The sequence below is a fragment of the Polyodon spathula genome, chromosome 16 (genome assembly GCF_017654505.1).
Source record: "Polyodon spathula isolate WHYD16114869_AA chromosome 16, ASM1765450v1, whole genome shotgun sequence".
Taxonomy (NCBI): Eukaryota; Metazoa; Chordata; class Actinopteri; order Acipenseriformes; family Polyodontidae; genus Polyodon; species Polyodon spathula.
In genome coordinates, this window is record NC_054549.1 from 29,698,087 (window position 1) to 29,759,034 (window position 60,948).

General features: G+C 37.1%; 1 protein-coding gene and 1 pseudogene across 3 annotated transcripts; both read left to right on the forward strand.

The window, feature by feature from the left end:
• Positions 1 to 21,045: 21,045 nt before the first annotated feature.
• On the forward strand, positions 21,046 to 23,781 carry LOC121329000 (annotated as a pseudogene).
• A 201-nt stretch (positions 23,782 to 23,982) lies between these two features.
• LOC121328422 (caM kinase-like vesicle-associated protein) lies at positions 23,983 to 60,163 on the forward strand. 3 transcript variants are annotated; one of them, XM_041273071.1, is made up of 12 exons: positions 23,983 to 24,253; positions 32,741 to 32,882; positions 52,346 to 52,454; positions 53,184 to 53,315; positions 53,697 to 53,771; positions 53,963 to 54,101; positions 54,391 to 54,511; positions 54,801 to 54,876; positions 55,050 to 55,186; positions 55,521 to 55,599; positions 55,913 to 56,000; positions 56,447 to 60,163. In XM_041273071.1, the coding sequence occupies exons 3-12, from the start codon at positions 52,360 to 52,362 to the stop codon at positions 56,849 to 56,851; spliced, it is 1,347 nt and encodes a 448-aa protein (XP_041129005.1). In that variant the 5' UTR covers positions 23,983 to 24,253; positions 32,741 to 32,882; positions 52,346 to 52,359; the 3' UTR covers positions 56,852 to 60,163. The 3 variants fall into 3 exon arrangements, with proteins under 3 accessions (XP_041129005.1, XP_041129004.1, XP_041129003.1); XM_041273070.1 differs by having other exon boundaries at positions 32,741 to 32,879; XM_041273069.1 differs by lacking the exon at positions 32,741 to 32,882.
• The last annotated feature ends 785 nt before the right edge of the window (positions 60,164 to 60,948 follow it).

Sequence of the window (60,948 nt, forward strand, 5' to 3'; positions counted from 1 at the left end):
GAAAATATTTGAATTGTATTAATGTTAGCTGACAGTCTTCAATTGTGCATTGGCACAAAAAAAAGAACATGTATATTTTAACTTCTGTTAAAGAGAGACTAGTAAAACATGTTAAATCTTTCTAAAACGTAAAAATTAAAAAATGTGTTTGTTTTGCTTGCTGAAGTCTACAGTCTGCTGCAGTGGGTGACCTACAATACCAAATGGCAAACTGTCCAATGCAACACAACAGATTGTTTTTTGTAGTAGTAGTATTTTTCACAGTGGTACCATCTCTATGGCAGCTCAGCATAATAATAGTAACTTGCCCTTTTTTTAAAGATTCTAAATCTTTCTGACAGCTGGGGTTCACAAGGGATAAATTGGAGACTGAAGGCATCCCTCCTTCAGAATCATCGGCAAATATAGTCATCAAATGAAGTCAAAACATCTCGACATTTTTAAATTTTAAAACACATTTGGCATATCCCAAAAATGTGTACCTTGGATGCTTTAACTACCAGATACAACCTATATGTCTGGGCTGACAGCAAGGCTTTCATATGATCTTTAGTCTTAGGAAACACACAGATACAGCAATGCAGGTTATGGTACTGCTTGCAGTTTTCCCTCTGAAGACAGTCCTCCTGATGGTGTGGTGCCTAGCCTGAGAAAATATTACTTGGTTAGTTGGCTGACATCTATAAAATAGCCTGAAGTTATTTTATTCTATGAGACTATATTTTATTCTTTTCCCTAATTACTGGCGGACTCTTGGCATCTGCTGCTTGCTTGCTTGTTTCTGATTGCAGTTGACTGAGAGGAAAGGTAGCCAGCCTCCAGTGATGATTGCTGCAGATCCTTAAAATTTTCTGGCACCTGTGCTGCTCTCAGAAATCATCTTTTGGTAGACCTGACGTGCCCAACAAAATTTATGAGAGAGTGCAAGCATATTTTTTTTCTCAATGGAGCATTAATCTAATGGCAAATTCTGACAAATGCATTCCATACAGAGTATCACCAAGAGCTCAGAATTACAGGGATATGTTTTTAGCTGATTGTCTCATCCGCAGTGTATCCAAATAAAAGCTCCCCCACAAAACACAGTGTGCTTATTTTAGTGATCTCAGTCTTGAATACCCCAGACAGTTCACAACATAATAACTGCATAATAACTAAAAATGTTAGTGAGAAACTGAAAACTGTTTCAAGTATGTCTTATTGCTAGTATGTTTACAGAGCCACTAAGCTTGTTTCTATGTCTTGCATTGAATCCATTCTCGTTTACACACCTATTGTCAAAACGAAGAATGAAACAAATCGATAGAGCTTCAAAACACATATGATTACAGAATATCGAACCTAAATGACAGTAGATTTGTTACACTGATAACACCTTTTGTTGAACTCAACCATTTAAAAACCTTTCAGTTCAAAAGGGTTAGCAATAATACTGTAGGCAGCTAAAAAGCTTGGCTTTCTTTATATAGATCAGTGCATTTCACTTCTTGGAAACTGATCTTTGTAAAATTGTATAAAGAATCAAATTTGCCAGTAAATGTGCTATGGAAATTTAATCCACTGTAATGAAAATGCAAAGGTTTTGTAATAAGGGACAGTGATGGCACATAGGTACTTCATAGGTATGAAAAACTGGCAGCCTGGTATAGAGGAATCATTTTCTCATCACATCAGTACAAATTCAATCCAGGATGCAATTTAACTCATCCAAAGGGCCATATGTGGCTGAATAGTAAACATGTAAAGACCAGTAAATGTTCCTTTAAAAAAAATAAATAAATAAATAAATAACAAGAAATGTTGTGAAAGAGAAGAGGCTGTTAGTCCACCAGGATTTCTCCATTGCTGGTATATCGTTAGCCACAGGGTATCACCTCATTGCTTTAATTTGGGTGAAAACCAAAAAATGCTTCCTACCAAGTTCTGAGCTTGTTTTTCCTTGACCCCTACAACACTTTAAAGCTACAGGGAGGGTCCAGTAGTCACGTTCAGTTTTAGAGTAAAAAATGACTCTTGCATACCAGTATGAGTTTCATTATTAGTTTGTTCACATATAAAAAAGGTAGTTTCAGCTTAAGGCACCTAGGCTTCCCTTATACCTGAAAGTCTTCGTCCATTCTAGAAACTAAACAAGTATACAGTATGTAATAACAGCCAACTGTAGCTGAGGGGAGGAATAAAATGTAATGATAATAATGAGACCTATCAGGGACACTTTAGCCACAGGACAGATTAGTCATGATTGCTTTTATGTTAAAAAATAATTTAAAAACTAGAGAAATTAGAAAAATACCACTGATATTTAATTGTGTTGAGAAGCAATTAAAAATAGACATTAATGCCCTACAAGCTGTCATTGATAATGTATGAATAACTAACATTTCTACAAAGTGTTTTACTTGGTTTAATTGTGTAAAGCAATATCCCTGCTCACTAAACCTGGAATCTTGTTTCAGCTGTGCATGTATAGCATCACAGATAGAAAGTAAAGAGACACTTCTGACAGTGACGTTAGAATTGATCTATTATACAGTTGGAGGTCCTGTATCAAAACAAGTTAGAGCCACAGTGACACAACACCTCAATACCAGGACTGTATTGTAGATATTCCTGGAGGTTCGGGAGGTTTTCGAATAAACCCTTTAAACCTAAAAGAGTTTTAAAGAGATGCAAATAAAATGTGTTGCTGCTGTAAAAAAATGGAATATCTGCACTGAGTACTTAAAGCAATGGAAAAGTGAGCATCCTTCTAATGCCAAAGCCCCAAAATGATTTGACAGGTGACACTTAATCAATAACTGGATGCTAGACAAGTGATCACACTTACAGGCACATTAATGGATAGGTACTGAGGGGCTGAGGTTAGCAAACAATGGTATTATCAGTATGGTAGCTTTCTTTGAGTGTCCCTATAAAAAGTAATGATTGTGTTATTTGTGTTTTTTTAACCCTGCCTGTCCTACACTACCATTTTGGAAGGCCTCTGTTTCACATGCTTTGACTGCTATCACTTAGCTGCAGTCTCCATATTAACCCACCAGCCAGCCTGCACTCATTTCCTTAATATCCAGTTGCAGTTTGGAATGTAAACAGTAGAAGCAACAGATCTAGTGGAAGTAGATGAAATATATGATTTCAGCTAAGTTTCAGATGGAAACAGACATGTAGCTGTGTTTTCTGTGGAGGAGTTATTGTAGCCATTACTGATTGACTGTCTCTCATGTTAACATGTGCTGTGCCATTCTAAATAAGTAAATACATTAAATGTTATTCTAAGCTTGTTTTCCTGTACGTTTTGTAAGGAAAATGTAAATGCTGTGCAACATAATCCATTGAAATTAGACTTCTGGTTAGGGTGATGAGTCTCACCATAAATGCACCAGAAGCCAAAACATTGTGGATTTATACTCTAGTGGATTAATCTGTCCATTGATTACTAAATTGGCTTGGCAAAATAAATAGGAAGTTTTAGTCATGCTTGTACATGTATTTGAGCACTAGCTTTCCCTGCTGTGCTGATAAAGATGCAGTAGTCAAGTCAGTGGATAAGAGGAGTGTGTGTTGCAAGACTGATCCTGCTGTACTTAACACCCTATAGAGAATGTATACACCTCTTGCGTCTCTTCTTTCATGCTCCAGTGGTTTGTTGTGTTTATGTCTTGGCTTAATAAAAGTGGCTTGTAGTGGCATGCACTTTGCTGGACAGTACAACTACAGCCTCTGTATACTGACAACCCGTTCACCTCCACTTGAATGAGCAAGACATCATAAAAAGAGAAGAGGGAGCCCTATTTAACCTGACAATGGTCTGCCAATGTGTTACATGGTTGTACATTGTATAATATTATACATGATATATATATATATATATATATATATATATATATACGTATATATTATATATATATATATATATATAATTATATTATAAATTTTTTTTAATTGGTTATTTTTCAAAAATTGAATAATATATTTAAATATATTTGTGTGTCCTTTTTAAAATAGTATCATACATATATATATATATATATATATATATATATATATATATATAGATAGATAGATAGATAGATAGATAGATAGATAGATAGATAGATAGATAGATGAATCAGTGATTGGAAATCCTGGCCTGTGATTGGTTAAAACCTCATCATATAAGGAAAAATAGATTGAACTATTGCCCTAACATCCTTATACCACTGGTCAATAGTCTCTGTCTGTCATGTGATTGGTTCACATCACTGTCAGTCCCACCCCTTTTCAAAGGAACGCCTTTCTCCCATGCATGCTTCACAAGAAAAAATGGCTGAACACTGATTCTGTGAGTTAACAGAAAATAAATGACAAAACATACTGCAAAAGAAAGATGCCCCAGAGACTAAAATGGTGATTAAAATGTCACAGCCCACTGATCAGCACTTTTTGAAACTTTAGTTTTGTTAATATCCATTGCTTGCTTTTTCCGGAGAAATATAATCTGGGTTTGAGCTGGGTTTTTTTGTCTTTTCTTTTTAGAATTGTATGATTAGAAACCTATACATGTTTGTTACCTTTCATTTTGTACCATTTCTGATATATCAAGAAAAAACACTGATCTATCTGCCTTGGGCTAGACACCATCATTATCTTACATAGTAATGCCATAGTGGCACAACAAAGAAAATGTAATGGTTCTCTACAGAACCATACAATGGTGTCGTAGAGTGGTTCTACAGTGGAACCATTTTCAGATTTTGATGTACCAATGGCACTGACCAATTAAAACTGGTAATCCATTGCTGTACCACAGTACCATATGTGTATTACTTAAGTGTTTGCATCTTAGGTTGTTTATTTTTTTTTCAAATTCATTGTTTTGTGATTAATGACAGTGCTGTGATCAGTTAACGGTTTGTCTGTCGTTTCTTCATAGCACTACAATGGCATTACAATGTTATCCAAATGGCATTTGACTGTATGGTATGGTATGGTATGTGTTAAGTGTATATGTGTTTTAGCCTGCCACTAATGAAAATATTCCCTGTAACACTAATCCAGGTACGCTAATGCAAAGCTTTTGAGCCATTCACATATTAAAATACGTCACAGTCTGTGGTGACAAGTGCTTTTAGTTTCAACTGCTAATAACCTCATCATTAACCAAGAGAGTTACTGATCCAGTAAGTTGGTTTTGTAAGCTCCAGTGAAAAAAAGATCAAAGCTAACCATAAGCCTCAGAATGTTCATCAAAGCTGCACGTGTCACACAGTCTTGTTCAGTTTTGCTTTAAAATATAATTCCTACTGTATTATTCCATAGTGTATGCTACTGCACATTCCACTCTCAGAAACCAGACCTTCTCAATCGGTCTGTTAACAAATTGTTTATTTGTCCCAAAAGGTAGTTTTAAACGTTATGACACAAACACCCGCCCTGAATTCCTTCCTGTGTTACAGGTAACAGGACCACACTTGAGCCTTACACCTTCATTCTACTCTGCCTTTAGGAAACTATGTGGTATCAGGTGGGACCTATTACTAGTAACACAGGAAGTGAGAGAAAAGAAAACAAGTTATTGTTTTCTGAGGATACACAGGGTTCTCCTGAATGAAACAAAGAGGTTGACAGCAGGACATAATGGGAGCTTGTGGGATTGTTGTTATGCTAATGAGAAGTAAGAAAGTATTTTTTAAAGTCTTGGGTATACACCTTGAAAAATATCAAAGATAATGGTTGTTACAGATCTATTTGCTAACATTTTAAAAGTAATTTTCTATCTTTCATTAGCTTTTGTAATTTATTGTTTATTGTATCCTGACATTTATATTTTTAAAAAAAATGTCAATATGTTTCAACAAATTTATAGGTTTTGTGTGTGTGTGCGTGTGTGTGTGTGTGTGTGTGTGTGTGTGTGTGTGTGTGTGTGTGTGTGTGTGTGTGTGTGTGTGTGCGCGCAACAGGTATAGGAGCCTCCAGGGTATTTTTAATGATCTAACTTGATTACATTTTGCTGCCCTTTATCTCTGTATTAATCTTAATTATGTTTTCCTCAATGGCAATTTACTATATTGACTCCTTATTAACATCACTAAAAACGATAAAAATGCAGTGGAAAGAAGTTCATGTTAAAGCAACGAGGCTCACATACTCATTGACTGCAGTGGCATTTATATCAGTAATAGAAAACTCCAGAGTGGAGGGGGAGAAGGAGATTAGTGAATGAAGTGTTGGAAATTGGCTTTTAAAAAGATTAGGGTTGAGCCAGAACACGAATTTAATTTGGTTTCAAAATAAATATTACAAATAATTTGTGTTCTTTTTGTTAACAGTACTTCATTGGGCATCTGTCTTAGTTTCACCAGTGTAGGACCCAAGAAATAGATGATTATCTATTCTGGGATACAAAAAACAAGAACACACATTTATTGTTTTCTTTCTGGTTAGTCTGGTTTATAAATAATAAGCACCTTTTAAATTAAAGTGTACTTTAATGATAAACATCACAGTGGAAAATAAGTTGACTGACGTTTAACGATGAAAGAAAGGGACTTTAAATGTATAGATTTTCCTTGAACGTTGTTCACTCTTGAACCAAATTCACCATCTCGTGAACTAGTACATCTGGGAAAAAAAGGGAATATTGGCAGAAGTAGTCACGTTTAGTGTTTCTATTGTTCTGAATATCAATCTCTCTTTCTCTCTTCCCCACTCCTTCCCCTATCCTCTCACTCTCCTCTCCTCTTCTTATTTATCAACCTCCTTTCTTTCCCCTCTCTACCTCATCCATGCCCCCTCCTCTGTCTCTCAATCTCATGTGTCTCTGTTCCTGTTGCTTATCTACAGCAGCTGAGAAGCGTTAAGTTCACAATGTATAGTATATGGGTTTACACATCTGTCTGTGCATGTCTCCCCTGCTGCAGAGAGATATTCCAATGCAGCCAAGTGGCTAACTCTACTATAAGCTTCAGTAGGCTTATATTGCTGACAGCACCAGTCTTACTAATGCTTGTTATTATTTGGCACTAAGAGCCCAATTAAATTAGCATTTTAGCAGTGTAAAAAACATCTGGGGACATTATGAGCTAATACCATTTATACTGTTGTAGACAAGGTGCTGGCCATTTATCCCATGGTCCCCAAGCAAGAGACTTACAAAAAGATCTGTATGAGCTAGCAGCTATGGAGCGAATTTTTAGATATCTTGTTCTGTCTTCTCTCCAGTAGTATTTGTAACTGAAGCATCATCACCACTTTATTAATTATCATATCTTGCATGGACCTATTATTGTTGAACAAACAACTTTTTGTTCTTGGCTGATTTTTCAAATGTCATTTAGACAGTTTTAAACTGCTTGGTACCTTATCATTTCCAGTGCTGTAATTTGGCCAGTATGGGAATGAGGATGAGGATGCTCCACAGAAAGCATCTAAATGTATTTTTGAAAAATAGTCAACAAAGGATACAAATATCAGAAAAATGGGGACCACTGATATTGTTTCTAATACGGTAAGACAAAGAGTTCTGAAATCTTTGCTTTTCACTTTGATATAAAAATGATGACACATCACTTATCTATGTTGAAAGGCTGGTAACATGTGCAAATTGGACACTAAACCTTATACAGAAAGGCTAAAGAGTCATCCAGTTTATGGCATAGGCATTAAGCTTCTTTAGTTATTTAACAATATATAGAGATTAATATATAATTCATAGCTTCCTACTGTGTGGTTGTTAACTCACTGAGAAACAAATTGGCAAGCAGGTTATGTGAGAGGAAAGAGGGAGTATATCACAGAAGCCACCTTTGGAGAATGTAAACAAATCCAATATAATTATTTAAGTGATATTTTTAGTTCAGTGCTAGTTTATCCTTTGGATATAGCCTTAGAAGGAACATAATGTACAGTTCTTGATAAAAAACAAAGGAATAATTGTTTGAAATTGGATTAATTAAAAGTAGCTGAAAGAAGCAGCAATGGGCAGAGGGTGTTGCAGAGCGTGACTTAATTTATTAATATAAGATCGCTGCCCTCTGTAATGTATTCCCTGCTTTGTTGTCCATGACAGTCCCATACATCAGCTCTGCATTTAAGTGTGAAATTACAGGATGCTGCCTCTGTAGTGCAGCACATGCTGGTGAGATGTTAAGAGCCCCTTTGGTGCTCTGTGTTTGGCTTCTGTCAGAGATTCATGGGCTAGAATAGTAAAGCGTTTTTTTTTACTTTTCCTGAAGCTCTGACAGTATAGTCTCTCAAGCCTTCTTAAAGAGCTGAAAAAGCATAAATACCCATTTCAAGCGCAAATTGGATGCAGTGTCTTTGCCTTTGAAAAACTAATAATTCCCTTCATAATGCAACTTCATTAAAAAAGGGAAAGGATAAGGCATTGACAAACAGAAAATGGTTATTTTGTACTGTGAAAGGTCAGCCGCTTTTCCCTTTCTCTGCACCTAATGCCAGTCCCTCAGTGGCTGCAGAAGGGGGAAGTTATTTGTGTGAAGGCACAAGGGACAGCAGTCTCTAATTACACAGTGAACCCTGGCATGTGACACACCATTCTTACCCTTTCATTATATCTTAAATAACAGAGCAAGACCGTTTAAGGAAAATAACCCTCTAGTTTAATGCTAGAAGGTGACAGTTTAATCTGCATGTAAGACTTCATTATCAACTTTGAAAAAAGCATGATATTCAGGTCACTGGAAAGGCAGGAGCATTGCTGGAAATAAAAATTAAAGGAATTTACTGTGGTGTCTTCCTACATCATCCATCTACTACCACATGCAGATTTGTTAAATAAGATGTATAAGTAATATACAGATAGTTAGAAAACCACTGTTTTGCCAATATTGTATATACAAATGTGCAGACATACTCCACATAGATGACTCAGCTTAATATGGAATGTGACCTCTTGGAAATATTAGTCTTTCAAAACTGCACATTTGAGACTTATTTACCAAACGGAAGTGCAAAACAGATAAGATCTCCCTTATCAAATGATTTTAAGCAATTGCAAAGCAATGGTTTCATACAAAGAGTAAATGGCAGCACATGTGTAGTCTAAGTAGAATTGCTCCATAGTGGTACCATTTCCATATTTTGACAATGTATCACAAGCATGAATCAGTAAAACACTTGCAATCCACTGCAGAGGCATTATGGCTCCCAAGTGATCATTTAACATATGGTCATTATATTTTCCTCCATATACTCCAGCATCTAATGACATGCACCATAATTAATTACATTGGAATTTGTGTAACTGCGTAACTACTTGTGTAAACACAATTGCCAGGTCATGGAATGATTGGAGAAATTAATATCTATCCATCTGTCTGCCTATCTTGGTGAAAGTCTCTTCTTGTGTGGGTGCAGCCAATTCCGTCTTTTATAGAGGTTACAGTAATGTGTGAAATATGTCATGCTAAGAACATTGTGGTTGTATGTACTCAGGGCACAGTTGCTGCCAGTTTTTCAATGGGTTGACCTACTCAGTCAGCCCACATTTGCATTTAGCGGCATGTTCAGGCTTTTAATTAGCGACAAACCTTAATTTGATTTGAATGCTTGTCAGTTTGCTTCAGTACTGTAAAGACCCTTGGCCTGACACAGAGCGAGACAGCTAAAACAGAGCTTGTTTAGTTTGCTGTTAATGGATATGCTGTGAATTTCTGGCTCCCTCTTTACTTGTAATTAAGGTGTAATTAGGTAGTGGTTGTTAGCAAGGGAAAGGTCACTTTTTTTCAGTGTGGTCATAGGTGCTTGTTAAAGGTGCCCGGTTGACTGTAGGGTCCATTTCCTTTCATGAACCAACCAGCAGCTCCTCCAATTGACTGAAGTGCTTTCAGTCAATTGGAGTGCTTTAACCCAGCAGACATAGCTGAGGTGAAATGACCCAGGAAGAAATAAAGCATTACTGCCCACTGCCTGTGGCTTTTTCATCCCTCTAGGCATTAGTTTTCCACTATAAGAATCAACTGCAGTATACTGTACTATAGGAAACTTTAGTGTTTTTGGATGGTGAAGGAAAAAAATAACCTTATGAAATGTAACTGATATGATTTGAACTGCAAATGTATTTTATTATATCTTAGATACAGTAAGCATGTGATGTATGACTTTGCTGAAACCTTCCCAAGCCATCCTACAGGTGATTGTGACAGGTGAATACATGCTAAATCTTTGAGTAGCTTCTCTTCAGTACAACTGATAGGGTATTTGTAATACAATAACAAATATGTGTTTTAAATGTGGAACGAGTTTTGATACTTGGAATCTCTTTAAAGATCAAACGAATAAATAATTCAGTGATTTTAATAAAACTAATCATGGCATTTGTCCTTGCACTTTTACGTGTTAAATGTTTTATTTAGCATTTTAAATGATGCACTGCTCAACATTACATTGAAACCAGCAGTGCTTTTTACATGGTTCCCGCCATGACAATAGTATCTCAAAACATATAAATCCAAGTCCAAACCTAAAGGAGGTCTGGTGGAAACCATGACAGCAAACAGGTGTTTTTAGCGTTAATTCAAGAGCAAGCTTCAAATATAATTTATTTGTTTCACCTTTCCTTTGTCTTTTTTATGTCCTTAATCATTGAGTGTGGTTCTGAGTTCCAATTTTGAGTCATTATCGTTTTTCTCTAAATCTACCTTTACATGACTCTCAACATGCTTTGAACTTGTCTGGACAATTCTATCTGCCTAGCAGATTTCAGACTTCCATTCCACTCAAATCATGGGATAATGTGACCATTCAAACCTACTGCCCTTACATGGTCTACGTATAAGGAGAGGGCTGAGTTGGTGTGATCAGCCAAGTTGAAAGGTCACACTGTCACTTGATTTGAATTGAATGAAGAAGTCTGTTCGATACCAGGCAGGTCAAATTTTCCAGATGCGATCGCCGACAGATATAGAAAAAATGCTGATAACTCAATATTGGATCAGTAGAACCCAGAACCGCTCAACATAATTGCAGAGATTTTGAAAGGGTAAAAAAAGGTGAAATAATAAATAAATGACATTTGAAGGCTCTTGCTCTTTAATAAAAATGAATATGGAGTCACCAGCACCTCCTGCTCCACCCAAGTGAAAAGGACTGAAGATACTCTGCTCCAGAAACCAGATACAGCATAAATCACATGAAAAATATGTACATTTAGTGTACCTCATTGGATATTAATTCAAGCAGGATCTGGGATAATGTCTATTAGACATCACCTAAACAGGGTTTCATAGGAGCTATGAATGAGTTTGCTTTAGTTGATTTCAGTGTAGATTGTGCTTACATTTCAGTACGGTATTGCAGTGCAGTTATTTGGGGCATTGTGTTGGAGGAGTAGTTGCACAGATGGTGGCTCTGTAAGGGAGGATCTTTCCTCTGGTTTAGAACACAAGCAACACCCCAGCACAGTGTAAGAGGTCACTGCAATCAGAGGTGTGTTCTTCAGGGTGACTCGGGTTTATAGTGTTTTAAAATGTCTCCCGTCTAAACTACAACAATTAACTTGTGGTTAAAATGTCCCCTTGCTATGGCAAATCCAGTGTTAAATGCTTTCCACCCCCCACACCCCTTTACACTGAGACCAATACAATACATGATGGTGCGTGGCAGTGGAACGATATCTCCTGAATAACATCTTCAAATCAATAAATTAATTAGTTCCATTTGGGAACTGACCAGAAAGGAGGAAAAAGTTACCCTCCCAGTAGTTCTTTACACAGTGATGGTGAAATGAATTCTGCAAATAACTAAAGAGAGCGATTACGCAGTAAGACTTTAATTTTACAGTACATAAAAAAAACATAATAGATCATGATTTTACGTTTACACATTTTTTTTTTTTACAAACCTACATTTTTAGCAATGTAAGTCAAGCCAGCATGCTAAGTTCCATAACTGTCATATTTTCAGGTAATTTTGAATAATCGGGATGTTTAAAACAGGTCTGATAAAACCATGCCTCATCTGACTGCCAAGTCTATCATTTTTTCAACCTACAATGTCATGAAATACTCTCACCTTTTAACTCACTGCACTGGAGGGACCGGTATTCCATAAGTAAAGTGGTTTGGGTAATTCTGCTGCAATTTTATCTGTATAAAGTCTAAATCCTTTTCAAGAGGTGAAGGAAGGTAAATGCACTTTAGTAATTATGTCTTTAAGAAATAACAAGCTAGACTTGCTTCTGTCCTTAACTGTGGTCTTTTCTTTTTTTATTTGTGTCTCAGGCTATTATAGATACATGCTTAGAAGTGGCCACATGCTGAGAAGTCTTTCTCTCTCTGTCTCTCTCTCTTAGTGTGTGAGAGAAAAAATTTTACTCTGGACCTTAAATTTAATCAACAGTCGCATTTTTTGAAATATCATAGGGGTGGGGTGGGGTGGGGTGGGGTGAGGTGGGGGGAGGTGGGGTGAGTGGGTGGTGAGGTTTACTTGACTAACGACGCGAAAACCGTGCACAAACCCAATGCCCAGTTTTAAGCATTTTTATGTAAACATTAAGCTAGCTTTCTAACATTATCAGATCTTTCATCACAAACAGTTCTATGCCAGATTGTCACAATCAAGAGAGCTGCAAACAACGCTTTACAGGCAAGGGTCTTTTTTACCGACAGCTGCACCTGCACTAACCTCAGCGTTTGAAATGGAAGTATCATCACACTCTCAAGCTGTTAATAAAATTCAGAACTACACGAGTCAGGTTCGGCCAATGTTGATGTCTGGCGTTTAGCTTTTTTTTGAAGAAAAACTCCAAACGTAGCTGTCTTTTTGCCATTTTAAAAGGGCTACACTCTGTTTTTAGCACATTTTCGCTGACTGAAAAAGTGAAAGTCTCACACGAGAACAAACGTAACAGTGAAGGGTCTTAGACACTATTTGGTTGTGTTATTAAGGTTTGAAAGTTTGAAATAAACGGCAGACTTACATATTCTTTTACCCACTCACGAAAAACATAAAAATACTGTATATATTTTTATTTTTAAATAATAAACCCTGACAAAAGTGGTGTAGCCAGGATTTTTTGGGGGGTGGAAATGGTAACTTTTTTAAGGTGAGTAATTGGCAACCTGATTTCTTATTCTTGCATTGACATTTTATTTTTCAAAAAATAAAGAACAACCTTTTTTTAACATAAGATCCAATAACCAAATACACTGTTGTGCAAAATAGTAGGAAAAAAAATTAAAAAGATTCAGTTTAGAACACTTCTGATTAAAAACAAAAAAAGGAAATACAAAGCAAATACTTGAACTTTTAACGTGCACATTAGATTTCAATTTCACATTATAATAATAAATAAAAATAACTATATTTAAAGCAAAGCAAACCATTTTATTTAATCTCAGAAATCCTGACTAATTTAATTACCGTTTGCCTGGCGCAGGACTGCTGGTGGTAGCTGCTAGCTTGTTGTCATCAGACTGTTCAACAACAGTTTTCTGCCGTTTAGACAAATTAGGACAACGAAAACAAATGACTAATTTAATAATTATGTTTTCCTTTCCCCTACCGCTGTCAGGTCATACGTCACCTCTCTCATTCAGTGTTATGTCACGTTGCACATCCATTTGGACTGTAAAGTGTAAAAGCTGTGTGCATTGCCCAATCAGAAGAGTTCAAGGTTGAACCTGTCACAAATGACAGTAAATAGCCCAACCACAAATAAAAATTTGAAACGCATGCTTTGGCAGACAGCGAGCATGTCAGTTGTGAGTGGCGGTTCATGTGTATACTAATTCAAAGCAGTACTGTCTGAAGAGTATTGAGACCACCAAAAAAAACATCTTTTCAGCACTTTTTTTTTTTTTCTGTAACACAGTGGCTAAGCCACTGCCTGGCTGAAATCTGGGGGGTGAGGCACGTGACCAGACTTTAATGACTGTGGTATCCCTTGTTTCCTGACAAATCTGAACAGAATTAGTCCAGAAATATTGTTTAATGTGTAACCTTAAAACAATAAACTGAAATAATGTATTTAAAAAAAAAAAAAAAACATGACCTTAAAAATATTTATAAGAGAAATGGAGGAACATTAAAAATCAGTCTCTCACTGGTAAATCCATCTCAGTTACATATGTGAGCAGAAGGATGATGGGAAATGTAGTTCTGAGAGGTCCATGCAGGTACATGGGAAGCCATCTTGAGGCAGCGAATTTAAAAGTTTTAAAAAAGTGGTCAAAATTAAAATAATAATAATAATAATAATAATAATTAAAACAAACATTATGTAAACAGTTGTAGCAACACATGTGAACTCTTTAAACACCACTAAGCCAATTATTGCTTCAATTAACAAAATTAATTAAAGTTCACTGGCTTTCAGAGAATGCAATCAGAGAATACAATTGTGCTCTAGTATTGAGCTACTTATAAATGACAATGTTCCCTGAAGGCCTTGAGCAGGCTTTTTTCTCTTTTTTTATGTATTCATATTTTATTGTTTCTTTAGCAGCTGACAAAATAGAATACTTCACAGTGCAGTCTCCATTAAAACACAAACTGCTTGATGAAGCCATCTGTTTATGTATTACACAGTGTCTTCAGTACCAACCTGCCAACTGAGCCCCAGGTGAGTCAGGTTTTTTATGTTTGTGCAGGAACCACAGTACAGTATGTCTCCAAGCAAGTTTTAAAACATCCCCTTAATGTTTTTCAGACTTTGTGAAGCCAATTTATCCTAGCACCCAATGCATGTACTTCCTGTATAGCATAGCTTTACATGCACAGTCTTGTCAGGTCCTAATGTCACAAGTGATGTTTTATCAATTATTATTATTTTGTGCACTGAAATTATTTATTATTGTGCTTTCTGTTTACAATGTACCTTTACCTGATTTGTTTTTCTTTTGTATTTTCTTCTGTTGTTGCACTCTGGAATCTGCACATTTAAATCACTGTTTATTTTTGCGTGCACACTATTTCACCATCTGCATGAGCACTTTTCCTACATTAGTAGGAAGTCCCGCCGTACACCCAGTCAAGCGAATGAGAGTATCCGTGGGGATATAAAACAGGAAGGACAGGAAGGAGGAAGGAGTGGTGTAGGGAAGCAGTCTGGTTGTGGCTGCTGAAGGAAAACTGGTTGCTGGAATTGTTATACGGACAGCAGAGAAGGCCTTGGCTACCCTGAAAGAAGGATTCTAGCTGTAGGGCAATCAACGGATTTCAATTCCTTTGTTTTGCTGTTTTGAGATTTTTGTTGTTTCGGGACAGTGCTACAAATTTTCGAAACTCATTGCAATTTAAGAGATGTTTATGGAGCTATTTTTTTTTTTTTTTTATTTCTCTGTCGTGCTTGCGTTTGGCTGGGCTACATTGCAGGGGCTGTCCAGGTTTGAGCAGACAGTGCAAGGAGTCCTGTGACCGGTGAAGAGAGAGAAGGGAAGTGATGTTCATTATTATTTGCTTATTCTCTTTGATATATTACAAACTGTATCTCTATAACTTATATTTACCCACCCTGAATCAGCTCTGTGTACTGTCAGGGTATGCATGAAGCCCACCAGGGTGACACTTACCGGTTTCACGTCGGAGATCGAGGTCCAGGTGTCCATTCCAGGGTGATAATTACCTGTCCATCATTGGGGGTTGAAGTCCAGTGGTCCAGTCCAGGGTGCAATGGTCGAGTTCCAGAACCAGAGAAAGGGGGAGATACACGAGAATCAGAGATGAGCTAAGGGGAATTAATCAGATGGAGTGCATGAGAAAGCTTTACTTACCATTGTACATGGTTTTGATGACCTCCTTTTTGTCCGCCCCCCCCCCCCCCCCCCCCCCTCTCAGGTTACCCGGGATCTCCATCTTCATCTTCTTCAGTGGGTCGGTGTATCGTTGCAGAGAGGTCCGTTGGTGGCTCGATACGTGGGATAGTGGACATTGGGACGAGTGGGTAGCTGAGCGGTTTGGAAACCAACTTTAATTGGATTTCCAATGCTTTTACTGGACTCTTCGTGTGGCAGCTAAACACAAACATTATTTTTATATGTTTTTTTTTAGAGACTTTTACCAACAGGAGTGGATTACCTCCGTTGATATTTTTAACTGTTCTATTTGGTGCAAGTTTGTATGTGTGTGGTTTTTTTTGTTTGTTTGTTTTTTAAGGGCATTTTTTACCCTGTTGAGAAACAAAAAAAAACATGTTTTAACCTACCTGGGTTTCCCTTAGTGTGTGTGTGTTGGGATCAAAGGAACCTTTTCCGAGAAGGTTATTACTACGTGATCATAAAGTTCCTTGCCCTTTTCAAACTCTAGGTGGTGTAATACTTACTATTCAAATTATTTATTTACTTGTGGTTACCCCTGGTCACCCCACCCATGACACTAATTACACCAAGAAGAATTTGACAAAATGTTTGGCTACTTGACTATAGTTTTACCTTAGGCTTTACCTCAACTACCATTTTTTTTTCTTTTGAAAGATATCACATAAACACTTTGCTGTACAATATCAGGTAATGTAATATATTTAATTTCTACAAGTGTATTTTTGTCGAGACTAATATGTTTTTACAGGTATTTCTAACTGAATATCATCCCACAAAACTTGGGGTCCAGGGGAGTGTCCCCTATTTTTTTCCCATTCTTAAGTAGACAAGTACTACAATAAATGTTTAGTAATTTCTCAACAAAGCCCAGCACAATCCTTAATTAACATGAAAGACCAGTGAACTGCCCCACTACACCATCTATCCAGCTACAACTATTTTTGGATGTTATTGATGAATCCACATATCACATAATTGAAGTGCTACAGAACTATGGGGAAAATACAATCAATTGGATCAGCCACTGATCTGCCTATATTTTTTTTCTTGAGTTCAAATTATGCAGCTGTCTTTGACATCCTAATTTGCATGCCTAAACATGCTTCAGGTCTTTGAATTTGTTGGAAATGTATACTTTCATTAATTATCAATGAGTTAGTGTGCCATCTATTAGTTTTCCCCCAGTAGTATATGTGTACATGGGCTGTCCTATATACAACTTATTAATATGTTAACCAAATGAGAGCTGTGATCTTCAATTAATTTTGCCAATAGTGATGACTCTATGGACTGTTCTGGAGATGACAGATTCACAGTGACAGATTTCAAAGAGGGATAATAGTTGGTGCTTGGAACAAATGTGATTATTAGACCATAGACAACAGCATATTTCCATCCCCAACTTCCCTGAAGGAATGTAGGAATGGTCATATGTCTCTCCAAAATTGTCCAAAGTATTGATTACATTAAATGGATTCTACATTAAGCAATAATATTGAATCCTCTTTAACTGAACATCCAGCATTAATAATTTTTCATGTCAAGGTTAAAGACTTTGTATGAGTCTTAAATATCACTATTAACTTGTTGTTTAGATTTACTTTGTATATCGTTTTTTAATTCCATCAAACCTTTTGACTTTTCAGAGGTTTGATGGACCCCTGTGGGGGTTGTGGCTAGCTATCCACATGCTTCAAATTCACATGTATTTACTCCAGTTCTTGTCATTTGAAATATTTGTTGTGGAAATGATTATGTATTACAACTGTATTTCCTTAACCGAAAAGGATCGTATAAGGACTATGCGTTGGTATCGTACACTGCGATTGCAAATGGAAAGTCATGGTGCTCTGTGTTATGAATCTTCAAAGAATGCCACAGTCCCCAAAAGACAACCAGCAAATGACTGATAATCTATAGGCAAAGCAAAGGCTTTAGAGGACTGTTCAAATCAATACACGCAATAACCCAAAGGCCTAATGCACCAAGTGAGCTGCTCATGAAGGTGTGGCCACAGCCTCTATTTACAATATGCTATACAACTTGAACACACATTACACATGAAAATTAGTCAGTGAAATATCAGTAACCAGAAATATGAACAAACAATCATTTATATACTACTACGATTGAGTGTGAATAGCCAATCAGCTTCCAGATCTAGCAGGCTTCTATTTTACATAGATGCCCGCTGGATCGCTGAAGTGCTTAACTGCGAATTCAATTTTAAATCAATCCACCCATGAATACCGGCTTGTTCCCCTAACGTTCTAATCTACAACTAATCTCATAATATAAAAAGCTACTTAAACATACTTTCTGATGCTGGTCTAGAGGCAAGCGAAATCATATCTGTGACAGGACACTGTAAGGAATGCTCAATTCACAGCTACTGGACAGCAAATCAACAGGAAAGACATGATTGGTCCACAATTATGTCATCAGCTGGATCCAAACAACACCCTCCCTCAAAATCAGCTAGTCAAACTGCCAACCCTGTTTCAGTTCGTTCCGCACCAGCCAATCTACTGCCTGCTAGCTTGAATGATGCCCCGCCTCCAACAACAAGTTTCGAGTCTGACTCAATATTACACTATTCAACAATTGATGTCCAGATAAATTATACTAAGAAAGAGTAAGACCCCAAATAATAAATATGTTAGCCAAATAATAATAATTTTAATAATGATAACAACGTTTTCTCTACGTGTATGTTGTTAACTATAAAATTGTTTTGTTCCTTAATGGTTTAAATATTCTGTATGCACTTTGTAAGCACAAGTCAAATTATGCTAAATGTTTTTTTTTTTGTTTTGTTTTATTTTAACAGCCTTTCATTAATCTAAATTGGTTGTAGATGAGGCTCATTATAAGTTAGCCTTTTACTGTCAGAATAAGCCCCCAGCTCTGGGGGGGTGGGGGGTGGGGGGGTGGAACACAGCTGTTTATACAAGACAGAGCACAGTAAACCTCTTTGCCACAGCTATTGGATACAGGGAGCCTGTAGTCTGCCTCCCCTTGAAAAAAAATGAGGTTATATATTGTAAAATATTGGGATCTTTGTATGCCTCTACATATGCCATCCCTGATATTTGTTCGGCAATATATAAATGTAGCATTGGCTGTTTTTCTCTATACAAAAGTAATAACTTTATGGGCCATAGTAGAATTGGGAAAACAGGCTGCAGATTTCTAGACCTGAATAACCTGGAGGCTTTAAAATAGCTTAGTCTTTAAATTGAGTTTAAGTTTGATTTTAAAATTTGAAATAAGACCCACATTCTCGTATGAGGTACCTATGCCATTCCATGTAAGCAAGTGTATTTTACATACCCACAGGCAGAATATTTTCCACCTTATTCTAATCACTATAATTAGGTATTATCTATTGTACAATCAGCACGCTTGTCTGTCTTGATAATCAGTAGCTTAATCAGTATTCTTTTTTTTCAATGGCCTGCATATATCTGTTTTTACCATTCTCTCCAATAATAATAATAATAATAATAATAATAATAATAATAATAATAATTATTATTATTATTATTATTATTATTATTATTATTATTATTATTATTATTATTATTATTATTTAAGGATTGCACTCCAGCACCAAGGATATTTAAAAACAGTGTTGTTAAAAACAAAACAAGATAGAAATGATAATACCACTAAATGTGTTTTCCATTGGTAGCAAGAAATGGGAATAAGATATGCTGCTTTAGTGTTGCCTTTTATCATTGTGAAAGTTTCAATATTATATGTTTTAGTTGCTATTACTTCATAGTGGTCTTCAGAATTCCTAATAAAAAGCACACAATGACATTAACCAATCAAAATCTATAAAACTGAAATTAATGAAGCTAAAATACAAAATCAGAACTGAAATAAAAGTGCCTGTACCCCACTGGTGTACAACACAGCTTGAACTGTACGCACCAGTAAATCCACCTAGATTGTAGCAACCATTTATTTTTAGGGGTAATCCCTGGTTAACCAGGTATTGGTGCAATCTACGGTGATTTTTCAATGCTGTAACATGCTTTGAAAAAAATCCAGTTTTGGCTTATCCAGCTGTTGTATAGCTTGATCAAATCAACTTATTATGCAAAAATGGTTGTAACTGTTATTAAACTAGACCCTATATTCTCAGGAATGAAAAAATAAGAATATGTACTTAACGACTACACTTCCCATCCCAGTCTCTCCTTGTTGCAGCAGGTGGTGCCTCCAGGTAGGTAAGTTGTCAGCTTGGAGTAGTGCTGATAACTACATGGTGGAGATTTCTGTTTCTCAAAATGGAATTCTTCAATAAGGTTTGGAATGATATTTCTTAAGTAAGTAAAACATCGGACAATCTGTTGTAACAGTTCCCACTTTAATGAATTTACACTTTTAAGTCTGTTGTTTCAATCCACTCTGTTATGTTTGCCAGTGTGAAATACGTCATGATCTGTCTAGGATTCTGCCACACTGTTGCCCTCATCACCCTCATTATTTGTCACCTACCATTAAATAATATAGTGTATTATGTATTCTTCTTCTTAAATTATGTATGTCTGTGCTCAAATTGTCAGACTGCATCTGTCAAATTTGTCTCTTAATGGACTAAAATGAGAGAAAAAAAAGAATCTTGAAAAGCAATGCTGTTTGTAATGCAAAAGAGACGGTAGGGTGATGTGTGCTGGTCGATAAGTGGAAAGAAACTCTTCACAGAGAGTGGATGAGGATAAAGCTCTATTGCTACAACTCCAGTACCAGAAAAGGTAAATCATTAGTCAGTTTTAAATATAACAGCTAGAAGATAAAGATGACACCAAGCCCTGCCTTCAGTTCATGCAGCATTGTAAGACAATTTGTGTTGCTACCTCACGGTGAAGAAAACGATTGATTTGAGTAGATTAAGTCATTTTGAATATATGGCCATTATCCTAATGCCTTGTGAAAGATAAGAGAGACAAAAAAAAGGGAAAATGCTGGAAAACAACAGATAGAAATAGAATGAGAAATAACTTAATTGAGATAGAAAAACTATGATATTGTGTTTAAAACTAACATTAAAACGTTATAGGTTTAGAGAGGGACTGTAAATTTAAAATAGGTAAAGAAATCTAAAGAAATTTTACACCATGAGACCAATGTTACAAATGCTGAAAATGAGACTTTGTAAAACCTTTTGTAAAATCTTATTTTGTTTCATTCAGATTGTATGATTGAGCATTTGAGGTGGCAGAACCTGAAATACTGTATTGACAATAACTGATTGCACAAGACCACTAACACATCAATGGAAGAGGGAGAAAGGAGTCGGTCAATAAATAATGTGGATGAAGTCATTCAGGTAATTTGTTGGAATCCAGAGGGGTCAGAGAGATAGAGTGTACTCTTTCTCAATTTGGGGGAGGTAGTTAGGGTCAAAAGCAATTAGAGTACTGAAACAAGTAAATCAATGAAAGCAAGAAGGTACAGACACAGATTGTGACAAATGAGTTATAATTATCTGAGTTATAGTTATATCTATACACCACAAAAAATACTTTGAGAAACAAAAACAAAGATGATAAACAGGATATATTTTAATAGTACTTGGTAGATTGAGTGTTTACAAAAATAATAAAGAGGTCCAATATCATTTAAACTCTATAAGATTAAAGATTATTCAGTCAAAAATACACATAGGTTCCCATAGGCCTGGTGACAAATTACTGTAAACAATGCTATCATGTTTGTTTTTATTCTTGACCAACCATATAGTTCCTCACCTTAATCTACTCTATTCATGACAACTGGTTCATGGCCTACATTATGATAGCACAGGTTGTCATGGAAACTAAAATAAACCCAGTGTATTTGCAACAAGTACAGATCAGTTGTGTGTGAAGAGAGGAAAGAAAGAAAATAGAAGGTTAAAATATTTAGAACTAATAATGGATAGGCAACATTTACCAAAATCGAGAATCGAGTGTCTAGTGGTCCAGCGATATATCCCAAAAATGTCCCTAAAGAGACTTTTAAACAGACTGTTGCTATTATAGTGGACTCAGATTCTGGATACACCAAAGCTGGGTTCTCTGGAGATGATTAGCCCCGCATAGTACTTAAAAGTTCTGTGGGGATCGTCCCTCAGAAAAGCCGGTCCACAAAAGAAGGGCCAGAGTACTTCATCGGACACAATATTCCCAAAGAGAGGGTGGACATGGTCAAAAAGAAGCCAATCACCCACGGCATTGTGATGGACTGGGATGCCCTAGAGAAGCTATGGCACCACATGTTTTACCAGGAGCTGCACATCTGCCCGGAAGAGCATGGCATTTTGATGACAGATGCCCCACTTTCACCAACCACAAACCAGGAGAAAATGGCTGAACTTCTCTTTGAAGAGTTTATTGTGCCAGCAATGTATGTGGCTCACCAGTCCCTATTGTCTGTCTACTCCTACGGATGGACCACCGTCTTGGTAGTAGAATCCGGCTCGGGTGCTACCTAGGATACTCCATGCCCCATGCCACTTTCTGCCTAGATCTGGCTGGCTGTGCCTTAACTGACTACCACGGCAAGCTGATGGCAGACGCAGGTAATCTTTTCAGCTCCCAGGAGAAACCTCTGGTGTGTGAGATCAAGAAGCAATGCCGCTATATCTCTCAGGACTATGGGGTGAGCTGAGGTATGAAGAGAGTGGCTACCTCAAAGATTATGTGCTTCCGGATGGGCATGCTATCACACTGGGTAATGAGCAATTCCCCTGCCCTGAAATCCAATTTTGCCCCTCCACTCTGGGGATGTCGGAGGCTGGGATCCACGTCATGACCATGAACAGCCTCCAGATGTGTCCAACGGAGCAATATGAGCAGATGATGGACAATATATTGGTATGTGGTGGCTCCTGTCTGCTGTGTGGCTTCCCTGAGTGCCTCTAGATGTTGATGATTAAACTGCCCCCCCAAGGAGCCAACATAAATGTCACTGCCAGCCCCCACCGTGAGTTCTCTGCCTGGATTGGAGGCTCCATCATGGTCTGTCTCAACAGCTTTCAGCCATTGTGGGTCTCAAATCAGGATTACAATGAAAGAGGGCCTTTCATGGTTCACCACAAGTGCTATTAAAGACATTTGGGTGGTTTAGGAATTGCCTCTTGATCGATGGATCATGTCAATAAATGATTAAAAATCCAAAGTGGTTTGGTGTTTTGTGAATGGATAGCTGAATTCACAGCAATACAAAAGAATGTATTATTTTTGAAAATAAACACAGCATTTGCTTTTACTTGCTTGTGCATTCTGGTTTATTGTGGTAAATAGTTTTAAAAAGAATATTAAGTAGATATTTGTGATTTGTTTTAAAATTGACTAAAAACTAGTTTTATATTTGAGAAATGTGTCCTAAACTGCCCAGCACAAGTTTTCTAGTTCACTTTTTAAGCATAACTGTCACATTGACGGTCGGTTCAAAAGTTCACTGTTTATTCTATACCGTACATGCAAATGAACGTACACCTAAATCCTAAAATAATTTCTGGATAAACATTAACGACCAAGAATATATTTGTGTATCATTTGTGCTAATATAAAAAAATACCTTAGTTATGAATATTTAATAAGCGGTAGGCATAATAAGTCCAAGGCATACTGTTCCGTACCACTCAGGAAATTAATCTCATTCATAACAGTGCCATTTTATATATATATATATAATATATATATATAGATATATATAAATATAATATCATATATATATCTATAGATATATATATAGATATATATATAGAAAAATCCTTACGTACCTATTACCAACACAATATAATTTTCTGTAAACTAAAATGTGTGTAGGTTATTAAGTTATCCACCCCATCTTTTTTAATTTTCCAGAAAATTAAAGAAATTCAATTGGTAGGGATTTACCTGTGTTGTTAAACCAGTTCAACAACCAGCATCTCTTGAACCAGTACAACCAGCTAAAAACCAGTAAAACACCAGGTCCGGCCAGCATCTCTCCCGCGCTGGGTGCTGTCAGTATCAGCACCTAACTTGCAGATACAGGCACATAATGTGTCTCCTACAGAAACCAAAACAAGCAAATATTAACCAGCTCCTGCACTGCGCAGAGATACACGGACACTCGTTATTACGTGGTTTGCAGTATTTCCTTTGATAAATAGTAGCCACACCTCTTGTTGGCTTGTCAGTGTAACTTGCTGTTGCTCACTCCCCCCTCTCCCTTGCTCGCTCGCTCACTCCTTGGCGGAGCTCCCCACCACCTCTCTCTCTCTCGCTGAGTGTTTCTTCTCACAATCCCCATCCAACTCCGGCTGTCCAGAAAGCTCACGGTGGATGGACCAGGAGCATTGGAATTTACCCCTCTCTTTTAGAAAAATAATTAAAGAACGAAACGGTGCTCTGCACACTAGTCAGGACATCTCCAATAACATAGTTTATTCTTTATTTGTCAGAAAAAGCAAAGAAACGACTGTGGACCTTTAAATCCATCAAGGATCTAAGGTATGTGCATGGAGCGGTTCTTTGGGTTTAATTATACCGAAGTTATATCACACTTCTTTGAATAAAAATGTGCAATACAAAAATACGCATTAAAGTGATTTTTTTTTTTTTTTTTAGAGGTAGGCTAGGCTTTATTATTCTGCCGTTATTTTTCTTTGTTTTTTTCTTTTTTTTGTATCATTCATTTATTTATGTATGTGTTTATTTTGTTGACTAATTCTCACATTGCTTCAGACCTGTGCAAAGTTCGGAGTGCAGATGCGTGCTGACATTTGGTCTTCGCTGTGCTCTGCACTGATTCGCGTGTTAACCCCATTCCAGTACACATAGTTCCAAAGCTACGATTTTTAGCAATGGAATTTACACATTCATATGTAAATATGCACAGATTTTTTAAAATTGTTTTAACTGTCTGTCTATTAGTCGAACAGTAAAATCTGATGAATATATTTGTATTCGTCGTAGCAGTAGACCGTAGTATTCGTAGTAGCTGTAGTAGATGAAGTATTTCTAGTAGTGGTCGTTTATTTATTGATGTATGCATGTTATTCGTTTTTTGTATATGTAAAAATGTATTTGCACGTACTGGTGTATTATAAAAACGTATACTGTGCATGAATAAAAACTACCTGCATTTCAGAATATATCTAGCTCTTTGTGTATTTAGTGTATTAGATATTTCTCCCACTTTTTGTCTTTGATCTAAGAAGCACAGAGAAGTTCAGAGTGCTTTTGCTGTGTCTGCTATGTTCAGGGAGCTCATTGATTTCACATGGAGAAGACCGGCTTGAGGGAGCCGGTGGTTTCTGATGGGAAAATAATCCATCTGTCTCATTTAAACCCAGGCACTTGAACGTTTAGGAATACTATATGTATAGTGATGATTTTGTGTATCATGTGTTGCATTAGAATTCTGCTGTTCCTTTTTAAAACCAAAAATATTGAACATGTTCCCTCTGGAAAGATCAATTATCACTATTTCAAATGTGCATCTGTTTCCAATAGGGCAGACTGAGCACTTTAAGACCCTAATAGCTAATGCATTCCAGCATTAATATTTACAGAAGCAGTAGGTATATATGCACAAGCATTTGCTGATTGATGACATTTCGTTGCTGTGGTTTGGTACTGGACAAGTCTTGTCAAAAAGGGTTGGCGATTGAGCAGTAAGATGAAAAGCACCTGTCCCAGTGATGGCATTTTAACTTCCAGTTCAGCTTGGGGAGAGCTGAGCTGAGTCTTTTACCATTAGTGGGACACTTTACCACTTTACTTTGCCATTCTTATGAACAAGAGTTGGAAAAAGTCTGTTCATATTAATACATGTGGAATTTTCTTTGGAGTCAAGCACAAAACAATAGTTAAATTCATATATAATTATATTTGAGTTGCCACTTAACATTTTAATATCGTACCTCACTGTACCGCATATAAATTCAGATTAAACAAAAGAACAGAATTTAGCAGTATACTAAAACAGCAGAAGACATTAATTTATCGGAAAGCAGTTTTGCAGGCTGCTGATGGAACTTGGTAAAGGGGAATATAAGAATATTGATTCAAGTTTGCTCAGCTGGTAACATCCAGTTATTAAATAAAGATGTGTGCAAGGCTTTGCAGATACACTACATGAATGTGTTTCAAATGCTGTGCTAGTAATCTCTGCCTATGGGCCATGGGGTATTGAACAGTTCCACAAAAAAAAAAACATACAGCGTGAAAAATAAGTAAATGTTACTGTGGAAAGCAGTGTCCCGACTGACAGGTGGTTGATCAAGTTAAATACTTCAGCAAGGACACTCTGAAGTTCATTGTTATTCTCCCTGTGGTTTAAAATGTAATTACGTGTGAAATTAAATATTGGTATGTCTTTCCTGTCATTCTTCTGTTCTGCTTTTATGAGCCTTCTTCATTTATTACACAGTGTAATGGCCTTGTTTTGTGGATCGAGGACAGGGGGCTGGTTAGACATTAGAGATGTACTGTATGAATAGGAAATGTACTGTACCTATTGCTGGAGTACAGATGAACACAGCGGAAAGAATTACATAATTAAATTATAGACAGACAGGCAAGGAAGGATAGGGAGAGAGGTGGATTGATACAGTTGATGACAAGACGTGCAAAGGGATTTCATTTGTGATAAAGCCATATCAACAAACATAAATCTAAATTGATGCCAGTTTGGTCTCTATTTTATTCAGACAATTACATCCTAACAAGTTCTCTGAATTAGTAGTGAGATCTCTATGTTGAGTATTCCAGAAATTAGTTTTTCTAATGAATTTCCTAGTTCTCATATTCCCAGTCCTCATTGCTCTGTATGAAATTCTCTCTCGTTTTGACTTGCATATGGTCACTGCTATAAAGGGAATTTAAAAAATAACTGTCAATCTTGGATTCACCTCTGCTTGTGTATTTGCTGGACTCAGTCTGTGAGAAACTCATTAGCAAAGCCATATAGAAATTAATACACCATTAATTGCAATGCATCAAAATCACAGTAAACGTAAACAGGTAGACGCTACCATTGACTCTGGCAATTAAAGAATCATTAACGCAACCATGTGATTAACATTTAATCACAACTTGAAATTTCTTACTGGTTTCTTACTAGTTTTATAATATTAACACTTTCTTTAACAGAAATTTATTTTCCTTTAATAATTCAGTAAATAGCAGAGAAACCTTAATACATTTGGCCCATTGTTGTTAAAACGTCTTTCTCCTTCAGGCTTCATAGTGTCTATTTAATTTGTCAATTATCAATACTCGAGAATCAATATTATCAATACTCAACGTCACTTGGTGGTTGAATATTGTTTCAATCTGGGTACCTATTCGGCTACAGCTAATGCAGCACAATTTGCTTTGCTACAAGATTGAGGTGGCTGAGATCAAAGTGGGAGCCTTGAAAGAAAGGGGCTTCTTATCATACGGTACCAAATGCATTAGAAGTAGTTATAATGCATGTACATGCTAATAATACAAGGTACTAGCATTGTACTTAGCATATATTATTTTTTAAGTGCATGTAATTACCTTTTTCTTTAACTAAAGCACACTGCTGATGTTTTTTTCATGGTCTTAGATCTTATAAAGAGCCATATCTCTTCAGCAAATAGATGTTTTAATAAAGGCTGTGAGCTTGAGCTGTGGTTAATGGAATATTTTTTCCCCTAATAAACCCATTTCTTACTGTTTTATATGTCTTTGATTCCTTTAGAATGGTCTCGGTGGTATATTATTAACAGAACAAAATGTTTTGTACCTTACTAAAGTTTTACTTTGATATGGCGCTATAAAAGCATACAGTACCCAGTAAAGGCTCTCTGCGTGAGTGCAGGATGCAGGATGTAGGGAGTGCAGGTCCCTATAGCCTGGACATTGCCGGTTCGAGTCTGGGCTATTCCACAGCCGACCGTGGACGGGAGTTCCCAGGAGGCGCCGCTCAATTGGCTGAGGGTCTAGGTCGGCCAGGGTGTCCTCGGCTCACCGCGCACCAGCGACCCCTGTAGTCTGGACAGGCACCTGCAGGCTTGCCTGTTAGCTGCCCGGAAGCTGCGTTGTCCTTCCATGCTGTAGCTCCTGGGTGGCTGCGTGGTGAATCGTCAGTGTGTAAAGAAGCGGGCGGCTGATGGCACACGCTTCAGAAGGCAGCGTGTGTTCATCTTCGCCGCTCCCGAGTCAGCGCAGGGGTGGTAGCAGTGAGCTGAATCTAAATAATAATTGACCATTTCAAATTGGGAGAAAATAAAAAATAATTGGCAACGACTAAATTTAAAAAAAAAAAACAGTAGCGCATGGTAAAACATTGAGAAAGAATGGTAAGCACATGTAAGCATGGTAAAGGATGAACAAGTGGGATACATCATGGGGAAAGATGTTAACACTGTATGGTAAATATATTGTATAAGCATGAAAAGGCCTGGTATTCGGTACAATACATTTTTGTTAATAAATACAATTAGCTTGAATAGTTTATTTTCATTGTTTTTTCTCTCAATACATGATAATTATCTAGTATGTTTATTAAAACGACTATTAGAATCAAAGGTAACCAATTATAGTCAAGAGGGTGGAGATATTCCTTTTTTTGCTTATCAGTATTTATCTATTTTTCCCTTGTTTATAGTAGAGAGTTTGAATACCAATTAATAAGATAGCCCTTTACAGAGATGATAAAGGAGTTTTTTGCAGTATGAGAGTGTACTTCAGTCTAACTAATTATTCTGTTGTTAATTTCACTCAGAGACTGCTTGCAATCGTACCAATTAGTGCAAATTGGGATGGTGCTTTTAATTATTAATAAAGCACAGTTTTGCTTGTAAGGTGCAGTGATTTCTTCTGAACATTATGGTGTTATGTCAAGCAAACTGCTACAAATAAAAATAATCAGCCAATGATGCAATCGAATAAACTTGGTCACCTCACTCAGGTGATTTTGTTAAATGATATGCATATGATAGGTGACAGTATAGGTGTGTTGAGACTGAGCACTCATTATTGAGGATTTGGGTGACAGCGCTGGAGAGCTAGGTTTTGCTTGTCATTATTTCAGTGCAGTTTGAGTGTTGGAGAGCTGTGAAGGCAGTGTTTGGACTAGTGTGCATTATTAAGGGGCAGGATGACAGTGATTGAGAGCTAAGACTTTATAATAAAGTGTTTTATATTGCCTTACACATGCAGATGTTCCAAGGGAGTCTATTTTTCAGAAAAATACAGTGCGCTGAAACCTGGCGTGTTCTAGCATCCATATTCACGAAAGCAGTGATGATTAACAATGATTTGAGAGTTCTCATGAGTGCCTCTGTCTTCATGAATGTGTTCAGCTCTATTGTCCCTTCTATACTGTTCCACGCCCAAAAATGTCACTGGCACTGGTCCTCTTAGTCCATCTTGTAGAGGATAGAAGATATAGTACAATAATGCCATGTTTATATGAACAGATCTCTGTAATCCTCTTCTCCTGCTCTACATGAGGCAGACATGCAATGTTCTTAATCTAAAAGACGTAATCTACATTTAATATCTTACTCTTCGCTTATTGATTTTCCTCAGTTGGCACAAGGATTGTTTAAAGGTTGCAATCTGGTGAACCAGTTGAGTTTAGAGTGAAGATACGTTGCAGAGCCATATACAAATTGATTCTCACCAAGAAATGAATACATTAGTTAAAATAGTTGTGTTAATTCAGACCTGTTTCAAATTGCTCTTTAAATGTGGCCACAGTATTTCAGGTTGTGGACACTCCAGCTAGTTTGTATAGAGTAGAACACAAGGTCTTATTGTGACCAGAAAATATTTCAAGACTGGAATGATTTGTAACATCATCAGGAATCAGGGCTTTGTGTTCAGTTTATTGACATTTATATCCTCATTCAGTGATAGTTAAATATCAATGCAGTGTTTGAATATTAACCATCTGGAGTGTAGACTAGTGATTTATATTATTATTATCATTTCTGGTTGATGAATTAACCTTGGCTCAGTGTTTTTTGAGGTTATGAAGAGCAAGTTAGATTGCAGCATTATGTTTCACCTGCAAAATAAAATCGGCAACATTACATCATGCACGGCCACTGAGACACGGAGAAAGCAGCATTTCTACATCCAGTTTCTAAATAAAAGGGTTATAGATGACACAAGTAGGCACAAAAGAGTTCTCCCTGACTGGATAACATGAGAATTTGAAATGAAAATGGATTAATATTTTACCTCTGGTTGATTCATGCTGCTAGCATAGTCCTATAAGAAATGGATGGGCAAAGCAAGGCATTGCTCCAAGGGTTGTTGCCATCATCCAATTTGCCGCAGGCATAGCTAGAGTGTGTGTGTGTGTGTGTGTGTGTGTGTGTGTGTGTGTGTGTGTGTGTGTGTGTGTGTGTGTGTGTGTGTGTGTGTGTGTGTGTGTGTGTGTGTGTGTGTGTGTGTGTGTGTGTGTGTGTGTGTGTGTGTGTGTGTGTGTGTGTATATATTTATATAGATAGATAGATAGATAGGCTACAAGTGGAAATATTATATCAATGGCAATTACCATGCCATCTGGTCTTTCCCATCCCTATCCGAACAATTTTCGGTTAGTGACATAGTAATTGGAACTATTAACAGTACATTGAGAACAGATTAGTGGTGTGTGGGCAGGATGGCTTTGCAGGAACCAAAACAAGGACTGGCGGAGCAAAACTGAGACGCTATGGCGCTCAGCTCTTTATTAAATAATAAACAAAAGATTTAAACAAAATAAAACACTTTTTCAAACAAAAAGGCACATTGGCCAAACAAGCAAACATACAAACAATAAACAATAGCAAGTATCCTGCTGGTTTATTAACCAGCATGTTTAGTAATTGTTATTTCTATGTTTTTACTTTATTACCTCCTCTCCACACGCGTTCTCCACTCTGAGCCCCTTCACCAAGTGAAGCCAAACTGCAGATCTTTTAGAATTTGTGACTGGCAGTCATGTATTCTCACAAGGTATTTAAAACAATAAGCAATAATATGGCTCACGGCACCGCTCTCATCCTCACCTGTCTGTCACCAAACAATAAATCAAAAACACAGCTTTTCGCCATCGTATATAATATAAATCATGATACAAATACAAAATAATACAATAACTCATAAAAACAGCGCATAAATATACATAGGGGCAGGGCTCCTGTATTAGGAGACCTGTATTATATATAATAAAAAACCTTAATTGCTCTGGCTCCATGTTTCCATGAAAATCAAGTTGAAGATTCCATCTTTGAAAATTTGTCATGTCCTTGCTTCACGTCACCATGGTGATTTTGTTCAACATTAATTCATGGTACAGGGAACTAAATCTTTTTTAGGCCAACACACACGAGGATGTTGCACACTTGTCCTATCTTTCAGTTATGTGGATATTGGTAGTTTGGTGAATTTTCTGGTTTTGAGTGCACATTTTCTATTTTAACCTAGCTGTTGGCACTAAACGGCTGTGAGGAAAATCAAGCATTTTCAGTTAATTTTTTTCTAGGTCACTTTTTTACACACACTTCATATTGTTTCAGGGCCACTACCAGTCACCAAAACCTGGATTCTGCTCCAGGTTAGATTTTTTACCAGTTTATTCCTATAGAGATTTGAGCTGATGGCCAAAGTGTTTGGTTTCTGCTTGTGTTTTTATATTCTATTATTTGTTAACCGTGGTTTAATTGTGGAATTCTTAGAAAGTGATCGATTCAGACTACTTTCATGTGGTGTTATGTTTATTATCCCATAAATAAACAGAACAGAATGAACAAAATCAAGCACACTTTTACCAATTGATCTATTTAAATTTTCATATGAGTAATATATTACTTATTTTATATATTAAAATTACAGTTTATGTTTGCAAGGGGATCTTAGAAATTCAAGTAATCAGCATTCTTCATCTCATTAATTTTGTTATCTGCTGTTTAGGACTGGAAGGAAAAGGAGCTGAAACTTTCTGAATTGCTTTCAGTATGTAAAATGACTAGCTGATCTATGAAGGGTCAGGAAGTCTGGGGGCACTAAAGTATTGAGATTTTGTAGGCAAATTGATCTGCGTTGTACGAATATCTAAATGTTACTCATCTGAACTACATAAATAAAAAAATATGTAAAATAAAAGCTGATGGAATCACACAGAAAAGAGAATAAACATTCACCTTATTAATCACATTTAACCATATACCAAAGATAATGGGGGCTAATGTTGTTACTGCACAAGCCTGCCCACGCAAACAATTATCAGAAGAGCCTGGGAATTAAAAATATATACAGTAAGTCAGTGCTGTGTTCTGCAAATGGTGCTCTTTGAGTTTCTCCAAGGAACACTGGTGTTGTTGCTTCTCTATCCTAGTAAAATTGTTATGTAAGGCTTAATATTTTCCTAGATCTACCAATTATTATACAGTGTTTAGTACATGAAGCTGAGAGTACAGTAACGAAAAACCTGCAAAAAAGTTATCTATGTGAGAAATAGGAGTTCTGTGAGCTGAGGGATGAGAAATGTCAATTGGAAATGTTGTCCTGTGGAGCCAATTCATGAGTAAGCACAGTGTAGATTGAGAAAGGAGCCCAAACGTAGAGGAATATAAACTCCATGTCTGTGATGGTGCAAATTATTGATCTGAAGCTATTTGTACAAAGATACCATGTGGGGGATGGATTTTTTTTAAATAATTTTAAAAAATAGCCTTTTCAGTGTATTGACAGACTGGGATCAAATTATTTTCTATACTGATTTGAATGAAAAAAAAGCTGAATTTTGGTCTCTGGTGCTTGGTTCTGGTTCATTTCCAGAGCACTAAATGCATCAGAAACTCAACTAAAACATAAAAGGCAAGCTTTCCTGCTGCTTGGATGAGAATATTGCCATCTGCCCCTTTTTCAAGCCTAGGGATCGGAGCTGTGGGTTAAGGGGCCCACACTACAATCTCAGAAGAGTCAACATCTTATTAGAAGCCTTATCAGCCTCTTTTTCAGTTTTCAGAATCTTGCAAGAGTGTGGCCGATGCGAATCAGTAAACGGCTGCTTCTTCTGTGGAAGAAGAGGCCTACACTGAAGAAGCAGTGACTGTTCCAGCTCTGTTAACCAGGACCTGAAGTCAGCTTGACTTGCCAGGTAGTCGTAGCAGGTGGAATACAATTCAAGGCAGACTTGCTGCCACTTAGTCATTTTCAAAACCTTTTGCATCTTTTTTTTGTGCCCTCCAAGCCTTATTACTGGACCTTCAAGGTCAGAATTATAACCTATGCTCTTCATTGCTCCCCAATAGGGTCTCTGTTTTCCACCAAAGTCATGTTAACTGTTTTTTGAAAGACATGGGATAAACTGGCCAGCTGGCACAGCAAAGAATTGAGCCCTCTGCTTCTTTGAGTCACAGGCCCTAATCTTAGTACCGTCTGCTGTGAAGATCCTAGTTATGAGAATATGTGTTCCTTCAGCTCAGCAGTAAAATGCTCAGCACTGAGTTCAGTTATCCCTGTCGGCATTCATACTGTCTCAGGTATTGCCAACACAACATCAAAACGTTATTTTTTTTTTTTTACCAGAAAAGTACAGATTTTTATTAACATTTCAAAAACATTTTGCTCTTACAAAATGTAAAAAGAAAGTCACAAATTACAAATAGAATCTGTGCAAAAAAGACAAAAAAACAAAACAAGATAGCTAACCTAATATCAAGAGCAAACTGTATAAGAATCCCTGGCCTACTTTAACACAATTACATGGAATAGTCTGCCTAATTCAAGTTTACCTGCACTGAAATGTACAAACTTAATGATGAATTACTGCAGCTGGGTTTTACAGAAGCCTCGGGAGAACAAGGTATATTACTGCACCATCAATTATTGAGCAAAGATTTTTAAAAAAAGGCACAAATCGTAATTGTTAAACAGCAGTGGCAACAGAAGCAATTAAATTAAAAAACACCCCTGGCTGCAGAGACTATCTATATAAAAGTCTACATTTAACCTTTCATGCCACCAGTAAATATATTGTGTCGTCTATCAGGAATTTACTATATGAGATATTGGGAGAATACAAATATGTTAAATATGTTGTTGTTTTGTCAGAGCTTCATGACTCCTGCTAATTTTGCCTGACATCACTATTACCAGTACTTTTAATATGACATTGCATTATGTACTAAATCTTGCATCATGATCTACCATGTACCATTGCGAAATTCTAAACATTAAAGAAATGCATGATCTTCATAACACTTCCAACAAAAATCCTAAAACACAAGAGCAGCAAGCTATACGCTCTGGGATTATGCCTGCAGATCAACACGGAGAAGAGGGCTGCTGTTATACAGTACCTTTTGAAATGTCTAGAAATTAGAACTGAACAGTTACATTAAATTGGAACCATGACAAGAATACTGGGGCAAATTAAGGGGAAGATTTTTTGCTTGGGCTGACCACAGCCATAAGAGGTTAATTTAATGTTATGCCCTTCTGCTTGTGGGTAGGTTTGGTGTTATAGACAAGACGACACTGTATATTTACTGTTGACACAGTTTATTATCAATAGCAGATAAAACCGTACAAGCTGTGATATTGCAGCAAAAAATATGACCAAGCTCTGGGCTGTAGTGCTCTCTCACAGTGTGCACAGTTGAAGATCCGTTTGAATTGCTTTGTCACTGGGATATCTTAAGCAACAGAATTAACACAATAATAAACTCTTCTCCTAGTGGTACCCAAAGTTTTAAGTATTGTACCGTACCATAGCTTAAAGTGTTACTGAACAGTTTCCAGCACAACACATTATTTTCCCTAGTTTTCCTACTTTGTTGTACGTATTCCTGTAATATCTTTTTCAACATAATTGCGATTGTTTTGATATTTTTATTAACATGTCACTGGTCATAAATCAGTTTTGATTTTAGTTTTACATCAGTTATGCACCTGGTCTTCCCGTCAAAATGTCTTGTGAATTCACAACATCAGCGGCTTCAATCCAGCCTGATCATTCAGAAACATTTCATTGGTTCCCGACTCTGCACACAAAGTTCAGCATTTTGATTGGTTTGCTCACTCCGGCACAGGTTCCGAGGGATAGGAAAAGGTATTAGGCATGACAAGCCCTGTATAATCACAACGTCTGCTTTAAAGAGCCCTGCCCGGATAGAGAGAAGATGCAAGACGTACAGGGGGCGTACCTCCAACCGTATCAATATTTATGTTTGTACTCAAAATGTGCTTAAGACATTGTCACACAGAACACTTTATAACCTAGGCAACCTGTTGTATTGCTTAGCGTATAGAGTTCTTGTTTAAGATTTTGTTAGTGGTTCTTATTCCATCCTAACTCACCAAAATATATTATTTATTTATTTATTTAGCCATTATAAAACCTTTTCCCATTTAAGAAGGTTAAACTACTAATTCATGGAATGGCATCACTTCTTGTGCTGAAGGTCAATTGCAGATCAGCTGCCCTGCTCCCACTCTGGTAAAACATGGGAGGGGTTGTGTGGCACAGGAAATGATGTTTGCTACTTGAAAAATATGATTACTCCAAAAGAACCCAGCAGAGAATAAAATAATGAGTAAACCGATGTTGCCAATATTACATTTAAGTAGAGGTACTTGAAACAACTGATACAAAAACAACTGAAATATAGAAATTAAGGAATCAGGGTATTTTATTTATTTTTTTTTTTTTTTTGCATGCAGTGGGAGTAATTAAATTAAACAAGTCAGTCACAAACACTGGTTCCATCTGTTGCTCCTCTCCCAAAAGCAGCAAGACTCTCCCTGAAGCTGCTTGTCTCAAGCCCGTTCCTGCAGCTCCTCATCCATTTAGCTTCACTGCGACTCGCAGACCCTTGAAAAGCAAAGCCTTTCAAGTATTGCAGCAAACTGCGACATGCCTGCAAAAAAAAAAAAAAAAAAAACCTTACTGAATTAAACTATGAGCAGAAGTACAAAAATACAGTGGCTTGCGAAAGTATTGACCCCCCCTTGGCATTTTTCCTATTTTGTTGCCTTACAACCTAGAATTAAAATGGATTTTTATTTGTATTTCATGTAATGGACATACACAAAATAGTCCAAATTGGTGAAGTGAAATGAAAAAAATAACTTGTTTCAAAAAATTCTAAAAAATAAATAACGGAAAAGTGGTGCGTGCATATGTATTCACCCCCTTTGCTATTAAGCCTTTAAATAAGATCTGGTACAACCAATTACCTTCAGAAGTCACATAATTAGTTAAAAAGTCCACCTGTGTGCAATCTAAGTGTCACATGATCTGTCACGTGATCTCAGTATATATACACCTGTTCTGAAAGGCCCCAGAGTCTGCAACATCACTAAGCAAGGGGCACCACCAAGCAAGCGGCACCATGAAGACCAAGGAGCTCTCCAAACAGGTCAGGGACAAAGTTGTGGAGAAGTGCAGATCAGGGTTGGGTTATAAAAAAATATCCGAAACTTTGAACATCCCACAGAGCACCATTAAAGCCATTATTAAAAAATGGAAAGAATATGGCACCACAACAAACCTGGCAAGGTAGGGCCGCCCACCAAAACTCACGGACCAGGCAAGGAGGGCATTAATCAGAGAGGCAACAAAGAGACCAAAGATAACCCTGATGAAGCTGCAAAGCTCCACGGCGGAGATTGGAGTATCTGTCCATGGGACCACTTTAAGCCGTACACTCCACAGAGCTTGGCTTTATGGAAGAGTGGCCAGAAAAAAGCCATTGCTTAAAGAAAAAAATAAGCAAACACATTTGGTGTTCGCCAAAAGGCATGTGGGAGACTCCCCAAACATATGGAAGAAGGTACTCTGGTCAGATGAGATTAAAATTGAGCTTTTTAGCCATCAAGGAAAACGTTATGTCTGGTGCAAACCCAACACCTCTCATCACCCCGAGAACACCATCCCCACAGTGAAGCATGGTGGTGGCAGCATCATGCTGTGGGGATGTTTTTCATCAGCAGGGACTGGGAAAATGGTCAGAATTGAAGGAATGATGGATGGTGCTAAATACAGGGAAATTCTTGAGGGAAACCTGTTTCAGTCTTCCAGAGATTTGAGACTGGGACGGAGGTTCACCTTCCAGCAGGACAATGACCCTAAGCATACTGCTAAAGCAACACTCGAGTGGTTTAAGGGGAAACATTTAAATGTCTTGGAATGGCCTAGCCAAAGCCCAGACCTCAGTCCAATTGAGAATCTGTGGTATGACTTAAAGATTGCTGTACACCAGCGGAACCCATCCAACTTGAAGGAGCTGGAGCAGTTTTGTTGAAGAATGGGCAAAAATCCCAGTGGCTAGATGTGCCAAGCTTATAGATACATACCCCAAAAGACTTGCAGCTGTAATTGCTGCAAAAGGTGGCTCTACAAAGTATTGACTTTGGGGGGGTGAATACTTATGCACACTCAAGTTTTCTGTTTTTTTGTCTTATTTCTTGTTTGTTTCACAATAAAAAATATTTTGCATCTTCAAAGTGGTAGGCATGTTATGTAAATCAAATGATACAAACCCCCAAAAAATCTATTTTAATTCCAGGTTGTAAGGCAACAAAATAGGAAAAATGCCAAGGGGGGTCAATACTTTCACAAGCCACTGTATGTATTTTTTATTCATAAAGGTGTAATTGTAGGTGCTTTGTCTTTAGTTCTTTATGAATATCACATTATTGTAAAATTGCTTTAGTTATTCTCATTTGTATGGGGCTCGGATGAAAAGGTTGAGTGGAATCAAAAACCGTTAATGTTTCAAAACAAGAAACTTTGATGTAAGTAGGACAGCAAATTAGCATGCTGCGTTTGTTTCAAGCTCTGAAATCTATTTGAAAGCTTTTTATGCCTTATAAAAAAACTGCAACCTACAAAGGAGGAATAACTGAGTAAATCTAGCCTATTATGTGTATTAATAAGATGATCGTCAAAGCTTTTATCTTAAGCGCTGCTTTTTTATTATGGAAAACTGTTAATGTTCAGAAGTAAAGATAAACAACTCCACAAAACAAACCTTGAAAACCCTCTTATTGTATTGAAGCTGCAGTGTCCCACACTAATGTTAAACTTTACTTTTATTTCAGTATTTCATGTAGGCAAATTGCATTTCCTTGTAGCTTATTAACCAATTTGTGCTAAATTAATTGCAGTAGCAATACGTTGGTATAAATGGCATCTGCAATCTGTGATTTAGTTCAGGGGAAGCAAAACACAGGGATTGTATTTGTTAAACTCATAACATTTTACAGGAAGTATTACCTACTTATAACAGATCACCTCATTCTCAGTTCTCAGCAGCACTCTATGTGGACACCACATTATTAATGCAGCACCTGCAGTGTATTATAGCGGCACCAGGAGGCTACAGCATGAACGAGCTTGAAAAAAAACAAAAACACATTGAGTTTGATGTGAACTAACGCATTTTGGTTTCAGGATCAAATGACTTTACCTGACTAGTATTTAGCAAAAGATTTTGCCAATAATAACTTGAAGTCAAAAGCATTGTGTTTAAAGATTGCTATTTGTGGTGTTTAGCAATTAATTGAAGTTGGAGAAAAACATTTATAATGCTAAATTGGATAAATTAAATGGCTAATTAAAATGCATGGTTTTACTGTATTTCATCTATCAATATATGGAAGTCTGAGTTTAGAGGCTCACTACAGTATATGTGTTATTACAACCAAAGTATTACTTGTATTTTTATCAATATAGTCTTGCACTAGGAGATGATGTACTGAACTAAAGAAGTGTCAGCTTCTGCTAAGGGAGACAATTTCTTCAACGTCTCTGACAGCGTGCTGGCTTCAAAGCCGCTTTGGTTTCGACAGCTTTTTTGTTGCCAAGGGAAAATGCGATTTGTATTTCTGTCGGAACAAACACAAACATGTTCTGGAATGCGCTTCCTTTATCCAGTTTTTGTTATACTGGGAAAGGCAGGGGTGAGAGCAAGCAGTTTGTGGGTTTAGCGGCTGTGGACTTAGGAATATAAAAAACAATCTGGCACTCCTGCTCAGCTCCTTGAAACACTCTCTGTCTATCCACAGGGCAGGTGCAGCACTGGGACAAATTGGGTTGAGAAACTAACACAAATAGATCAAACTAATACATTCTAAGCTAATCGGAACTTTTATAATGACTACTAAAGCACTGATTTCTCACCTCACCAGTGCCATCACTCAGGGTCTTAATTATGAGCACGAGAACAGTCCGTTCACGTCTCTGATGCACTGTCACCCAGCACTCTAATAATGAGTAGTCGTACTCGAAAATGCAGAAAGAATAAAAAATAATGAAAAAAACAGTTAATAAAAAAAATACTGATCTGGTTTTTCAAAGAGAAATACAAATTAAAGCTGCCAGGCAGTCTTCTATTTAATTGAGGAATTGGGACATCTCACTTTGATATCTTTGAAGGGAAAGGCTAACAAGCCTTTAATTAAGATCAATTGAAAGAGACCCCATTACTAGTAATCTCCACATCCACACTGCTGCCTGTTACCCCAGCAGGAGGCACCTTGGATTGAGACAGCAGGTTACTGTGGCACTGCAGCTGTGAGATTGAAGGAGGATGGAGATTTAAAAACGTATGAAGTCCAGTTGGATGCTCTTCAACATCAGAAGGTTTAAACTAAAACCTACAGTCCCCTATCAAAATGCAAAAGACAGCTACAGACATTGTCCTGAAAGAGGTTTTGCAGTACATGGGCAAAAGCCATTGATATTACAGCTAATGTCTGTTCCTCATTGATATCTGTCCATTTGCAGTAGTATTTGTGCATAGCACACATGTGCCAACAGTAGCCAAATGCGCCAATGGTCTTTTAACCACCTGTTGTAATTACTGTGTACTTTTTAGTTATCTGACATAGCCTGTGTGTGATGTGTTATTTGTGTGTGTGTGTGTGTGTGTGTGTGTGTGTGTGTGTGTGTGCATGTGCGAACCCACGTGTACCAGTTAGGTTAAATCCTTTAAATCTCCCCCAAATAGCTTTTAGTACTGCTGTATTTCGAACCTTTCTCTAAATTCCTGGTTTACTATGTGCATAATACTCTCCTGAGCTCTGTCAAAAACACTTATTTTATAAGGAGCTCATTTAAAGCCTAAATTACAAGAGAGAGAGAGGCAGGAGGAGAAAGAGAAAGGGTTAGAGAGAGAGGTGAGAGATACTATATGATTAGGGGGAGGTAGATGTAACTCCCAGTACTTTTAAGTCTTGCCTTATTATAATTGTTGTCATTTGACTTCTTGAAAAGAAGAACTAAGAATTAGGTGAGTACAAGCAAATGGGGTAGATTGAAATGGCAGCAGACAAGCTGTGGCAGAGAATAAACTGTAGAATAGACTAGATAGAACTTGACACTTGTATTGCAGGTAACATTGTTTCTGATGTAATTCTTCATTGTATTCCCATTCAGAAACTTGCTTCTTGTTTTATTGTTGCAGTTTGATTGTCAGGACTAAGTTATAATTGGTCTACAGTTCTAAGTTATTATCATTATTTATGTATTTGTTTATTTGGCAGATGCCTTTTTCCAAGGTGGCTTATGGGTATTATAAGGCAGTACAGGGTTACAATGCAAGATTCATATTTAAATAAAGTATAGCTTACAGTAAGTGTAATAATACTACTAGAGTACAATATGAAGTAGGATGCAACTATTGCATAACTACAATGACATAGTAGTGCAATAATGCATTAGTTGAGGATCCAATAACATGGTGCTTTGGTTAGACAAGTCCAGTGCATAGTAGGAGGGGCAGAGCAAGAGATCTGCAAGTTACAGTATTTCTACAATGGTAATGTATCTTAGCAGCTTGAGGAACTACCAGTATTTTACTAGTTTTATAAATATCTTAAGCATTAGAAATCTTTCTTTTCCCAGCAGTTTAAACTAAATTAGCATTGTTGTTTTGTTGGCCTCCATTGACTTTGTGTTTGTTTAAAGGTTACATTCAAACAAATACAGTATCAACAAACCATGATATCTCTCAAGTGTTTTTGAGTAGTTCACCTGGTTATAAAGGTTATATATTTTGTGTAGGGATTACTTATTGGTATTTTAACACCAAAAGGCATGTTACAGACATCCACAATGTCTTCCACTTCAGTAAGAGTGTGCTCGGCTAGCAGGCTGGAGAGTAGAAGTGCAGATGGTTACTGAGCAGAGTCAGTGCTGCATCGACGGGCAAACTTCCCTGGGAGCTACCAAGAGAAACTGGGCCATTTCATCTGGAAGCAGGCAGGTTTGCAAAGAGAGCTTCAAAACCAGACTGTCACATCAAACACAAGACGGCTGCGAGCACTGTGAGCGACTTCAATAGAGATGAGTAACAGAGGAAGTGAGAGAGAGAAAGAAAAAGAGAGAGAGACAGACACACACATCTCCCATTCTCAAATTACATTAATTAGGATTCCAAATATGTCAGGCTATTTTCAGACAACTCCATCTGTTTTCAGAAAATTCAGCAGCCCGAAGCAAATAAGCAAACCTGATCTCTCCTTTTCCCTAAACATTGCCCTTTAAGACAATAACTAAATAAATAAATATACAATCAAATGTATCCAATTTACACATATCTTCATTAATTAAATATATTATTGGAATTTGTCTAGATTATTGTACAGTGCTCCCCCTACAGTACTCTCCCTTTATAGTGCTATAACCAGGAGCCATAGTTACAAGTACATGCTGTTTGTGTTCCGCAGTATAACTAGAATGAAAGTGCCAGTGAAATTGCGTTATTGGGCAAATGGGAGCCACAATCATGCCACCTTATAACTGGATCTGTGGTATAACAAGACGCCTTAACTATTCTGCACCAATCATGGGAAAGCAGAAGGATCTCCCTTGATAGTTGGTTCCTGTACAACTGAGACCTCAGTCGTCTCTGGAGTGACACCAGAAAGCACAACTCTGATTGAAAGAGTGTTGTGAAGCGAGCCCTGTATTGTGACAAGCAGAATAAACATCTCAGAAACACACAAGACAGAAAGCACCTATTTGCACTCAAATATATCAAATATTTCACTTATAGCTATGCTTTGTGGGCTTTGGTAGGTGATCACTAATGTTTTAGTCAGTAAATATTGTGAGTGATGCTCAGCACCCACTCTGTTTATTTCGTTGTTGACAAACAATTACTATTTGCAGTTTTTTTGTGAATCACTAAAGCACAGAACGTGGACAGGTAGAGGTAATACAATTCCATTGGCATCACTACAAATGTATAGCTGTGTTTTTGTGTTGATTTCTTAATATAGGCACTGCTTCTCTCCAGGACAAAATAACATCAAAGGGGCACACTAGTCTTTTTGGTGAATACAGTAACATCCTTTATTTTAAAACAAAAAAAAGCTGCAATAAACAGAACTATAATAAAGTGGTAACTCACCCACTACTGCATTGTGGGAATAACCAGTCAGAATTTTAGCCAGATCTTCAGTTAGCTGTAAGAAAAATTGTAACTGTCTCTCATTATTTATCACCTCTTTGAAATCTGAAAAGCGGGGCAGAAAGAAATATTTTTTGTTGTGTCAAGGAGCAGCAACAGCAGAAATGCAGCGTTGTACAATTTGGCTTTCTGTCGAGGATAAAAACAATTATCATATTTAATTTACATAGCCAAGTCAAGATGCCCTACAGCTGAAATTTCAAACCAAACATAAGAAAACATTTCAGCATTAGTATTAGGAACAGGAACTGATTAGCTCAGTAGAACACTGGCTATCTGTTTGTATAGTCACTTGTCATTTCATCATGAAGTTGTACTGTTTTAAAATATGTTTTTAAATATTTAAGAGGCTTTTAACTGCATATAGGTATCAGTATAGCAAAACTATTTTTTGAGTTCTGTTATTCCTGAGCCTAAAGGTAACATTTATAACAGAGTGTGCCGAGCAGGTTTAAAAGGGAAAGTCTTATTCAAATTGTATTTATCTTACCTGAATTCTGCTCTCCTGATTAATCATGCACCTTTTATTTCAATATTGGCAAACCCCTCTCATTCTCAGTTTGTATAAATGTATGTTCTGCCTCAAACGACTGCCTGCTTGGTGCCGCGTGTAACAGTCCTGTGCTCTAAATATGTTAAAAAAACAATCAATAACCAAAAATCTGCGACAGGGCAAATTTGAGAAACAAATCAGTTTGCCACATATGGTCAAATTGTAACCATTTTACAGAGAAAAAGTTAAGTTAGCATTCAAAATTGTGTTATTAAACTCTACATAACTGAAACGGTGCTCTCTATTTAGTAAATAATACAAAAAGTACTAAAATAAACGGTTCAGAAAATAACGAAACAATTTAATAACATAATGAATGCATTTAGTGACTGATGTCTTTGAGTTTAGTTGAAACTTTGAATGAATGGCTGAACATGTGTAAGCTGTGCTTTGTACGTGCCTTTAAACGTCACCCCCGTTGCAGTCGCCGCCCCCACCCCTACCCCCTACCTACAGCTAAGACTGTATTAGAATATGCTGCTGTAACCATGGTTTGTGGACATTGCATTTTTTTTTCTTTTTTTTTAATTTAATAATCAGCAATTATTTTAATATTTTCTCCCAATTTGTCATATCCAATTATTTTTAGGCTCAGCTCACTGCTACCACCAGTGTGCTGACTCGGGGCAGTGAAGACGAACTCATGCTGTCCTCTGAAGCGTGTGCTGTCAACCGACCGCTTTTTTTCATACTGCAGACTCACTGTGCAGCCACCTCAGAGCTACAGTGTCAGAGCACAACACAGCTCTGGGTAGCTTACAGGCAAGCCTGCAGGTGCCTGGCCAGACTACAGGGGTCGCTGGTGAGTGGTGAACCAAGGACACCCTGGTCCCCCCCCCCCTGGCGGCACTGTGCGCCACCCCCTGAGAGCTCCCATCTACGGTCGACAATAGAATAGTCTGGACTTGAACCAGTGACCTACAGGCTATAGGGTGCATCCTGCACTCCACTCAGAGTGCCTCTAAATGATGCGCCACTTGGAAGCCCCTGGGCATTGCAGTTTTAGCAGAAGAAGGTTGTCACATCTTAACAGAAAGTCATTAAAAAAAAAAAACACTGTAATGTCATTTTTCCATCTGAAGGGCTGCTAACAGTAAAAGCAATTTTGACCACCATGATAAAAATTCAATCCTGGAGAGGTTTGTTCCATTTGGAACCATAGTAAATATGTCCCTCAACTGCAAGAGCACAGTAACCATGCACAGCGTACTGCAGTGCAGTTAAATAGTCACAACTCAGAAGAGCCTATCCCCACTCTAATACACATAAATATATCCCTAAGCAGCAGAGCTGCACAGATGTCAGAGTTAATATTGTGCTCATCTCTTTTTCTCTTTACCTCTCTGATTCAAAGTCCCCTCTAGCTCTGTCAATACAATTTTTTTTCCTCTTCACATGTTTCAAATGAGGCAAACATGACGTAGAGAAATCAAGCTGTTTGGCCACATGAGTTTTGCTTTTTCATGCAAAACAATAACCAGGCTCCCTAAATTATTAATCATCTCATTGTTAATTTATTATTTCCTATGCCCTACTTACGTATTTTATCCTCATTGCAGGTTTTCTCATACATGAGATGTTTTTACTTTGGTCCAAGTTTCAGGTATTTGTAAATGTTATTACCACTTTTTCAAATGTTTTCAGACAGGATGGGCAAAAGAACAGCTCTGATAGGGCTGATAATTGTTGTTTTCTAGGCAGGTGCTTTCATTTAGAAAATTACTGCTGTATAGACCTTGACTTTAAGGGCAGTTCTGGAGAATAGACTGAGCTATATACTAGATTTAGACTTAGGTATAGACATGTCCACCACAAACTGAATGATTAAACATCACTGGATCAATTTGTGCTGACCTGTGTGCAATGAACAACAAAGCATATAGAGCATTACTGCAAGGGTTTCTAATTTTTAAATCCAAAAGAATTTGGATTTAAAATAAATAACCTACAAAGACATTATTTGTTTTTATTCATGTGAAGATAATCCAGTAATATTAAGGGTTTTCCAACAAAACCTTCTTGTATTATGTGCCTGCCTAATATTGTGGAAGCAATGAGCTCCACTGAGGTGATCCTTTGGGAACATGTTTAACATGAAAAGGAAGAATTTTTATTTGGATTTTAAAAAATACGCTATCAAAAATGAAATGCTCAAACTCACACTGTAGGCTATATAAGTGCCATAGAAGGGCATAATGATTTATTTCTTAATTTTCCAAAGTATAAACCGTTCAATGAAACCTTCCTTTCAATTTATTGTAGTTTATTTATTGTAGTTGTAATTTCATAATTATTATTTTTTTTATTTTTTTTTTTTAACTAAACATGACTTGTGTTTTCTTGGATTTTTTATTTTTTTATTTTTTGAATGCGATTCCAATTAACATAACTTTATTGTGTAACTCAAAACTCTTCTTCATTAGCTGAAAAAATACATAAGGAGTATATTGTAATAGAAGAATGATATTATTAAAATGAGTGCAAACACTGTGAGCCAGCAGCAATACTGGCATATAGAAATAGAGATGAAGATGGAAAGATGGCAGGGAGACAGTTATATGGCATTAGCGGACAGACAGAAGACGACTGTGGCTGCAAGAGAACTGTTTTGGATGAGATTCAAAGGTTCAATAAACTGGAGTTCAGATAAACTGGCAGCTGGCACTGCCAGTCAAAAATAATTGATTTTGATACCTATTTTTTTCTTTTTCTGCTCGTTATTTTGTTCTTGCTCTGTTTCCCTTGGCACAGTGCAGGCTGAGAGCGGGAGAGGTTTGTTTTGAAGGCTCTGTGATGATTAGACACGAACGACGCTGGGCGTCTGGCAGGGATTCAGTTTCTTCTGGAGAGAGCTGGTGCGTTGGCTACCGTCTGCCGGCTTGGGTCAACCCTCATCACTCCAGAGTGCAAGACCACAAATAGGGAAGCATTGAAAGACCACAGGATTCAATAGATTTAAACTCTTAGATTATTCCTTCTGAAATCTGTTGAGAAGAGTTCATCATAAAAATCACAGAGGAGTGACAGCTTTGAAGACAACTTAATTAGTAGTAAACACCACAAGACAGTATTGGTGCTGACAGAGATTAACACTGACTCATGCAGCAAGTATTAATAGCCACGGCGGTGGATGTATCTTACTGACATACCGGTTCAAGCATTTTACAATCAAGTAACTTGTTTATGTAATCGCAAAGAAAACTCTTCAATTTACACATTTCTATTTTCATCAGCAGTATAAATACAGCCCGTGCAGGCTGACAAATCAGGTTCCATAAGGAACTCAGACTGTGACAGTTTGAAGTGAAACCCTCAGGCGCTGTACTTGGATGTGCAGAAGAAAAGTAATGAAATTCACTACTCTGGTGGCAATGTCTGACTTATTTGTTTCATTGTCAGTCTAACTGTTCCCACTAAACACCCTAGCAGTTCCCATTACTGCAGGCTCCTTTACATGATCAGGCTTTGGGTTCATTCCTCTGCCAGGTGCATCCAGCAGACCTTGCTTTCAAGGGACAAGTGTACTTAAAAACACCAGAGAATGTTAGCCCTGTAATGGTAACACCATTCTGACTCATTAATGTTTCTAGGTTCTGTGTGTTCCCCTTTATTTATTAATGTATGTATTTATTTGTGTGTATATATTCAATGCTGTGCAAAAGTCTTTGGGGGGGGGGTTATACTACCATAGAATCAACTTGTGTCATGTCACGTATGTATTTTAGATTAAAAAAAAATTAAAAACTTATTATTTAATTTTTTTTGGATGCTTCTCATGCCCAAACCCCTCCCCCATTAGAACCACAAGGTAAATGTGATGGATTAGCTACTATAACACTTGATATTAGCTGCTCATGTATAGTTTACTTTGAGTTCTTGTAATCACAAGTTTTTGATGATTCTGATCAATGTGAATTAAAGATTGCTAAATGACAAGCTTGATTTATTCTCACCCAAACTAGCTGTATTAATAACAGTCAAAGTTGTTATAATAGTTGAAAACACCAGTGGAGGCTTTGAGTAAATTGTTGATTCTCATAACATCGATGTCTATTTTAACTCCTGAATGTGTCTAAGACTTTTGCACAGCAGTGTATATGTGTTAAATTTTGCTTGACAGACAAATGTGGGTCATTGTGGATAGTAGGCACAATGGGCACTTAATCAGAATTGGCAAAACAGGTTTGCATATTGGATCTATATTTTTGTGCACATTTGTCAAATTATAAATATATATTACCACTGTGATACCATTCTACTAATAACTGCAGCCTTAGTACAGAACGATTGAACACCTATTCATAGACTGCTCTCTGAATTTGTGTTCTGGCCAAAGGTGGGTGAGCTACTGCTTTCTCATCTCGCTGTGGACGAGATACTTTAGTTCATCAGGTACTGAAAGCCTAGAATACCTTCCCGTGTGTATCCCTCGTATGAGACTTTATATTTAAAATTACTTTTGCATGACTAGACCCCCTTGCTACATGGGTGGGATGACACCCTATCTAGTCATTTGTTTTTACTTTAATTGCAAATGTCATTGGTTGTTTTTACATCCTGTCTACATTATGATTAATGACTTCTTAACATGCTGAAGAGTCCCCAGAAATGTTCTTGCAGAACGTTAAATGCAGACAAAGAAATAGTAAAAGGCACACTATGACTATAATGTACTGGTTTATCTGCGGTTCAGTAACATAGAGAATAGGAAATGTAAGTGCCCAAAAGTGTATCTACTGTGTGCAACAGGGGTCCATTATCCTCTCTTTGCAGCAAACCTATTTGCCAAACAGCTGCAGAGGAAAGGCTTTGTTTGCATATCATATCTACTGCAGTCTTTGCATATTTTAGTTCTATTTTGATAAAAAGCAGTTATATAAACAGAACCCTTGAGATTCATATAAGCTGACTAAAGTGCCTTTGTCACAGAAAAATATTCAAAGAGTTTCTAGCAGATTGCAGCTGACAGATGTGTATTTACTATCCTGCAGTAGCTGAAAGTTTCCACTTGGTGGCACTAAAGACATACAAATGCCTATTTATTTATTTATTTATTTATTTAAAATTAAAAATATATACTTTTAGGATTTTGAATTGTAATGTATGCATCTGAACAACAAAAAAAAAAAAAAAAAGGTTTATTTCCCTCCCAAATGTAATTAAGGATTATTGGACTCAACATTTGTTTAATTGCATTCCCAATTATATTAATTAGGTTTAGCACATCAAGCTTAATGAGTAGTTAAACATTAAATAATGGGCATGACAAATTAGCATCGGGATCTTTGCAACACATTAAGCAAGTATGAACATTGAACTGTTAATGAAAAGTGAAAATGAATAACATCAGTCCCACTTCTCATCTGCTGATGTCTTTCTGTAATGTCAAAACCAAGCTCACATGCGGTTTTATAATGTACCAGCGCACCTCTAAACCTCCCAGTCAATACACTATGAAGGGCTTAGTGGATGTCTGTTATATGTACAATTTGGGTATACCATTAAGCAAGGCAATGCTTAATTTTAGAAATACTTAAAGAAATTTAATAAATGCAATGACAAACGTTTTGTGTCTTCATCAATGTCTTCAATAATTGAAACGACTGTTATTAGTTGCATTAAGTTTTTTAGTATTTTCTAAATTTGGCACAGTTGAGTGTTCAATGATAGTTATGGATGATGGATATATTGCTTCCCAATATTTTTCGATATGACAGCTATGTCATGGAAGGTAAGGGATAAATAATGTCTATTAGTCACTTTTCCCATTAGCTAAACCCTTTTCTGTTTGGAGAGGTTCATGTGCTTCTTACCAGGAACTGTTTCTAAACCCTGGTCTGGATTGTAGCAGTATACCGTGGTAGAGTTTATTGATAGCATGGTAAAGTTAAGTCAGGCACGGTAAAATACACTTAAGTATAGTAAGACTTGATGAACGCAAAATATGCACATGGGAAAAGCATGGGACACTATAAACTAATCACACAACTTTTATATGGGTGACCTCACAGACCGCCAAGGATGCTATCATGATTTCAATTGTTAATAAGATTGGTATCAGCATTGTACTGTAAAGAATATTCATCTAAAAGGGAGTTTGCCTGACCCAGAAATCACAGGGATGTGTGTTCGCAAACGATAGCCTGTGGGTGGTTGTTTTGAGTGCTTTGAGGGGAGCACTTTATTATTTGCAATTGTGTGCATTCCATTTCCCTAAGAAGCCATATACAGATGTTCAAATCAATCCAATCAATCACAAGCTGTAAAAGTCAGAAACGTTTGATCAAAGCGAACACCCACACGTCCAAAGAAGAAAATATATAAAAACAGCCTGTCTGCTTCAAGCACTTGCATACCTAATGGTTCAGTTACAAAAAATTAACAGTATATCTGTAACAGAAGTTTACAAAAATGATAACGGACTCTGCATGTAACCGTGCAGGTTTATAAAACCTTTCGGCCTTATTAGATACGTCCTTACTTACGCAATAGAGCCCTGATTAGTGGGAATGCGATCTGCTTGTTGAACGTGTCATGAAGCTAAGAGGAGAGGGCTCTACCGTACAGACAAGGCCAACTACCAAGATAATGCCCAATCCTAGGGTTTTATTGTGCTAGAAACCGGTAAACAATAGCTTTTTTATGGTACATTTAAACATTTCATATCAGTAGATTTGTTTACCTTTTCCTTCTGTTTCTTTTTTTTTTAAAGCTTGACATTCCATTTATATTTATTTCCATCAGCAGTACCAGATACATTTCCCCAAAAGAATAAAACTGAAAATGAATCATTTCTGTAATGGGAGAGATGAGTTACAGTAGAATTATAGCCAGGCATCTCATATATCTGTAGCCTGGGCTAATTGCTATGTAATCCCTAGCTATTGGAATATTTTTAGTACATAAGGGGAGAAGCAGTTTCAAATCGCAAAGCTTTCTTTTGTTAGTTACTGCATAGGCATTTATTTGTGTCCCTTCATTTGCCTTCAGTGTTAACATTTGGTGACAAAACTCTCCTGCAGTTCAATTTTGGAAATGCTGCTGGAACTGCGATTTTTTTTACTTAAATTTTTTTTTTCACTTGTTTTCATACAATATTCTACATTGATCATGGATGCAGACAGATAAAGATCATTTTACTCTGTACCTATTTGCCTGAAGCAGGATTTATAGATGTAATTATTATGATTGGGGTAATCAGCGATCATCATTCTTGTTTATTAAAATCATAAATATTTTTTATTAAACAATAAATCTGACAGCCACAGTGTAATGGGAGACTCAGGAAATGTTATGTGTCTCCCTGGAGATGAGTGTGCGAGTGTGAGGCTTTGAACAATTTGCAAAAAGAAATAAAAAAGGAGCTGACCCAGATTTTCTTCAGCAGCTCTTCTTAAAGGGATGGTATATAAATCAGATTATTGGGAGAACAAAAGGTGAGGCGAGAGTTTTGTAATCCCTTGCTGGATTTTTTTGACTGCTTACTGACAGCACAGTCATTTCATACTATATTGTCTCTCCCCACCAGGGTATATTTATTAACTCTCTTATAGATGCTTGATTAGAGCAAGTTTCTGATGATAAAACTATTTTAACGGTATAAAAGTAGCAAGGAATTTCCCAGAATGATTGTGCACCTGTTCTGTAATCAAGTTGCTTGTTTTAAACATCTAACGTGTTTTTTTTTTTTTTTGTTCCTTTCAGAAAATGTGCCGCTGTTCAAATTAAATTACACTTAAAAACACCCAACAGTCATCTTAATAGGATGTTATATGATAGCAAGGTAAAGGAATATTAAAGCAGTGTAGCTGCAGTGAAAGAATTGCAAAAACAAACAGAACCACAGTGAAGTACGGTAAAGCATCGTATAACACAGAGGTCTGCATGATAGAAAAGAAATCCATGATTCATGCAAGTACAGCCTGAAACATTTTAGTAAAATAGCTGTATAATATAATGTGTACTTTATTCGTTTATTGCCATGAAGTAAAAAGGTTTGTTGCTGCACTGCAGGTACATATGATACATATTTAAGACCGAGGGCTCTCAGGGTCTTGTTGTGTGCAAACACAGATCTTTTCAAGCATTCATAATGCATTGCTCTCATGTTCCAGCTTCAGGCTAGACTCTTACAGCAGCTATGTGTATGATCTACACAACATAACTGTATTATTAGCATAAGGACAGGGCTGTACATAAAGCTGTAGCTTTAATGAGGGTTTCTGGTGACACCATATACCCACAACAATGAAGCTTTCATATCACCAAAGATAGCATTATTATTGTTGTTATTATATGATCCATTTTTCTGATCCATCAACTGTTCTTTTCTTTTGTTAATATACACACCTCCATACAACACACTTCACTATCCAATCTTTAAGTCTTTGTTTGGTTTGGTGATCCAGATAATCACAGGAACATTCTTCTTATTCACTTTCACTTACTGTTTCAGCCCAAAATCAAAAGTCAAATATATGTTTCAAATGAAGTGTCTTTCGTTCATGTAAGTCCTATTAAAACAAAACTTCCATTTGAAATGCCTTTACCAGCTGAAAACCTGCACAACCAACATAGACCCGTTTTACACCAGTAGCCATTCACACTTATTGGATATTACAACATGCTTTACCTGCTTGCTTTTACATTCTAAGATGTGCATGGTGACCACTTTTGACATTTCTTTAACAAGAGGAGATTTGCACTACTTGGCATTTTTACACTTTTTCATGTTCTCTAAAAATGACCTGACTCTCGATATTTGAAGGAAAATCATCCAACCCATTTGTTAACCATGGGATACAGTACTGTTCAATATAAGCTCCCTATTATCTCTACTCTGTAGTGTCTTGTGACAGTCATACAATTATCCTGCACAAAAGTACCTGAAAACTTGAAAGGTTTCAGCACTAAAAATGGAATTTAGCGACTGTCTCCAGGGCAGCTTCCGGCTGGAATGACGGCAGCATTCCGTCACCCTGCTCTTGCTCTGCTGTTACCGACTGCAAAACACATTTTGTGAATGATATTAACTGGGGAGATTTTGTTGTAATGATTTTGTCAATTTACCTGCGCAGACAATCTTAAATATTACTCAGTTATGAATTGCCCAGTTCAACCGATTTGGAAGGTCTCACAGGCTTTGTGGTGTTCTCTGGTGACAGACAATTGCTGTATCACACATAAATGATGTCCAGTACTATATATTGCTGTTAGACATGTGAGTCCCATTACTTATGCAATGGCATGAGGTCAACCTTCTGTCCACTTATATATATAAAATGTAGAAAGTCCTGTTTAATTTCCAGTTTACAGGAACTGTTGTTGGCTGATGTTGATCCACCCACTCTAAAGGTCTTGAACTGTATCATGACTTGGTTTTGGTTTGTCTAGATATGAGTTGTAAATCGCATCAACAACACATGTAGATCATATGAACAAGCTCTACAGAAATATTTTTTTCTATTGCACATTATAGTATCTGAAGCATTAGCAAATACAGGTGAAGTAAAAAATCTATTTCTTCTGCTATTCATGCAGTCCTCTTGTGTTCTCATGCTGACCCGCTGGCTGTGTCTTGTGCTGCAGGGCAGGAGAAGGCCATGCCGTTTGGCTGTCTAACACTGGGGGAGAAGAAGGATTATAACAATCCTTCTGAGGTGACCGAAAAGTATGACTTGGGACAGATCATTAAAACGTGAGTATGAATCTCTGTACTTCACATGTACCCTGTATTTCATTGATTTATTAATTTATTTTTACTTCATGATGTCACGCCCTCGGTGTCACATCTCATCAAAATGTAGTTATTCCTTCAACATACAGTACTGGTAATTGTTATGTTATTCTGCTTCGCTTGTGATGCCTGTTTCATAGAGATTCTAAGTAGGTTACACAAGAACAATGAGTGATGACATTGGTTATATGTGTTCTCAAGCACAGATTATTTGTGTGTTAGCCATGCAGAACCATGTTTTCTGTTCTACTCAAAAATAATCCATTTGTCTTTTTTGAAAAGATTTTATTTTCTGCTTAAATTTGAGCGTTTACAGCAAAGATACCAACTGACACGCTGTAATGTTTTCATTTGATTTGCCCATTGAACTGTCTGCAAGTGCACTAGATAATGTAATAGGATTTTCTCCTTACATTATTTGATTTATGGAAAATAATTTAGATTTGGAATAGCAACATAACAGGATACTATCAAATATGAATTGCTCTGGGAGTATGAGATATAAAACACTTGCTTACACATACAACTGCAAGAACCCGCATAGTAATCTCACAGTCCACACAAAGCAATGATGCGTTACAAAGAGAGAGCACAGAACAACTCAAACACTGCAATCCTGAACATATCTGGTTTAAAGAAGGTTCCTTTGACGGGAAGCATCAATCGATCCCCTTGATTTCCTCACCACAGGGAGGAGTTTTGCGAAATCTTCCGGGCCAAAGACAAAGCGACCTTGAAAATGAGCACCTGCAAGAAGTTCCTGAAGAAGGATGGGAGGAAAGTCCGAAAAGCTGCCAAAAACGAGATCGTCATCCTGAAGATGTGAGTTTCCTCCACCTTGTTTTTAGCCTTATACGGTAAGATGATACATCATCAAGCTTAAAAACTGAAGAGTAAAGCAAGTGTGTCAGTGTCATAAGCCTCTATGACTGTAAAAACTAAATGTGAGCTATCAGTGACATTAAAATTACATCCCCGTGACTTACAGCCCTCATTACAAACAGACAGATACCACAGTATGGCCCCAGACTATTATCAATAAATTGTGCAAAAGAATGGACTAAGCAGTTTTCTAGATGTATGTACAAAATATATTATGGCTGAGAGAGTGCAACCTTTCCTTGGTTTTAGTGAATTGATTTCCAGTTTGTAAGCTACTGTCTCTCTTTCTAACCTTTCCATCTCTCTCTGTTTCTCCGGCAGGGTGAAGCATCCCAACATACTTCAGCTGGTGGACGTCTTTGAAACCAGAAAAGAGTATTTCATATTTCTCGAACTGTAAGTGCCCCTTGTGTTGACAAATTATGACCATGAGGCAATGTCTGTTTTAATAATAACTGTAGGACTAGACACACGTATCCACACCAGGCTCAAATATTGTTGTAATGTTACTAGTAAAGGTGGTCCCACATGGGCTGGATGGTACAGAGTATGGTCTCCCTACACAAACTTGGCCTTTCCCTCCACAGTGCCACAGGCAGGGAGGTGTTTGACTGGATCCTGGACCAGGGTTACTATTCCGAGAGAGACACCAGCAACGTCATTCGGCAGGTGATGGAGGCTGTGGCATACCTTCACTCCCTGCACATTGTCCACAGGAACCTGAAGGTAACACAGTGTGTGTGTGTGTTATCATTTTGAACTGTTTTTCAATTCTTGACAGTCCAGATTATTTACATTCCCTAAAAGTAGTTTTAGCTAAGTGACGCAAGCTTCCAACCTCACCCTGTTAAAGAAAGCGGATGTAAACGCCCAAGCGTGTTTTTGTTGTGCCGATAACCTTCTATAGGAAGCACCTACAAAAAACGGAACCCTTTCTCACATAGTGAAGGGAATAAAATAGATTTTAAGAGTTTAAAGAAGGAAAACCTCAGTATTTTATTCCCTCTTATCTCAGCTGGAGAACTTGGTCTACTACAATCGTTTAAAGAACTCAAAAATTGTCATCAGTGATTTCCATCTGGCCAAGCTGACGAATGGGCTCATCAAGGACCCCTGTGGCACCCCGGAGTACCTGGGTGAGAGTGAGGCATCAGGGAAGGCTTTTTGGAGGGGAGTGGGTGTCCCATTGGTATCTTAAAATATGTGCTGTAGGTCTGGATAGCAGGTGGGAAATGGATACAGAATCTGTCAATATGGGCTTTGCTTTATTATGTATTTGTTATATTAAACAATAATATAAATACTTAAATCACTGCAGAAAATGAGAAAATAAAATTAGGAATGGAAATACTAGAATCAAAGGTAACAATAACAATTCTTTTTTTTGATGATGATAACTCCTGATGATAATGTCTTCGTCCTCAGCTCCAGAAGTGATTGCCAGGCAGAGATATGGAAGGCCAGTTGACTGCTGGGCTATTGGAGTCATCATGTACATACTGTAAGTATTCCTGTACCGTTATTAACAAATGTTACCTTAGGAAAGTTAGTCCAATCTTAATTGCTTATCAGGATCTGTGAAACCAACTGACCAAGCGATTTAGATTATGAAGAAACTTGAAGAGGGAAGTCTAGTGTTGCTGTATTGAGATTAACTGGTTTTGATGTTCCCAGGCTCTCAGGTAATCCACCGTTCTATGATGAAACTGACGATGAAGACTACGAGAATCACGACAAGAACTTGTTTCGTAAAATCCTGGCAGGAGACTATGAGTTTGATTCCCCATACTGGGATGATATTTCTGATTCAGGTAAAAAAAATAAAAATCTAACCCCATCATCTAGTTATTCTTTTCAAAGTCTGTTATTATGACTAAAATACGATTTAATATTCCTGAAACTGTTGTTGACTACTCACAGCCACAGATTCTGTTAATATCCATTATAGTAAACGTACAGTACTGATAAACATAAATGACAATATTGATTATCTTATTCTGTATCTGTAAATGTTTATGGACTAGGATGCTTTCTTGGACTTTAATATAAATAAGTGTAAATAGACCCTTTCTAACTGAACTGCTTTAGTCCAGACTGTGAAATGATGATTGCCTAGTTCACAGTGTCATCTTTCATTGTTTGCAGCCAAGGGGCTGGTGAACCGGTTGATGGATGTGGACCAAGACCAGAGACTGACAACACAGGAAGCCATCAACCATGAGTGGTAAATTAAACTGTTTTAAAGTAAAGGTACATTACATATTTACTTAATATGATATCCCTAGTCATAGCATTCACACATTATTACCTACAACATGATTTAGTGCCTTGTTTTACTTTACTGTGAATAATTAAAAAAAAACTTTGAAATGGTCATGGGAATATATTTGGGTTGTGGTAAACCATTCCCAATGTTTTAGCATTATTCCAACCATTTTCTTTCCCGCAATGTTTTTTTTTTTTTTTTTTTTTTCCAGAGATATGTGCATAATGTATTATTTGTATTGTTGATGAACCGCTAAAAACTGTTTCTGCAGGATTTCAGGGAATGCTGCATCAGACAAAAACATAAAAGACGGTGTCTGCGCACAGATTGAAAAGAACTTCGCCAAAGCAAAGTGGAAGGTGATTAACACTTCACAGAAATAGTCATTGTTTTGTTATACAAAACTGGTGAGCAGTTTTTTTCAGTGGGCTGATACAGTAAACATGTGCTCATTAACACCAGCAACAGAGTGTGACCCCAGTGTGAGCTGTCAAACTGTAAGGAATTCCAACCGTACCTCACATTGTTGCTGACTTCTCTTGCTCGTTTCTTAGCCGGGGAAACATTGCTCACCAGAGATAATACCAAATATTGCATGCGTGTGATAAATGAGAATTTAATGCAGACCCTCAGGGTGGGGTGCTTGGATAAATTACACTTATTTACACACTACCCCATGCATATGTATATGAATATGTATGGCTATGTATAATTAGAAAATCCAGACAATTTGGTGAGCATTTCAGAATATTAAAATGTGCTGATGCACAGCACCCGGTTCATCTCTTTCCTCTGTGCCCCTCAGAAAGCGGTGCGGGTGACCACAATCATGAAGCGACTGCGGGCACCTGAACACAGTGCGTCAGCAGCCACTGCTCCAGCAGCTACAGCAGCTCCAGCTGCCCCGGCAGACCCAGAGGCACCAGCGGCATCTGCAGACCCTGCTGCACCAGCCTCCAGCGATACCCCCACAGTCATAGAGTCAGAGAGCAGTCCGGGCAGCAGTGAAGCCACAACACCATCAGAGCCCCAGAGCGCCGAGCCAGAGAACAAACCAGCCAGCCCAGAGGAGGACAGCCCCACCCAGCCTGACAGCTCCGCCCAAGTGGGTGTGGTGGAAGAGGAAGAGGCAGCATCTTCACGATGTAACGGGGAAACACCCATCCCCCTGGAGCCTGCTATGGAAGCCTGTGACGAGCAGAACGGCTAAAGTACCGCACAGCCCCACTCTCCTTTGTAATATAGCCGCTGTCATGGTGACGCTGAATCCGCTAAACTCTGTCACGCAGCAGAATTATTATCGAGTTTAAGGAGACAGTGTCCCATCTCTCTGGAAGGATGCCTAATGGATAGTGCTTTTTTTCTTTTTTGATTCTTTTAAAAGAGCCTTTTTTTCTTCTCCAGAATAACCGTCTATTTTTGCAGGCTGCTTTGTAAAACTAAGCTAAGTGAAAACTGTTGCTACTGCTTCCACTCAATGTAGTCTTACGAGGGACTAAATAGATTCATTTATTTTTCGTTATCTTTGTTGTACTTTCAGTCATTCAGATTGGTTTTGATTTCCGTTGCACCACAAATGAGATACTCAGCTAAATCCACTGCAGGCTATTCTAACTGCCTGTCATGTTCTTCTTTGACTTTTCTGTCGGCTTAATATATAATATATAGTGTAGTGTAGAGCAGGCTTGGTTAGGGTTAGGGTTATTTATTTGTAGGCTTGGACTGCTGTTTACACATTGGCTCTACAGACATCCCTGATTCAATGTTTTTTTTTTTTTTTTAATTGACATTTTTATTGATGCAGTGAAGATGTTTTTATTTTATTTTATTTTAAAACTTTTATTTGAAATGCCTTTTGTTTTAAACTCATCGGGGCCTGACAAACTAAACTAACCATGGGCACTTCAAAATAAAACTGCGGAGACTCTGCTAAATAAACTGATTGAGCAAAGGGGAGAGAGATCCTTCTTGACCACCAATATCACTTTCTAAAATGCAGCTTTTCGTTTTCTTTTAATGGAGGCCTCACGTTTTAGTATTAGACTGTTATGAGATTAAATTTTTTATTCTATTCACTGTAATGTTTTGGGTTAAACCACATTGAAAATGAGTTGGAGTCAACTGAATTACTTGCAAGTTTGACATTATGAAGTTTTTTGTTCAGACCTTTGTATTGCAATCATATTGCCTCTGACAATGGGAACGTGTTTGCATTTCTAGGCTGCAGTTTTACGCAGGCATCCTGCAGATTGGAGACACTGCTCTTAACTTACTGCTGTAAACAAAACTCTGTAGAAGTAGCCAAACTGGAATGCATTTTGAAATTTCTTATACATTTCACATTGTTTGTAAGCAACTGATGAATAAAAATTTGGCATAAGCCTCAGCCGTGTAAATAAACATAAATATGTAAGTATATCGCACACATAGTATATATATATCTATAGTTGCATTCCCTCTAAATTCCATGCTTTTCGTGATAAAATGAACAACTGGGCTTAAATTACAAAGAGAGATAGATGGACTGATTATGTAGATGGATATATTTACAGGGTCACTGTAGATAGATAGATAGATAGAGAGATAGATAGATAGATAGATAAAGACACTGTGAGCAGTCTGTTACAGAAATAATTTAGAAATATATTTAAATATTAATGAACATATAGTACATTTGTCCATAAAACTTTAATGCATGCACATGTGAAAATGCACATGCAAACGTTCACATGCATTGAATACAAAATCACAAGTAGAAGTGCAGAAAAGTATGGTATATAAGTGTGTAATGGTACTGATTTAGATTAAGAAGTGTCCAGAAAATCTAGTCATAATGATGACTCAAATGTAACCATTTCAACTTATTTTATGATTTATCTTATTGGTTTGATCATTTTCAATTATTTATTGAAATACTGTAGGAACATCGCAGTACATCTTAGTAAGGGATATTTATTATAAAGCTTAATACGTAGACATGTATACACACATACTTAGCCACAAATGTACTCACCCACTTTCATATTATATGCACATAATTCTGTGCAAATACAAAACTAAACTCAAATACCTACTGTATATGTTTCTGTCTCCCAAGTCCAACAAATCCTTTTCTATCAGATATCAGCCTTTCTCTTCTGGACAAACGACTTTTCTTTTGTGTTTAGCCTGTCCTTCATGACCCTTTCTGTACAATGGCAGGGCCCTGCTTGTTTGTAGGCCCAGTCTTTCACTTGCAGGTACTGTGCTTCTTTATTCCTCTAAACAACAACAACAAATATATACTTAAAAAACATATACTTAAACTTTGCTCTTAGACACAAACTTCCTATCTTGTTATTTTTAACAAAAAAGCTACTGTGCCTCTTTATTTTATTCTTATTTTGGTTGAGAAAAAACAATGAAACTAATAATAATAATAATAATAATAAAAAGATTAAAACCATGGGCAGGGAATGGCAGCGGCCTGGTGGAGAGTTCTTTCTGGATCTGTTGTCACTCCATCTAACTCAAAGGGTAAGAGGAAAAACAGGAACTACTCGAAAAGGGGATCTCCTACTGGATGGTCTTTTTGTTTTGTGTTACAGAAAGCAGTCTATCCTGCATTTCCAAAGCAATGTCGAAAAGTGCTTCAGACTCACTGAGTCTCCACTGAGGCAGCCAAGCAGCACTGGTGTGTTTTACATCAACAATACACCTGTCATATATTCCATAGGCCATTAAGCACTCCTAAAGCATTACTTTTTACAATGTAATACATTACCTTAAACTTTGTAATAAAAGCCTGTGGCTCAATAGACGGCCATTATAGACTGTGATACATCTGAAGCAGCCACATATCTATCTATAATGGTAGTGGTGCAGGTAAAAGTGGTCAATGGTTAGAACAGGTGCCTAATTTCCAAAATTCTCTTTGAGTCTTAATCTGGCCTTGTCTGTGAGTAAGTCTTTATACAGTTATGTTACACTTTTATTTCAACATACTGTGGATGTAGGTTGTGATGTTCTCTAACAGATTTGTACAATTTTTAGTTTTATTTAAGATTATGGGAATTTACTCTTAAATCCCTTTAATTCACACGGCATTCATTTTAAGTCATTTCTCAATGTTCCTTTATATAAATATTTTACACAACTGAAATGGCTGCTAATTGTGTAGTTCTGTGCATTAAGCAATACAGCATGGTTCATCATTAAGATTCATGACGTCTAACTTTGTGTTTCTTGAAAAATGCTTGAAAGGGTAGGCAAAGAATAGAAAGGAGGTTACAATATTTGATTATAACAGTCTGTTTTTGTCAGCTTTTTAATACAGTACTTTTCTGTTGCATAACCTAGACACCATGTTGGGCAATATTTTGTTATCTGAATGTATTTATTTGTTTATTTATTTGTTCGAATGAATATGAATTGATCAATGAACTGGTGGCTCATGTTTCCTATTTAAAAGCCCTCTGTGTCCCCTGTTCTAGCCATGTTTGTTAGAATATCATTTGATGGTAATAAAGATTTCTTCATTGGACTCTTGCAGTTGTTTCATCTGTCAGCTTTTTTTTTCTCCTGTGTTGTTAAAGTTGTAAGACCCCATAAGGTATATTAAAAATATCATGATGCATATTTTCAGAAATCCAGTATTTAAGTTATAAAGAAGGGTGCTTAAGAACCCTGAAATATATATATATATATATATATATATATATATATATATATATATATATATATATATATATATATATATATATATATATTTATTATATATATGAAAACGATGTTTGTCAGGAAGATCAGAACTTATCCAGTGATGCATCATTCTTAGGGAACACTACTAGATCAGGTGTTGCTTTAATTAAACTGAACTATTTCGAAGTTTTTTTTCAAATGTTTTTTTTTTTTTTTTTTTTTTTTTTTTATGCATTACTCATACAGTACTTAATATAAACATGTTTCATATATTCGTGGTTATAACTAGCAAGCCAGTATTTTGGTATACTTAAAGTAAGCATTTAGAACCTAGTTGAAACAGAAGTTCTGATGAAACACTAGAATACATCTTTAAGGTCCACCTTTGGTAGGCTTCTGAAAAAATTATTGAATGTTAAACCCAGCAGAGGGCAGCACAGAGCAAAAACTTTGTTAAAATCAAGAATGATGTGCTTAGTTGCCAATGTACTAACGTCTATGAAGATGATTTAGGTGTTCTCGGCATAGTCCTTATCGCATCATGTTGTGTACATCAGAAACGGTGCACCACACGATTGAGAATAACTGTTCTTGCAAGGATTTTGCCACATGCAGTATTCACCGGTT

What these genes read in the sequence shown, in the direction of transcription:
- LOC121328422 (XM_041273071.1), top strand. Translation starts at nt 52,360, where the DNA reads ATGCCGTTTGGCTGTCTAACACTGGGGGAGAAGAAGGATTATAACAAT. An exon ending in TTGGGACAGATCATTAAAAC is followed by an intron (nt 52,455 to 53,183) that starts GTGAGTATGAAT and finishes TCCTCACCACAG; the next exon opens with GGAGGAGTTTTGCGAAATCT. An exon ending in TCGCCAAAGCAAAGTGGAAG is followed by an intron (nt 56,001 to 56,446) that starts GTGATTAACACT and finishes TGTGCCCCTCAG; the next exon opens with AAAGCGGTGCGGGTGACCAC.